Here is a 60259-nt window from a genome sequence, read left to right on the forward strand (position 1 = left end):
TCCCTGCCCGCCTTCCGCAGGCCCATTCCCCTTTCAGGGGCAGAAGCCATTCTCTCTGTGTGTGGCTGGGGATTGACGTACACCACCCCCGTACACGTAATCCCCTGCCACCTTCCCTTGTTCCTCTGTCACCTCTGGGCCCCTCCCTTAGCCTTTGGGGCCTAGGAAAGGACAGGCACCCACCAAATATTGGGTTGGCCAAAGAGTTCGTTTGGGTGTCCTGTAAGGTGTTATGGAAGAACCCAAACGAACTTTTCGGCCAGACCAGTAGCTTGCAATTTCCTCGGTACAGATCACTCTCTATAAAACACAGTTCACCGTATGCTCTGTGCCAGGTTCTCAGACGGGGAGAGAGAAGAACACGGTGTGATTTGGCTTCTTCCTCTGAGGCTCTGCAAGTAAGAGGCGGAAGACAGCCAGGTCAAGGGACAGCGTTAATTTGGTGCAGCATAGAGGCTATTACTGTGCGTTTGCCACGGGCCAGGCGCCTGCCACACCTGCCTCATCTGAGTCCCGTAACAGGCCTGCACGTTAGCTACAGACAGTTACTAAAGCCCAGAGAGGGTGAGTTCCTTGCCGAAGGTCAGGTGTGTATGACTGCTCATTTCGTAGATGGGAAACTGAGGCTCAGAGCGGGGGACCTTAACTGTACAAGATCGCTCAGCTAGTAATTAGCAGAGTTTGAATCCAGAGGTATCAGGTACCACGAGATTCAGGGCCCAGAGACAAGACACCTCTGACATCTGAAAGTTACTTCCTGGATGTGTTCAATTTCAAACACTCCCGCCCAAGCAAAGATGACAAAGCAAATGACTCAGTCATTCATAAGACACTGTTCGGTATAGAGAATGTTTAATGTTCTTTATCTTCTTTAATCCTAACAAGAACCCTACAGAATAAATCCTGCAGCGGGATTATTATCTGCATGTTACAGGCAAGCAGGCTGATTCTCAGAGAGATTCTGTGATTGAGGTCGCAGAGCTCACCACGGCAGAGCAGGACACCAACCCATGGCTTCTGGGCTCCTGGAGAGACCTAGCCCCATGATGGTTCCCTTGCCCATCTGTATGGACAGATGGACAAATCTAGACCTGGTGGGTAGAGGGCTACCCTCTGCACCAAGTCTGCAGCAAGAAGAACTGCAGGGACATCTTAGCTCGATATTACAGGCACTCAGGTACCTCTGACAGTAAACATTTTAGTCCATCCATCTGCCACCTTCGATGATGGGCACAACCTTGGCCGCAGAATCACACACCGGCACCTCCAACGTACACTCCAGCGGACAGCCAAGGGTTCTGAGGTTTCCTGCACTCTGGTCCATGCACAAAGATTTTAGGCCTAGCCCCAACTGCATACCGGTTTCTGGACTTCCCTGTAGCTTGGGGACACGTCAAAGTCAGCTCTTGGAGTTGGGAGTCAGCATGTCCTGGAGAAGGGGGAGGGGTCAAGGAAGGGAGCCAGTGGCCTGAGAACTGCCCCTAGGGCAGAACCTGTGGATGCTGGACTGATCCCTCCTGGCCTGTGAGCCAATCTTATCAGGAGCTCACTGCATACCCCGCCAGGGCCCCCATGCAGGTCCCAGCGCACCTGTGCAGAAGCAGAGCCCGCGGCCACACCCCAGGTGCACGGGGGTCTTACACCCGGGAGGGCACTGGGTCCCGGAAGCCTAGGCAGTGGGGCAGGGGAGTGAGAGAAGCTGCAGAATGGCTAAGGTCGCTTTCTCTGTTTCCTTGTGCTTGCCGTTGCGGTGGCTGACCGGGGACCTGCCTACGTGGGGCCGGAACTGATCAGGAGCCAGCTATCTGGAGAACGTAGCGTTTGGCTTCTGTCCCTCCGTTGTTCCCAGCCCGGACGCCACCTCACGGCCCCCTGGTCTGGCCTCTCGCCCCTCGTCTCAGCCTCCCACCAACGCCGTCCCCCTCAGGTATCTGCCTTAGAATCTGCCCAGCCCCTCGAGCCCCAGCCTGGCACTGCCCCGCAGTCCAAGGGGAGACCCACCCCCTCTGCCGGCTGCCTCCCCATCGAGGGCTGAGGAGAAGGCAGAGAGCTCCCCTCAGGCCAGGTCTGCCTCTTGGGGGGGGGTCTTCAGGCAGTGGCCCCCAGCGCACCTCCCACCCCTGGGCCACGCTGACCCCGCTCCCCGACGCTCAGACCCAGCGCGCCTGCCTGCTCCCACTGTCCCTCCCCACCTTCAGCTAGTGCCACTGCTTGTATAACAGGTCTGGCACTTCGCTTGGTTTTTATGACAGACGTGGTGGAGTGTTTGGGTGAGCGCCTGGGCTAAATAAATAGAATCTGAGTATTCTTATCATCACCCCGTTTGCTGTTTCACTGAGATTGTTTGCGGGGGGAGAGAAAGAGACTAAAAAGTACAGGTGGGGACAAACTGGGGGGAGATTGCCAATAAAACCTGCCACTGCAGGGCTGCTAGAAAGGCTGTGGTTTGCACACCTGCTTTTGGAAAGGGGTTTTCCTTTGGGCTTGGGGTTTTTAGTTGTTGTTGTTTTGTCTTGTTTTTGAATTTTTGTTGGAGTAGAGCTGATTTACACTGTTGTGTTAGTTTCTGCTGTACAGCAAAGTGAGTCAGTTATACATATACATATATCCACTCTTGTTTAGATTCTTTTCCCATATAGGTCATTACAGAGTGTTGAGTGGACTTCCCTGTGCTATACAGTAAGTCCTTATTAGTTATCTATTTCGTGTATAGTACTGTGTATATGTCAGTGCCAATCTCCCATGGGCTTGGATTTTTAATAGCAGTGATCCGATTCGAGATAATGGCTAGATCCTGTCTCTTGAACACCAAACCGTGGGTGTTTCCCTGAGGCTTAGTGGCCTCAAGACCCCCTCCCCACACGCCCCAAGCCCAGTGTCCAGGGACATTGCCCAGAGCAGAGTGGAGTCGAGGGGAGAGCCAGCCACACTTGCCTGGTCCCCAGCTCTGGCTGGCTGTCCGGAGCCCTGGGGGTCCCCATAGCGGGGGAGCTTCACCCTCTCCCCGCTCAGGACCTGCCACGTCTAAGTCTAGAGGATGATTAGAAGCCATGTGTGCCCGTGTTCTCCCTCCCTCCCCTCTCTCCTCTCTGCTGGGTGGAGCATCTGCCCCTGTGATTCAGAGTCAGACAGATCTCACCTGAGGGATAAGAGCCCTTTCTGATAAGGGGTCCCTTCGGACCTCCATCCTCTCTGCATGTGGAAGCTGAGGGGGGCCGCCTGGGGGAGCAGAGAGTGTTGAAAGGAACAGGAAATCTTAAAACTTAAGCGTCCTTATTTTTGCAGATCAGGACACTAAAAGGTGATGGGGCCGACGTCCCACCGTGATTTCTGGCGAAGATGGAGCTGGAACGCAGCTGTTCTGATTACGCATCAGTTGCTCCCTCTATGCCTCTTCCAGAAGCCAGGCTCCCTTGGGCACATTTGGAAATTCCTTTGGGAGCTGTGCACGCTTCAGCAACTGCATTCCTGGTTGACTTCCGCGTCTGCAAGCAGAGTGCCTCTGATCAGGTAAGGTGGGTAAACGCCCATCGAGGGAGACGGCAGAGCAGAGGGGTCTGGCTGTGGAAGGGAGAGGCCTTGGGGTCTGACCAGGAAGAGAGGGAGGAAAAAGGCTCTAGGAAGCCTGGCCAGCAGGACCAGAGGCTCTGCCCTGGGAAGGCTCTGGACACCCTTCTGCGCCCTGCCGTGTCTCCAGAGGGGCTACGCTGGGACTACGAGTCCTGACCCCAGCCTGCAGAGACCTGGAGAGAGAGTTAGGGTCGGGTCAGAGCTCCGCGGGGCTCCCTCTAAAACGTCCAGCCTCTCACAAACCAGGGGAGCCAGTACCTGCTTCTCCCCAAACCAGCACCCACCCCCTTCCCTGTCACCTCCTGGATGGCTGATTTAGGAAACAAGATGTTCATAATCATTGAGGGGTGGGAGGAGGTTGGAAACCAAGTGAGAGCTCTCGAGGCTGATCAGTCTTTCTGCAGAGGTGGGGAGGGAGGGGGAGAACTGACCGGCGGTGGAGAGAAATAGACCGGGGGGAGCGGGGGATGCTCACATCGATATGGCCATCTGTGCCCTTTTGGCACCTTGTGCAACGGGGTAGAGGTCTAGGAGGGCCAATGCCTGTGAATTTTAAAATCTACAGACAATTACAAGGATGCTAGGAAACAGACACATGCAAACACAACCAACCCTTCTAAAACATTGCTGTGACATATTGATTCAGTTGACATAAAACATGCCCCGCGGAAACATGTGTCAGGTAACGTGCACGTACGTAGCTGCAAGGCCTTCCCCAGCTCTCTTCAAGAAAGCGGAGAGTCAGCAGCTGCTACACAACGTCCCCCATGGTGCGAGCGGCTCAAGGATGAGGATGGAGAGGTTGTAAGAAAGGGGGGCAAAGGGATGGAGCTACAGTTAGCAATTGGAATGAAAAGAGGGGATCAGGGACGAAGGTCACATAGCGGGGAAAAGTGCACGAGGCCTCTGCCACAATTCAGACCTCCGGACTGTGCAGGCCCAGGTGACCGTGTGTACACGTGCAACTCCACGTGACTCATGTTTCTTCAGAATCACAGGATGTTTGAGTTGAAAAGGACCTTGGAGGGTTTTTAGCACAAACTACCATCCAGGCGGCCAGAAATCCAGCTCTAGAGCCCGGCTTACCTGGCTCCCGGGAATTTAGACACGGAAGCAGAACACCATCCTGGCTGAGCCCCTGGGCGGAGCTTGTGACGTGCGTGTGTGCGTGCGTGCGTGTGTGTGTGTGTGTGTGTTCACCCGCCGACCTGTCATCTGCTGCCGTGCAGGCTTTCTGAGCTGGCACACAAGGGCTTGTGAACCCAGTGACTGGACCAAACTCCAGGCTGAGTGAGAGGTGGCTTTAACCTCATTGCCCCAGCCTGGCTCCATCCTTGCAGCCTCTTGGCCTGCCCAGCCAGCGCTGCACTTGACAACCCAGCTAAGGAGAGACCCCGCAAGAGGACGCAGGGAGCAGGGATGGGGGGACACAGTAAGCCGGACAGGGAAACAAACACAGGGGCGGAGGTCAAGAGAAAGAAACCCAGGGTTCCACAGAGAGCACTCAGAGTCATGGCCACAGACACACACACCCCATAGCACACACACATGCACACACACCCCACACTCCATCACAGACACCAAGGGAACAGATACAATTGCAGAGAGACAGAAGCAGTGAGAGGAAAACCAGAGGGAAACACAGAAAGACGTGGAACAAACCCAGAGGGACAAAACCAGAAAAAAATTATATGTAAACACTTTGGGGCCCTAAATCCGTTGTTCTCAAGGGAGAGTACTTTGCTCCCTGGGGGACCTCAGGCAATGCCTAAAGCCACTTTTGATGGTCACAGCTGAGCGGAGGGGCAGGGGTGCTGCTGTCACCTGGTGAGTGGTGGCTAAACATCCTGCGATGTGCAGGACCGCCCCACGCTACAGAATTACTTGTTCCAAAGTATCAGTCTGGAGACTTCCCCGGCGGTCCAGTGGGTAAGACTCCACGCTCCCAATGCAGGGGGCCCGGGTTCGATCCCTGGTCGGGGAACTAGATCCCGCGTGCCGCAAGTAAGACCTGGCACAGCCAAATAAACAAGCGAACAGATAGATATTAAAAACAAACAAGCTAGATCAGCTGTGCCCAGGTGGAGGAACCATGCCCCCAAGGGAGAACTCAGCATCCGGCAGCTCCGATGCTCCCAGTCGGGGCTGGGCTGCAGCCCTCCACACCCATTTTGAGTCTGTTTTCGATTTCCCATCTGCCCTGGTGACCCTACAAAGGTGGAGAGAGGTGAGAGAGGAAAGGAAAGCTGGCAGTGGCCGCTGGGTCCTCCTGGAGGTCCCCTCCCCGCCATGAGGAATACCTCAGGGCCTTATCCTGAATGGGGGTCTTTGCCTGGAGCCCAGCAGGACAGAGAAGGTGGGTGGGTCGGCAGGCAGACACACGCCGGCTTAATGGGCACAAAGGTCCTGGGTTCAAGGTTTGGGTTCCAGCGTCTTCCCCCCACCCAGCCTGAACCCACTGACCCCTGGGTGGGTGCGGAAAGCAGCTAATCTATGGCACTGTTTGCTCAGGCTCCGTGGCCTGGGCTTGGGCCCAACAGCAGGAACGGAAGTGCTGCTGTCTCTTCAGATTTGAGGGTGGCCCTCCTCCCCCCGCCCACAGAGACACCCCACCCCTGCACCTAAGCTTCCCTTCCCCCGTCCACACAGTGCACGGGCGCACACACAGGCACAGACCACACACACGCGCGCGCACACTCCTTGCTGTACCCTCCAGCTCTCTGAATCAGAGACGGGTAGGAAAAAACACGCTCTGAAGCCTGCGAGTGACCCACACATACCTGTCACTCTCCAGGCCCAGGCCATCGGGTCCCTGGCTCGCGCGTGGGCTGGGCAGAAGCCAGGGCCTCCGTTCCTTTCCAGGGGGAAGAGGGATCTTCTTAGGCCTCCCAGCTTGCTCTCATCAGAGTCCTGTGCTGTGGGACCAGGATGGGCTGTGCATCCTGTCATCACTCTTCAGTATGACTGTGCAGGTCCCTTCTTTCCGGAACGCTCTTTGCCAGTTGGAATGAGGGAATGCGGTAGGGCAGAAAGATGGGGGTTTAGGCATCAGGGGAGGGGCTGAATCTGGCCTTTGCTCCAATTGGCTCTATGACGTTGGGTGACGGCTCTATGACCTTTACCACCGCGAGCTTCATTGTTTTTCTTCCATTGGAAAAATGCTGATAATAATACCTGCCTCACAGGTTCGACGTGAGTTGACGTGGGAAGACTTAGTTAAGGGTCCGGCAGGCAGTGCTGGGTGAATAAACGCTGTCTCCACTGCAGGTTGCCAGAGAAAACATTTGCAATATTTGGGGCGTATTTATACTAAAAAGTTCTTTGTTGTTTATCTGAAATTCAAATTGAATCGAGTGTCCTGTATGTTACTTGGCAGCCCACCCCTTATATGTTGTGTTGGGGACAGTCTCTAGAATTCCGGAGTAGGGGTCCGCGAACTCTGTCCAGGAGGCCACATCCTGCCCACAGCGTCATTTTTTTGACCTAATTCGTGAGCTCAGAATGGATTTTACGTCTCTTAAGGGCTATAAAAACAAAGAGGAATGTGTGTCAGATTCCGTATGCCTGCATGCAGCTTGCAAGACCTAGAATATTTACTGTCTGGCCCTTTACAGGACAAGTTGGTGAGGGGAGTGAGAGTTTTCAGTATTTATGTCCCTATGCTGGGCGAGGCGAGAGATTAAGCAAAGCTACGTCTCCAGGACGGGAGGCCCAAAGACCCTGTGAGGAAGGTGTGTTCACTGGGGACCACGGGCCCCTCAAACCCAGTGCCCTGCCTGATTCCCTCATCCTCCCTCACTGACTCGAGTCTCTCAGGCTAGACTGACCTGTCCAGGCCTATCTATAAAAGGTCACCGGGTGTCCCAAAGTCCAAGGAGCCCCCTCCATTCTCTCAGCAGGCCTCCCCTCCCTGCACTGGCTGGGGGCAGTGGGAGTGACCCAGGTGGAGAGGGAGTTTAGCCAGGCCCCTCACAGCAGGCAGACCTGGTGGCCTGTCTCTTTAAATCTCAGGTAATTTGGGAGGAGTGAGGGAGTGTCTGCAGGGCTTCTGCTACTCCCAGGAGGAGCTCCTGCCTGAGAAGCCCCAGTGGCGGGAGACCCAGCTCTGTAACTCGGAGGCCTCTGTATCCGGCTGGTGCACCTGGGAGGCCCTAGACGGGACCTCTAGGGGAGAAGGCGGGCCGGCCCTAGGGGCTGCTGATGTGGCCCCAGGGCTGAGTCCAGGCGGGCTCTGGCCTTGGCCCCAGGCCCCCAAAGGAGCCGGCCCTACACTCCATGGGGTTGCCGCTGCCCAGGGAGAAGGGGCACATTCTCTGCCTGTGGAGAAAGTTCCGTAGGTGGTTCCAGAGACAGGAGTCATGGGCTCAGAGGCGAGACGAGCAGAACCTGCTCCAGCAGAAGAGGTAAGTCTCAAAGGGATCCTCCTACACCCCCAGGCTTGCCCCTCCCCCCATCCCTCTTCTCCCCCCATCCCTCTTCTCCCCCCCCACCCCCGGCCCCAAGCCCTTTTTGGCACCTCTGTCTGGGCAGACTTCCTCCAGGCCTGACTCCTTGGGAGCATTTGGTCTCAGGGGTCTTGGCCTGTGGGGCTAGCTCCCCAGGACGCCAGGTGGAAGGGGAGGGGGCTGGCAGGGGTGACACAGGTGTTTGCTAGGTGTTGACACAGGTGGTTACGATCCAATCAATTAGGGAAGCCTCTCGTGAGTACTTCCCGGAAGGCCAGGCACCTTGCTGGGCCTGGGAAGGATTATGGCATCATAGACCTGCAGCCTGGAGGTGCTTTATCTCTCTACCCCCTGCCCCTAGAACAGTCTCTCGGACAGAAACACATAGCACGTATATGTACACATGTGGGAATGAATGAATGAATGAATGAATGAATGGAGCAGAGAGGGAACTGCAGGTACTAGTAACCACAAAAGAAGACAGAATTTGCTAATCATCATTCCTCTGCATTTAGTGCCTCAGCCGTTGACCCAGGCCCTTCTCTGGGTCAGACTCTTGGGGCAGGTAGAGGGGGGTTGGTATGGAGACAGCAAAGCTGGGACCCAGCCCTGAAATTTATTACCCTCTGCTGGGGGAGAGGGGCATGGGTAACGGGCCAAATTCCAGATGTGCTCAGAGCTCACTGTCAAATGCAGGTTGAGGAATTTGAGAGGCTCTAGAGTTGGAGCCCTAAGGAAATCTCACTTGTCACTTCCAGCCCCTGGAAACTGCCCTAAACTCATCTGACGGTCCTCCCCACTCCATGGCAGCCTAGAGTTGGGAACTGGAGAGGAGGGGCAGCGAGAAAGCTTGAGGCCGTGCCAGTGTGTGGTTTCTTCTGCAGTCTCTGTGCTCTCCCCACCCGGGGGCTGGCAGGCTAGAAGGAAGTCCTCCTCTTGGGACTTCCCTGGGCTCCTGAGAAGACAGATATTATGTCTATTTAAAGGGGAAGGTCCAAAGTGTTTGTGTCTGGGAGTCTTTCTCCACCTCCAAGTGCAGGGGTCTGCCTGAGCCTGATGGGGAGGCTGGGGGCTATCTGGAGGCCCTGCGGTTTTCTTTCTTTTGCTCAAGGATTCAGGGTTGGAGATGTGCCCCTTTTTTGAGTTTTGGCTTCCCAGCTCTCACACCAGCTGCCCACCTCTCTCCCCCCAGGCCTGGGAGAGTGGGGGCTGAGCACATGTTTGGCGGATGACATCTTGAGGCAACAGAATGGTATTGTTGTCGGAGACCGGGCCATCACCGGTTCCATTCATCCCTTTCCCACTCTCGGGACCTCGGGGCCTGGGGGAGCCCGGCGGGAGCCCAGAAAGGCCTGGGGGCTTGGAAGTGGTGGCAGAGGCTCCCTGTGTGCCTATGTGTGGCAAAGACAGAGTGAAGGACCCGGGCGGAGCCCGCGGCTGCTTTCCTTGTCTTTTCTGCCCCTGTTCCTTAGGGACTTCTGGTGGGCTTTCCTCTGGCAGGCCTGGGCTAGGAAGGCCTGATGTCACCACTGGGAGGGATTCTCCCCCTTTCCTGATCTCCCGTCTGATTCCACAGTTTTTTAACCCCCCCCCTTCCCGGACACCAGGATCCTGGTATATTGATTCCCCTCTGGGTGGATACTGCCCAGAAGGACCTGAAAGTGCCAGGAAGGGGAGTGTCGAAGGCTGTACCATCAGCCAGCCTAAGGGAAGATTTGTGGGCAGCTAGACACACGTGAGCTGCCCATGTGAGTGAGGACAGCGCGGCCAGGTGAGAAGGGCCTGTTACCATCCCCCCACCCCCTGGGAATGAGGCAGACCCAGAGTGAGCAGAGGGGGGCTCTGGGTGGGGTTGGGGGTGGAGCATGGTCCAGCGAGAAGGGAGCCATTCAGGTCTCTCCAGGAATATGGGGAACCCAGCATCCCTCTTTCTCTGGTAGACTCTTGGGTCTTCGTCACCGCTCCCTCTGCTTAAATGGACATCGTTGGGATCCAGGTGGAACCGTCACTTTCTCTCATTCCCTCTGCATCATCTCTCTCAGCTTTGCATCGTCGTATCTCCTGAGACGCAATGTACTAGACATGGAGTGTAAAACTCTCAGCTAGGTTTGCAGAAATGAACATGACACATTCTCTGCCCTCAAGAAGCTCACGTTCTCATGGGCAAAACGCACCAGTAGGTATCGACTTGGGTTAACATTGAGCTTAGCGAGTGTTCTAAGAAGGCTGTGAACAAGCATCATGGGACCCTTGAGGAGGACAGTGCAGGCTCTGATTTTGGTTGGTGTGGGGTGTGCTGAGCAGCTTCCAGGGTCTGTCTACCTAACCTGACCCTCCCCCGACCCCCTCGCTGGCATGGTCACCCTCCCACTAGTTGGCAAAAGGCAGGGAACGCTGGGGGTTCTTTTCTGTTTAGATAGATCCCTGTATTAATATCTGTGAACTGGCCTGTCTGTCAGAAGTAAGTGCTGGGACGCTGCAGCACGTTAGGACTCTCTGCCTCAGCAGGGAGCGTGCACCTACCACATGCAGGACGCGGTTTTGGCAACTAGAAAGGCGGCCAAATCTGGAATTAGCCACTTTCCCGAGCTTTGGCTTCTTCATCCCGTCGCCCAGAACCTGAGCTGGAGGGAGGTCGCCCCAAGTGGCCAGGGCACGCCTCCTCCCCACTCAGGGCTGCTCTTTGCTTCACCTGTGGTCACTGCACCAGCTGCTCCCCCAACTCACCCGCACCGCCAGCAGAATTGGGAAGAGCCATAAAACTAGAAGAACCACATAATTGAGTGGTGAGAGCCTGAGGCTAGGTTGCTGGCCAAGCGTTCTGCCTTAAACTCTGTTTGATCTTCTGGCAAGGATTTGGCATGGCTGCCTCGGTTTCCTTTGCGTAAAAATGAGAGAATGATTCAGCCTGTGTCACGGGGCTGTAAAGAGCAAACGGGATAGTAAGTGAGATGCTGCTTTGGAAGCTAAAAAGCACATTTAACCCATGGCACTGTTGTGATTAAAAAGGACATAAGGGGGCTTCCCTGGTGGCGCAGTGGTTGAGAGTCCACCTGCCGATGCAGGGGACGCGGGTTCGTGCCCCGGTCCGGGAGGATCCCATATGCCGCGGAGCGGCTGGGCCCGTGAGCCATGGCCGCTGAGCCTGCGCGTCCGGAGCCTGTGCTCCGCAGCGGGAGAGGCCACAACGGTGAGAGGCTCGCGTACCGCAAAAAAAAAAAAAGACATAAGGAAAGTCAAAAGGCAAGTCCCAGTGACGGCAGGAGTTAGAGGAGTTGTGAGCTTCCGCCCATCAGAGCTGGATCCACCGAGGGAACCAGAGTCAGGGCTTCTAGATGGTGTGACCCTCCCCTGCCCAGCTGGCACGCTTCTCCAGGAGGGGCTGGTGGAGAAACCAGTGGGACCCACACATGTGGCTCCTGTGCCCCCCGTACCTGCTCTGACCCCTCTTCGGATCCTGATTAACACAGAGAATAGGGACAGAGAAATGGCCATCGGGAGTCCCAGCGCTGCCTCTGACTTGTTTGGACAAATCACCTCGGGACTTCAGGCTTCTTTCTCCATCGATTACATGAACAGATTAGACTAGGTTTCTAAGGACTTTCTAGCTCGAAAATGCAGATTTGAATTCTTCTCTAGACACTCTTGATCCTGCCTTGTTTCCCAGCAACCAAATACAAAACTTCATTCGTGCCTATGGCACCCACGTGTGCAGGTCCACATGTGAGTGCACACACAGACGTGTACATATCCACAAGAATGGAGGCAGAGAGGACGGGCTGAGGGGACAGAGAGAAAAGGCGAGTGGCAGATCCTTGGGGCCCAGAGGGAGCCCTGAGGGAAGATCAATGATTCATTTACTCTATAGAAAGTGTGCTAGGTTTTATGCCAGAAATCCTATAGTAGCATTTCTACCAGTCCATTACTGAACCATACCGTTCAATTTTATAACTGTCAAGCAAAATAAGACATTCTAAATTCTAGAAACACCTTTCATATCATTATAATTTCAGATCTGCTCTCTAATTTCTTTTATTAAGTCTTTTATTAAATACTTAATCAGTGGGTGCTTGAAAGGCTTCACCTTTTGTTTCTTAGTTGAGTATTTAATGATTTATAAGAAAACACACAGAGGGAATTTCTTACTCTATTTAATGTGAAAAATACTTTCCTAAAAAGGTTATGAATAATTATACCTCAAGGTCAGGGTTTCGCTACCTTGGCACTTTTGACGTGTTGGGCAGATGATTTTCTGTTACGGGAGCTTGCCTTGTGTAAGAATCTTAGCAGCATCCCCGCCCTCTGCCCGCTAGATGCCAGTAGCACCCCTCCCTGCAGTCATGACAACCAAAGATGTCTCCAGACATTGCCCAGTTCCTTGGGAGGCGGCAGGGGACCACCGCTGGTTAAGGACCACTGCTCTAAATCACTGTTTGTAAGTAAGAGATTCTGGTAGTAGTGTTAAGCATTCTACTAAATAAAGTGGAACTCTCCCCTGGGAGGGAGGGAGTATAATTTAACCGTTAAAATCAGAAGACATTTTGGCAATATCGTCTCTTCTTCCTGCCGTAGGGAGGTGTCTGGTGAAGATGTGTAGATTTTGCTCCAGATCTAAACGTCTGTGCTGGGTTGCTTTGGAAGAAGCTAATTTCCCAGGGACAAGAATCTTTGGATGCGTCCGCTCTTGTGCCTTTCTTATGGGGCACAAGGGTAGGCAGGTGGTTGGAGTGGGGCGGGATCTGCCTTATTGCCAAGAATGCGAGCAAGGGCTTTCTCGGCTGCCCCCTTGTGGCCCTGTGATGCTATTGCAAATCATGCCTCTGCCTGCTTCCCTGGGAACCATTCAGACACCACTGCCCTCCGTTTTTGCTGGATTCTGGAGTTTGCCACCCAAAGGAGGCCGGGTCTCCATAAACCTGGTTGGGGTTCCCAGATAAAATACAAGACAGAGTTGAATTTGAATTTCAGATAAACAACAAATAAGTTGTTAGTATATGTGTGGCCCACATATTGCATGAGACATACTTATATTAAAAACTTATTTTCTGTGTATCTAAAATTCAGCTCTAACCGAGCATCCTCGTGTTTTTACTTGGTAAATCTGGCAAGCCCCATTCGAACAATATCTCCCTGCCCTTCCCAGGCCAGTAGGGCAGTCAGCAGAGGCCAGAAACAGAACGCGTATGGACTGGAGGTTTGGGAGAGACATTTATGGGCATCAGAGGTGTGTCAGGACCAAGGGGGACATCTTTGGGGCTGCCACTGACTAGCCTCCTCCCTCACGTCTTAGGAAGCAGGGAGGAGACTCTGCGCTTGGGTCAGAAGCCCCCTTGGACTTATTCCTAGCTTTGCCATTAACCTTCAGTCAAAATGGGGCACGAAACTAGAAGCTAATTGGAGGGGGGCAGAGAAAGTTTACAAAGATGAGAAAGTGGCTGATCTCTGACCTCAAGGGCCCCTAGTGTAGAGGAAGAGACAGATGCTAATCACAGAACACAGTGAAAATGCTAAAATGAAAGTAAGGCCAGAGGAGAGGGTGGAAAACGTCCTCCTGTGTGTGTGTGTGTGTGTGTGTGTGTGTGTGTGTGTGTTGGGGAATACTGCTTGCTTTACAACATCCATAAAGGGGGGCTTTGGGCAAATCGTTGGGAAAGGTAGTGGTGATGGTAGGGCTGATGGGGGTGGGGGGGTGGAAGGTGTAACAGACTTGTTTTGCAGCTGTGTGCGCATACCAAGCGTACTATTTTTTACTTAGATTATACGTTTGCCTAAGGTTGGCTTAGGGGGCGGCCTGATGGAGATAATAAGGAAGGACAGTAAAGGCAAACCACCTTCTGGCATTGCTACAGTTCACTCCTTCTACAGATAGTGGCAATGAGTGTCTGCCGTACGCTGGGCATATTCCCAGGCACGGCGAGCACAGAACAGAGTGATTAGGGCGGGGTGGGGGATTAGAGTCCGGGTGGAAGGAGAGTTGAGTTATAGCACAGGAGTGGGGAGGATGGTGTGCCCTGGGGTGGTGAGGCTGAAATGCCAGGTGGAGGGCCAATGAGAGGAAGAGAGCCTGGAAAAGGAGTTGCACAAAGGCTCTAGAGCATTTCTGAGATTCTTCCCCTGGGTGTTTAAGGAGCCATCAGACTTCTGTGAACTGTGGCTGCATCTGCCGTTTAGAGAGAGTATCTTGGTGGCATCCCGAAGAATGGATTGGGGAAAACAGGGGTGCGGGGAAAGAGGATATTTTGCTAATCCTGGCCTAGAGAATGAGGACGTGCATCAGCAGGAATGAGAGGGCAGGGACTGAACGGAGAGGGATGTTGAATTGGCAGGTGGCTGCCTGCGTGGCCTGACGCAGGGAGCTGGGGCCAGCATTCAGGGAGGTGGACGTGTCGTGCTCTTTCCTCCTCTCCTGAGCACCCGCTCACCCCCAGCTCGTGGAGTCGATTTCCTGCTACTATGGGTTCTTCGGTGTATGAGCTCCTGTTCACATAACTGGCCATCTGTGGGTAAATAACATTATTTCATTCACTCCCGTAGAAAGACCAAGTAGTTCTGGGCCAGGAGAGAAAATTAAATAAAAGGGACCCCGTGTGTCTTAGTTGGGCTAAGTTTTGATATTACAAAAGGTTTTTTAGTTCGTTGTAGGTGTAAGACTGGAAAGTCAAAGAAGATGATTCTTTGCCTAAAACAAGTGAGAAGCAGATAGAAAGTAGGGAGAGACTGTAATGTGATGTCGGGGCCAAAAGGAAAAAAAGGACCCACGGTTGCTTCTCGATTGACCCCCAGATATGCCGTTGTAGGAAGGAAAGTGCCAGAATCAAAGGGCTTTGCCGAGGTCTAAAGAGGCGAGCATCCAGGGCTGAGAGTCCGCCTGCCGACGCGAGGGACGCGGGTTCGTGCCCCGGTCCGGGAGGATCCCACATGCCGCGGAGCGGCTGGGCCCGTGAGCCATGGCCGCTGCGCCTGCGCGTCCGGAGCCTGTGCTCCGCAACGGGAGAGGCCGCAACAGTGAGAGGCCCGCGTACCGCAAAAAAAAAAAAAAAGAAAAAAAAAAAGCGAGCATCACACAACAGGAGGAAAATCTGCCAGCTTCTACGTGTCAGCCTCCTCCGCAAATATGAGGAATTCCTTGTACCCTTAGTCCATGAAAACAAAGCTTATCTTGGAGAGTAATCGCAAGGCTTTGAGTGAAGCTCAAACAGGGTCCCTCCAGAGGTCAATAGGTCAGGAGGTGAATGAGCATTTTAACTGAAACTCCTCCCTCTATAAGCCAGGTGCACAGATCACACACACACCCTGGTCACAGCACCCAGGGGAAAGGAAGGCAGTTCCTGACATTCTCCCACGCAAGCTAAAGGGGGAAGAAGTTGCTTTGGGTTAACTAACGGGTCAGAGAAAGAGAGATCAGGCGGCGCTTCCCCCCCTCCCCCGACGGCCCCACCTCTCTGGATGAGGACCCTTGGAATTCGTTGCCACCGAGGGGTATGACAGACCTGGCTCCACAAGCGGACCTGCTCCCCTCCCTTGTAGGATCTGGGAGTCTCCTCTCCTCACAGCTGCCAAAGAGAACGATATCCAGGCTCTCGTCAAGCTGCTCGAATATGAAGCCTGCGATGTCCACCAGAAAGGTACGGCGCCTCTCCCCCCGGGTCAGCCCTGTGCACGCGCTCGCCCTCCACCAGCCTCCTGCCAGTACAGCCCCGGGACCTTCTGCCGGGGGCCCCCAAGTCTCTCCAGTCCCCATTCCCCTGCTCCAGCAAAGCCATGTGACTCTTTCTGTCAACGTCAGGAGCCCTGGGGGAGACGGCGCTGCACGTGGCGGCCCTCTATGACCACCTGGAGGCCGCCATCGTGCTGATGGAGGCCGCCCCGGAGCTGGTCGACGAGCCCATTACCTCTGAGCTGTATGAAGGTGAGAGGCCAAGGGGCTCAGGGCAGAGGGAGGAGCGACCAGCTCACTGTTTCAGGGCAGTCCTGGTGGTGGATAATTTGGGGAAACCAAGAGGGAACGTGAGCCCCCCTCCTCTGTACCCCCCTCTTCATGTCCCTTCTTCCTCAGCATCCACAGTGCAGCTCATTCGAGCACCACCCCGAGATGGAAAGGCCTAGAGTGGGAAGAGGCAGGCGGCAGCTGGGTCCCCTGGGAACCCCCACCCCATCCTCCCCGCTAAAGGCTGCCCTGGTGAAGAGGACCCTGTGGAGATTCGGGAGGGACCCCCTGCAGGATCCTGGAGACACACCCCATGACAAGAGCTCTCTTGTCCAGGTCAGACGGCACTGCACATGGCCATCATGAACCAGAACGTGAACTTGGTGAAAGCCCTGCTCGCCCACGGGGCCAGCGTCTCTGCAAGGGCGGTAGGCTCAGCCTTCTGCCTCAGTCCCCACAACCTCCTCTACTTTGGTGAGAGCCAGGGCCAGGGCTGGGAGGGTGGGGAGGGGGCCAAGAGCAAAGGGAGGGCAGGCTGCGGGGGCTCCATGCCGGGGGAAGCTGGGAGGGGTCCGCCCTCCTCAGGCTGAAGGTCAGAGCCAGCCCCCCGACGCAGGGCCCCCTGCACCGTCCCCGCCTCTGGTTCTGCTGACAAGCGTCCCCAGGCCCAGAGCTGAGACGTGGGGAGGGAGAGGCAGTCCCCTGGAGAGACTGCCCATCCCAGCCTGCACCCTCAAGCCACGGGGCCCTCTGCACCCCCAGGGGAGCACCCTTTGTCCTTTGCGGCCTGCATGGGCAGCGAGGAGACCGTGAGGCTGCTCATTGAGCACGGCGCTGACATCCGGGCCCAGGACTCCCTGGGTGAGAGCCGGGCTGGAGGGGGAGCTGAGCTGGGTGGCAGAGGAGGGGCCGGGACAGCCCTCAGGTCCACCGGGCGCAGGTTGGGGGTGGGGGTCATGGGGAGCATCAGGGACTCTAGTCCCGGTGGCCATGTGACAGCCCGTGTCCTCCCCCAGGAAACACAGTGTTGCACATCCTCGTCCTCCAGCCCAGCAAAACCTTTGCCTGCCAGATGTACAGCCTGCTGCTGTCCTACGACGGGCGCGGGGACCACCTGCAGTCCCTGGACCTCGTGCCCAATCACCAGGGCCTCACCCCCTTCAAGCTGGCTGGAGTGGAGGGCAACACCAGGGTGAGGGACCCGCCCACAGTCCCCCCGTGTTCTTCTCCTGACCTTCATCTTACGTTTCTGGCCCTTTGAGGAAATAGATCTGTCACCAGTTATCCCTGATGCTGAGGTCCCGTTTTCAGCTTCAGTTGGAATTTCTTCCGCAGCCCCTGTCTCTCTTGCCCACTTTCTCTCCCCTGAGTTGTTGGGGACTTACAGGGTCTAGATCCCACCCTGGAGTGGTCTGAAATGCCCACGTCCTCTTGTCCTTCCAGCCCACAAGCAGCAGCCCTGCATCCTCTCACCTCTTGTTTCCAAGCTCTAGAGGGAGTTACGGGGGAAGAGGAGGAACTCGGAGCCTGGCATGAAGATGGGTTCTTTTGCCCGCAAGGCTGTGGTCTTTGAGTAAACAGCGAGCACCCTTTCAGGGGTGCTGTGCTCTGGGCAAGCTTCCCAGCCACACCCTGTGACCGTCCCCTTTGCTTGCTCCTGCACCCCCAACCTTAGATGTTCCAGCACCTGATGCAGAAGCGGAAGCACATCCAGTGGACGTGCGGGCCGCTGACCTCCACTCTCTACGACCTCACAGAGATCGACTCCTCAGGGGAGGAGCAGTCCCTGCTGGAGCTGATCGTCACCTCCAAGAAGCGGGAGGTGCGCGGTACGGGGAGGGGGGAGGAGGGGGTGTGGTCTTCAGGGTAGGGAGCAGCGGGGGAGGGGAGTCAGGGTCTCCGAGCTGCTCGCTCTCCTCTTGTTCTGCTGCAGGCTCGCCAGATCCTGGACCAGACGCCAGTGAAGGAGCTGGTGAACCTCAAGTGGAAGAGATATGGGTGGCCATACTTCTGCGTGCTGGCTGCCATATACCTGCTGTACCTGGTCTGCTTTACCACGTGCTGTGTCTACCGCCCCCTCAATCCCAGGACCCACAACCAAACTGACCCCCGGGACAATACCGTCCTACAGCAGAAGCTACTTCAGGTGACACCCTAGGAGGAGCAGAGCTTCAGGCGGGATCCAGCTCTCTGCCCTTTCTTCCACGTGAATCACGTTCCCGTCTTACCACCCACGTTTCTCCCTTGCTTAAGTCTCAAATACACAGGCACAAATTCAAAATACATGCACACAGAAACATACCGATGCTCTAAGAGCAGAGTTTGAGAGCGCCAACCTTAACAGGTTAAAAAGACTGGTTTGTGACCCTAGACAAGGACGCTGACTTGTACCCAGGGGCAGGCTGGGAAGCCCCGAGTCCTCTGACCACGTCTCTCCCCTCAGGAGGCCTATGTGACCCCCGAGGATCACCTCCGACTGGTGGGGGAGCTGGTGTCCATCTTCGGAGCTGTGATCATTCTGCTCATAGAGGTGTGTGGTGGTCGGGATCCGGGGGTGAGGCTGTCTGCCGTGGGGATCCAGCCCGAGCCTCAGTCTCCAAGGGCCTTCGTGTCTTCCTGGTCTCTCTCCAGATTCCAGACATCTTCCGCGTGGGGGTCACTCGCTTCTTTGGACAGACCATCCTTGGAGGACCGTTCCACGTGCTCTTGTGAGCCTCCTTCCTCTCACCCCCGTCCCTTTCCTCACCAAGGCTGTAGTTTTACTCCCCGGATCCCTAACCTCTGGAGAACGCCAGTTCCAGAGGCCCCCTCTCTGATGTGTGTGTGACCCTGTGTATCGAGCTTACAGAGGTTGAACCTGAGTGTGTGGGCACCATTTCCATCACCCCCTTGCTCTTGGACCCCCAGGGTCATCCCAGTCTCGCTCTCATCACCCCCCCCCGCTCTCCCCCCAGCATCACCTATGCCTGCATGGTGCTGGTGACCATGGTGATGAGGCTCACCAACACCAACGGGGAGGTGGTACCCATGTCCTTCGCCCTGGTGCTGGGCTGGTGCAACGTCATGTACTTTGCCCGAGGATTCCAGATGCTGGGCCCCTTCACCGTCATGATCCAGAAGGTCAGTGCTGCCTCCTGAGCTTTCTAGAGAAAGGTCCTAGAGCAGGGGCTGCAAACATTTCTGTAAAGGGGCAGACAACAGAGGTCTCAGGCTCGGAGAGCCACATATAATCTGTTTGATTTTCTTTTTTCTCTTCCTCCTTTGAAATGTTTTTCAATCCTTCAAACATGTAAAATTCTTGTTCAAGGGCCAACCGCAACTGACCAAGTAGATGTGGCCAGCAGGCCAGTTTGCCAACCCTATGGGAGAGGGGTGGAGCTGTTAGACGTCTCAGGGTTAGACCTCTTAGAGGCTGGGAGGGGCATTTGCTCAAGGGATTGATGCGCAGCTGTCCTCCCTTCCCTCCCCTCCGTCTAGATGATTTTTGGCGATCTGATGAGGTTCTGCTGGCTGATGGCTGTGGTCATCCTGGGCTTTGCCTCAGGTACGTCGTCTCCGATGGGAGCCCTGGGCTGGAGGAAACTAGATAGCACAGAATACCTCTGGATAGACTTGGTGGGGGGCGGGGGAGGGGGAGGTGGGAAGGCAGGCAGAGGTAAGAGGAGGCCGTAGGATCTAAGGATGGGCTGTCCCTCAGGAGTGTTAGGGGGCGGTGGGTCTCGGGATCGGGAGGGTGAGCCATACGGAAACTAAGGGAATGAAAGAACCCAAAGTGCGGAGTGAGGCAGGGCTGGGATGGTGGTGGTGGAGAGGAAGGGAAAACAGCACTGAAATGGGCAGCAAAGAGCTGGCTACGGTTTATTCACATGTAACTCTCACCCCCTGGGGTGGAGCAGCCTTCTTTATCATCTTCCAGACAGAGGACCCTAACGAGCTGGGCCATTTCTACAGTTACCCCATGGCGCTGTTCAGCACCTTCGAGCTGTTCCTCACCATCATTGATGGCCCTGCCAACTACACCGTGGATCTGCCCTTCATGTACAGCGTCACCTACGCTGCCTTCGCCATCATTGCCGCCCTTCTCATGCTCAACCTCCTCATCGCTATGATGGGTGACACTCACTGGCGCGTGGCCCACGAGCGGGACGAGCTCTGGAGGGCCCAGGTGAGCGCCCCCTGGTGGCTGGGAGGGTTAGTGCAAGTCATTCCCTTCCTGCCAAGGACGGGGGGTGGGGGGGCCAAACTCAAGAGGCCGGATATTTTGACCCCCAACATAGGTTTGGACGGTTAGCGCACAGTACAGATTATGCAAAGTGCACAGAACTGGATTAGCAATACGACTGAGCAATACTGGAATAGCTGAAAATTCCTCACCGTTTTCTCAAAAAGTCAAATCTGTCTTTTCTAGAATCATCAAGAAATGACGCTTAGTAGTGGCTACTACAGCATTCAGTAAATTTTGTTATTGAATAAAAAAGCTGGAGTATCACATCTTTCTGGCAATAGTTAAGTCTTCAAAATCTGACCCAGAAAAATTGGACCTGTTAAAAGTAATGCCACACAAACTCCCTATATAGCAGAAACTATCTTCAGTCAGGTAATTGTGATGGGGACAAAAGAACGAATTGGATCAAATCATCATTTAAAAATACAAAATAATTTATCTCAACAAAAATAATTTCAGCAAAATAAATGGAAGTCCCTCAAATTGGATGGCATCTAACTGTGTTGTGTAGAAAATGGAGTTAAAAAAAAGCGTAAGCTGGCTGAACAGGGTTTGCTGATGAAAATATTTTTTTCCATGCGAATGTATTGATATGAGATTTCTCTGCAAGATGTTTGTGTTTCTAAGTAGCCTTTACACCTGTAGGGCCAAAATATTCTGCAGCCCTGCAGACCCTTTCTCTTTGCTCTGCCCTCCTTCCTGTCTCCTTGGAGCAAGGTCTCCCCACCTGCTGCAGGACCAGCCCGGCCCGGATGTCAGGTTACGGGTGAAGTGCTGTAGGGCTCAAGGCCCATCCACTCTCGCCCGCAGAAGAGAGCTGACAAAGCTGCCACTGCCGTCCCCACCTCAGGGGTGTTGGCACCTCTGGGAAACCATGAGTTTCCCAGATGTTGCTCAACTGTTTTCCCTCTGCCTGGCGTCCTCTCCTCTCCTGGTCTGCACCCAGCCTCTGATTTCGTCCTCTTTTGTCCCCACACGCAGGTCGTGGCCACCACAGTGATGCTGGAAAAGAAGCTGCCTCGCTGCCTGTGGCCTCGCTCCGGGATCTGCGGGCGCAAGTTCGGGCTGGGGGACCGTTGGTTCCTGCGGTGAGTGACAGCGGGGGCTGGCGTCCCTCTGCTCAACCTCCTGCCCCCAGGGACCCTGTGCAGGCCTGTGTGCTCCCTAGGCTTCAGGCCTCGCTGGGAGAAAGGGGCCTGCTAGGTTCCTGGGCCCTGAAAGCATCCCCAGAGCTGCTGGACTCAACTCTGTGCTGTTTCCTGAGGCCTGGCACCCCCTGTGCCCACTCGGGCTGCAGACAAGGGAAAAGGGCACCAGCAGTAGGGTTGGGCGGGGCCAGGAGACAAGGGCTGGTCCAAGGTCAGCCTCTCCAACTCTTCCTTCCCCGCCGCCAGGGTGGAAGACAGACAGGATCTCAACCGGCAGCGCGTCCGGCGCTATGCGCAGGCCTTCTGCAACCCAGGCTCCGAAGATGACATGGAAGGACGGGGGCTGGGTGGCCCCCACCTGTCCCTTCCTGCCCCCTCAGTGTCTCGAAGTACTTCCCGCAGCAGCACGAACTGGGAGAGGCTGCGGGAAGCGACCCGGAGAGAGGGGAGGGGGACGATGACCATGGCTCTGGAGGACGGGCAGTGCTGGGAGTACCAGATCTGAGTGTCTCCGCCCACACTGGTGCCCAGCAGCATCAAGAAGCAAAGCCTAGACCTCTCATCTGCCAGGTCCAGAGGGTAGAACACAATAAAGGGAAACCAAGGAGCAGGCCCACACCTCATGGGAAGCACAGGGCCCAGCGCGAATAAGGACCCAGCTTCAACCACCCTGGCGGCTGCACTCTCTGAGCCAAGCACTTTAAGAAAGGCTTGCTGCCTCGGGCACTGGTCTCCACCCCGGTGTCACAGCTGCAGACAGTGGAGGAGGCTGGGGAAAGGTGTAATGAGGGAATGGGTACCGCCTGGTGGGGAAGCCACCTCCTACCTTCCAATAAAGTCCTTCCTGCTGTCCTTGTGCACCCTCCTCTGCGGTGTGGTCTTCCTGGCCCTGCCTCTCTGCTCCAAGGCCTTCCCACCCCTTCCCTGCAGACCGAGGCCTCACCACACCTCCAACTTGCAAAAATCCCTTCTTTCCCTTTAATGTGGGGGAGGGCGGTGGAGGGGCAGAGGACCAGGGAGTGAGGCGTCCCCAGGCTCGGGGTTAGCGTGGCAGGCGGGCGCTTCTCACGGTGGCCACATCTCCCATGTCCTCCTTGGACCTGCGTCCAGGACTGGGCCACGGGCATTCTCAGTTCACAGCTCTCTGCCCGGGGCTCAGACCTCCACAGAGCCCGGCGGCCTCAGGTGCTGCTGTAGGAGCTGGACGTGGTGTAGCAGCTTCTTCTGGTGGCCGGCCAGGGTGATGCCCAGGGTTGGCAGGTCTCTGGTGGGGAAGGAGTGGATTAAATCGGGGCCAGTGTCTCCAAGATCCCAGGCGCCACCCCTGCCCTGGGGCCTGGGCTCCCCTCCCCCACTTCTCCCTGCTTACTCCAGGCTGAGCTGAGCCACGTCACTGAAGGTGTGGAGGCCAGACTGGGAGAAGCTGTCCTGGTAGCACTCCAGGCCGATGGCCGAGAGCCAGGCCTGGGGGGAGTCCAGAGAGGGAAAGTCCAGGGCCACGGGGTTCAGAAGGGCCTGGGAAGGTCTGAGGGGGAGGGGCAGGCAGGTCAATGTCCCCTCTTCATCCTAGGCCCCTTCACCTCAGTTTTCTTTTTGGTTTGCCTCATCCCTCCCTGGCTTTCCCACGCTTTAGTCCCAAGCTCCAGACCTGTCCCTGGGGCTCCCGCCGGAGTGCTCTGCTCCCTGCAGAGTGTCTGGCTTGCGGATCATCTTGTCAAACGCAGCCACCAGCTGGTCAAAGTGAGGTCGCTGGGTACGATCCTTCTGCCAAGTGTCCAGCATAAGCAGGTGTAGTCCAGGCGGACAGCCTGGAGGCGGGGGCAGCCGGAACTCCTGCTCTATTGCATTTAGTACCTGGGGGTTAGAGGAAGCACATGGTGCTCGGAGGCTATCGCTAGTGGAAAGGAATGTATTGTCAGGTAACCATGAGGTTGGAAAGGAACTTAAAAGATATGGAAAATGAGAGCCACGAATGGAGGGCTTCGAATGTGTGAGTCTGTGAAGGCTGGTGGGCTGGAGGGATAGCGGTGGGGAATCGGCAGTGTCTAGGTCAAGAGCTCACCTCCTGGTCACGCATGTCCCAGTAGGGCCGTTCTCCGTAACTCATCACTTCCCACATCACTATCCCAAAGCTCCAGACGTCGCTGGATGTTGTATGTTTCCCGTGTGCAATGACCTCTGGGGCTGCCCAGCGAAGCATACAGCTTGGGCCCTGAGGGGTGGGGTTGAAAGTAACAACAGCAATAATCAGAGCGGTGGTCCTAGCTATTGATCAGCTACTACCTGCTCAGATATGCGTCAGGGGTTTCACATCAAGCCTCTGGTTTAATCCCACAACAACCCTGGAGCATAGACGCCGTTATCTTCATTTTGCAGATGCAAAGCCTGAAGCATCCAGAAGTACAAACTTGCGCAAAGTCACAGAGCTCGAGGGTGGCGTGTTCACGACTTGTACCCAGCGGCTCTGACACTAGTCAGCGTTAGGGAAGGGCAGGAGGTGGTTCTAGGACTCCCACCCTCCCAGTCCCCTTTCTTCCCCAGTGTCCTCAGTCCCTGAAATCCCTCCATCCCACAGGTGAGCTCTGCCCCTTCAGACACTAAGATACACCACCTGAGGCATACACCACCTGAGGCATCCACCGCCCCAGTTCCAGCTCAGCCTCCGGCGCCCCCTGAGGGATGCGGGGCCCCAAGGCTGTGCTCTCACCTGAGGACTGTGGCCAAGACGAGCCACTTTGCACACTAGGTGGCTGTTCACCAGCACACTGTGGGCAGAGAGTGCACGGTGGACGAAGGCGAAGCTGGACAGGTAGTGCATGGCGGCGGCCACGCCCCGCTGCATGGCCACCAGCTGCAGGCTGCTGAACTGGCCCTCCCGCTGCTGTGGGATGGGGGGGCAGAGGTCAGCCAAGGGGTGGGGGACCTCGGCACATCACGCAGAGACACTGGCACCAAAAGGCAAAGGGACCTGGGGATCAGCGAACGGTCTGGGAATGAAGGACGGAGACCCTGGAGGTGGGGCAGCAGGGAGTGAACGCATAGACAGGGCTCTGCCTCCCGGACAGTTGAGAACTGCCCACCTTCCCGGCCCGAGCCGCCCCCCACACCTTGCCACCAGCCTGACTGACCCTCAGGAAGCTGTCCAGGGGGCCCAGCTCCATGAGCTCCGTCACCACCATGAGGGGCCGGCTCTTGGTGACCACGCCCTCCAGCCGCAGGATGTTGGGGTGCTGAAACTGGCCCAGCACTGCGGCCTGGCCTAGGAAGGCCATCTGCAGGCTCTCGGCGCCTCCGCTCCACAGGGCCTGGATGGCCACGGCCTGCTCCCGCCGTCCCCGGGGCTGCAGGCGGCCCCGGCGCACCTCCCCGAAGGAGCCTGGGAGAGCAGGTGTAGGCTGGGGGGTCTCCAGGCAGGACTCAGTGTCCTGCCCTGTTTAGGAGGGACCCTACTGGGACCCCTTCCGTGCCCTCCCTCTGCCATACCTGCTCCAATGACCTCCTCGATCTTCATGTACGTGGGATCGACCTCCCGTGCGAATTCTCGGATGGCCTGGCAGGGGTCCTCGTAGGTGGAGGGGTCGACGTAGTACTTCACCCCGAGCCCTGCAGGCACACGGGGTCCATTACGAGGAGGTGTGCAGGCGGGCGGCCCACGCACCCCAGGCACGCTCTCTCACTGCCGAAGACGGTGCCCAGGAGCTGCCCTCAACCCTGGGGGGCCCAGCCTTGCCTGGTGCCCTCCCGGCCCCCATCCCATCCCATCCCATCCCATCCCAGCCACACCCACACCTGGGCTGCTGTACTGCTGCAGCTGCTCCGTGTAGCCAGTTCCACGCCGCTTCCTGGGGGACAAACCAGAGTCCTGCAATCACACTCCCTCTCCCGTTTCCTCCCCAGTCTGCCCACGAAGGCCAAGGTCCTGCCAGGGATCAGTGGCTCAAAGGAGCTGGGCCCCAGGGCGGGGGCTGGGTGGTGGCGGAGGACACTCGTGGGCGCTTCTGCAGGGAACCTCGGGGCCATCAGGGCTTGGGACCGAGCTTTGGAGAGTACAGTGCTGGGCCATGGCGGGGAGAGACTCACCTCTGGAAGACGAGAGCCAGCACGGTGATGGCCGCCAGCAGGAGGAAGGCCAGCGCCCCCAGGATGGACCCAACCACCAAGGATAGTCTCTCAGGAAGCTGGGCGGACAGCTCACCTGGAGAACCAGCCACCCAGAGTCACAGGTGTGAGAGATCTCACACACCGCCCCGCGAGCACCCACTTCCCCACACAGCCCCGAAGGTCGGTGGGCAGCCACTCTCCCAGCCTGGAGGGTTTGGGGTGAAGGTTCAAGGCCTGGATGGTTCCTGGACCCCTCCTCACTATGCCTTGGGCCGCCCCCGCCCCGTCCAGACCTCCTCTCACCTTGAGGCAGCGTCTGGAAGTAGACCTTGCCCCCGTACGGGCCGTGGCCTGCGGCCGTCCGTGCCCGCACCTGGAAGCCATAGATGTGGCCAGGGCTCAGCTGGGTCACGGTGGCCGTGTTGGTCTCGCTGGTCAGGATGAAGGAGTGGGATTCATCTTCTGCCTGGGGGTGACAGCCGCTCACTCCCTGCCAGCTGTGGGGGCCCCTCGCCCCCTGCTCCTACCCACGCCCCTCGCAGCCCCTGCGGCAGGGCTCCGAGGCGCCTCCCGTCTCCCCACCTCCAGCTCCGCTGCGGAGCACTTCCGGCTCCCACCATCCCCGCCGGGCGCCCCTCTGCTCCCCACCTGGTCATAGTAGCGGAGCTGATAGTCCAGGATGTTCCCGTTGGTCTGGTCGGGCTGTGGCCAGGACACGGTGATGCTGCTGGAGGCCCGGCTCACCTGGTGCACAGCAGGGACTGCGGAGGGAACTGGAGTGGGGGGTTAGCGGCGGCCTCCAGGGTCGGGAGAGCGGGAGAGGGTTCTAGGGAGGTGACTGGCAGCTCAGGGGAGGGCGAGGCTCACCTGCGTAGCTGGTGCTGACATTGATGGCTGCAGCCTGGGGAGGGTCGGGGCTGAGCTCCGACACCCCGTTGACGGCCTGCACCTCCAAGATGTAGGGCACGTGTGCCCGGAGCCCCCCAACGAGCACGCGGCTCTCAGTCAGGCCCCTCTGGCGGGGGTCGAAATGCACCTCATCCCTGCAGCGGCGACAAGCGCCCTTGCCGCCCGCTCCACACTCCTTGCACACGACGTTGAAGAGCAGGTCCCCGCGTCCCCCCAGCTCCTGAGGCAGGCGCCAGTGCAGCATGAGCGCAGAGCCCTGCACCTCAAACCACAGCTCCTGAGGGGCCGACGGGGGCGCTGGGGAGGGCGTGTGCAGGGCAGGGAAGGGCCCGGAAGACGGGAGTCGTGGGGCGGGGGTGATTGGGGAAGGAAGGAGGCAGGGGAGGGAGGACGGCCCGGAGGGAGGAGACAGAAAGCAGGGGAAAGCAGAGAAGGCAGATGGGGCGAGAGAGGAAGGAGGTGGGCGAGGTGGGGGAAGGAGGCGGGGAAGAAAAACAAGGACACAGGAGAAAGAAGTCACTGCAAATGCAAACCAGCTGCCCCTCGTTGCCCTCCAGGCTCAACCCCAGCTGCCCCTTGTTGCCCTCCAGGCTCAACCCCAGCTGCCCCGTGTTGCCCTCCAGGCTCTCCCTCTCCTGGTCCCACTCCCATCCCACGCCCATCCCTGGGGCCGGGGTCGGGGGAGGAGTGGGGGAACTCACCAGTGCAGGGGGCCTCTGGGGGGTCGGAGCTGGCCCGGTAGAAGCCCTCCAGGCAGGGGCACGCAGGGGCCGCAGGGTCAGGGGCGAGGCTGCGGGCAGGGCACGGTGAGCAGGGGGCATTCCCAGCCGAGGCCTTGTAGGACCCCCTGGGGCAGGCTGAGGGGCAGAGGAGGGTAGAGGCCTCAGGCCCCCCCGTCCATCCCCTCCTGAGCCCCCCACACCCGCACACAGCCATCCTCCCAGCCTTCCGAGATCTATCTCCCCGTCACCCTCTCTCCCCTCTCTCCCTCCCTCAGCCAGACATTACTTCTGCCTTTTTGCTGGCACGGAATCACGTTTCCATTGACGGAAAAAGTGAGGTGTGGTCGGGGCTACAGCAGAGCAAGCGCCAGATGCAGCCGCCTGGCTCGACCGCATATCCTCCCTCTGCCGCAGAATCATCCTTTACAGCTGTATCCACGGCCTTCTACCTGCCTCCTGGTCACCTGGCCCTGGGGTGAACCACCCCCAGCTAGCTGGCAAATGCGGACAAAGGACCCCATTCCAAGACAGCCTAGGAGCTTAAGTCCTTTCATCTCCATCCCTTCTTAGGCCTGCAGCCGTAGGACCCCCAGCAATCGCTGTGGAAGGCTCAGATGGGCTGCTGAGAGCAAGGCTGTGCGCTTTAGGAAATAAATCTGGAGAAAACAGGCGTCCTTTCCTAAGATAACTTATTCCTGGCCTTCTGGGGACAAAATGAAGTGTGGGCTCGTTCAGGAGAGGATCCCAAAGGTGGGGGGCGAGTGCAAGGGCGCGGGGTCTCACCTTGGCAGGCCTTGTCTCCGCGAGCCGGCTCGTGCCCGGGCTGGCAGCGGCAGCCCCCGACGGCTACCATCCACTTGCCCTCCCCGTTACAGTGCAGCCTGGGAGGGCTGCCTCCTGCCTGGGCCCCTCCTCCATCCTCCTCGGGCTCTGCGTGCGCCACACAGGTGCCCACGGCCGCCACCAGGGAGGCCCCCCCGGCCCCACTGGCCTGCGTCTCAGGAAAGGTGGCGAAGGCGCGGACCATGGAGGGGCAGGCGTAGGAGAAGAGCCTGACCGCCACGAGGGCCAGGCAGGCCCCGGTGTCCTGAAAGGCCACGTAGAAGCCGCGCTGGGTCAAGGGCCCGAAGCTCCGCTCCTTAACGTTCAGCTGGAGCCCCGCCCGCTGCCCCGCCCCGCGCGGGCCGACCGCCCACGCTGAGGAGGCGGGGAAACTCTCATCCGCCGCGATCGTGTCCACCTTGGTCCAGCGTTTGAGGTGCCAGGAGGAGATGCTGTCGGAGCTGTCGGGCTCCTCGGCCTGGCGGTAGTAAAGCGTGAAGGTCTCCCGGCAGGTGCCCCCCGCCACGCCCAGGCTGGAGCAGGCCCGCACGGAGAAGTGCAGCCGGATGTGCGCTCTCTGGGCCCCTCGCCGCTCCACAAAGTGTGTCTGTAGCCAGTTGTCCTGCCCGGGGCCGGGAGGGGCCCCGGCCACGTGGCATGCCTCGAAGGTCCGAGTCAGGCGTTGCTGGTCATCCAGAACACTCACTTCGTCCCACTGCAGGGAGGACCACAAAGGGCATTAGCTGCTCCAGGCTGGAAAGGCGCAGGGAGGCGGGGGCATATCCCTCCAGGTGAAACTTAGCATTAATGACATGCAAAGCAGCTGAGGATACCCGGAAGTCCTGCTCCTCTGGCGGGCAGGCATCTTGTCAACACGATGGGGGCGGGGGGGGCGTTGGGTTCACAATGAAAGTGTGACACTCACCCCACCTGGTGGGTAGGTGAGCCAGCCAATCTCAGATGTCTCTCCAGTGGTGTCCAGCAATACCTCTGCCCAGTGATAAGAAGGGGCACGCGGTTAGCAGGCCTTCAGCCAGCAGGTCTCACCCCACCCCATTCCCATTAGGAAAAAGAGAACTGCCCGGCTCCTTGAATTCACTAAGGAGCACAGCTGTCTGTCGGGAGCCTTTCTCTGAAACCCGCCCCCTTCCCTTCCCCCTTCAGGTGTCTTCATCCTTTCCTGCCTCTTCTGAATCTTTCCCACTTCCCATCAGTGCTGGCTCTCCCCTGGCAGGTCGGGGTGGGGGGGTTCTCCCGTCTCCCCTCCCCCTTACCTTCCAGAGCCAGGACTGAGGATACCAGCACCAGGACCCACAGGCCACACAGCATGCCCGCCGCCCTGCTCCCTGACGGGGCAGCCCGCTCAGCAGCCATGAGGCATCTTCAGGGCTCCCACCATTGCTCTGGCCGCCACCCCGCTCCCAGGTGGGGCTGCTGCTTCGTAGACTGGGGTCTGCAGCCAAGCTGGCTTCCTAGGGAGACACAAAGGACCAGAGGAGGCCGGTGGGAGGGAATCGCATCGCTTCAGAGCTGGCCCTGGGTCTCCCCCTGTAGCCCGCAAAGTGCCCCGGCACCAAGCATGGGTGAGGGCCGGCAGGAGGCTGACTCTCTCCTGACCTGTGTCAAGTCCACCATCTTAGAGGACCATGTGCCCGGTCACCCACTCCGCTCCACAGGTGACCCACCTCTGAGCATCTGTTTCTCGTGGCCCTCCCCTTTAGAGCACCGGGTAGTTCTGGGCCAGTCTTACCCCTTTGCTTCTGGAAGGAGCTCTTCAAGTTCTTTCTCTTCATGTACTCTCCTCCCTTCCTCCTACGGCCACCCTGCATAGAAAATCAGAAGATTCTTCTCATTAAAAGCAGGCGAGTTAGAAGCTACTCCTTCCCTGGGGACACACGGTTCCCCCTGCCCAACACCTCCCAACCCCCATCAGACTCGGATACTCTAGACATTTCAGAGAGGCAGTGAAGCGAGAGGGACTGAAGAAGGAGAGCTGAGGGGTATGACGGGAGGGAGGGTGTGAGAGCAGATGCAGAAAAGAACATAGGCGGAAAGATTCCATCTGATAAAGGAGCCAGGACAGAGAAGGGATAGAGCTATGTAGGTCTGGCATACCTACATTTTATGAACCAAGGTCCTCTCTCCACAAGGGGCACATTTTTCCTCTGGCTTTCGGAAAACTAAATGTATGCCTCACGTATATGAAAAGACAGACGCTCCCTAGTTTGCTCACAGAGAAAGGGAGGCATGTTGAAACAACAGTGCAATGCCATTTTGTTCTATGAGATTAACAATGCCTGGGTGGGGAAGGTATGAGAAATAGGCTCTCTCGCATTCATTGCGCATACAGGCTCAGGTTGGTGTATCCTCTTAGAAGGACAGTTGGTGATGTCTGTCTAGCAGCTTCACTTCTAAGAATCTGTCCTTCAGGTATCGTCTACTTGGATCCTTTTGCACAGATGTTCGAACAAGAATATTTACTGCAGCATTGCTTGTAAGGGAAAAGACTGTAAAGTAACTGTTCAGCAATAGGAAGATGGTTAAAAAATTATGGCATAATCTTCAGAAGGAATAAGGGCTAGTGTTTATACACTGATATGAAAATAATTTCCAAGTGAAAGTACATAGTCCGTTGCAGAGCCATATACGGTATGCTCCCGACTGATGGGTAACTTAAGAAGGACCTGCATATACATATGTATGTAAGGATCTTTAAGAAAGGTAGACAAAACCTGGGAAGAAGGGGAGAGGGAGAGGATGGGGGCTAGTGCAAGAGACACTTACATATCCCCTTAAATTTTTATATATTAAAAATCTTGCATACATATTATTTTTCAATGAAATCATTAAAATTTCATTCAAATCCATAAATAATAACTGTTTAATAAAATGAATCAAAATAGCGTTCATGCTCTCCAAATGATTTCACGCTTTTATGTAAAACATTCCCGAGCCTTAAGAAGCGCAGCGCTGCGGCTCACAAGCACGTGCCCAGGAGCCCTGGCTGCCTCCAGGGTCACGGTGAAGACGAGCAGGCTCAGACCTTTCTTTGCTGGTTGGTCTAGGGTTAGTGGTGAGCTACGTCTCTCCTTGTGACTGAGTCTCAAAAGTCTGTGAGTTGCATGGACAGTAGACGTCATTTATTTCTCTTGAGAAGAAAACAAGAGGCATGCTTCTCAAAAGACACGAGTTTGAGAGTAAAAAAAAAAAGTCAATCGGAAGTTGGAACCTAAAAATTACACATTTCACACTGAAGCTGAAACTAAGCAATTAAACTGTATTTAATTTTGATAAATATGAGAATCATGATTTGATTTCTGTTCATCTAATTTTTTCAGTGTAGGCTGGCTATGCTGTAAGCTGAAGCCATCAGTGTTATCTCCAGGTGGTTTTCATGAAGACACCATTTCTGCATCTGCAAGGGCAGACATGGATGTCTGCCAAGTAGCCACTGAAATTTACCTTTCATGCCTCTAGAACCCTATATGAGAAACAGAGAGTTCAATTTATAGCCTACGGAGGCAAGGAAGGAGCATTTGCCAAATCTTCACGTTGTATATCTTACACAATTGTAAGTTGTAACCTTACACAATATTATATGTCAATTGTATCTCAGTAAAGCTGGGGGGAAAAAGAAGCATTTCCATAGGGCAAATTATTCCTAAGAAACAGAGGTTCTTTGCAAATCCTGTCCCAAATGCTACTAGAATCATTCACATATAAAATAAATGTTTCAAGAAGAACCAGGAGATGGGAAAATAAAAAGCACTGTCCCATCATCAACGGCTGTTTAAAGACTACCCTAAAGTAATTCATGTTGTAGACATACACCCCGCCCCAACTCTCAGTGACTTAATTTGGAGGCATGCTTGACACACCAGAGCAGACCAGATTCTGTCTGAAGAAACTTATTTATAACCTTCGGTCTTCTGGATCCGAACCAAAAAGAGGTCCTCATCAAACAGCAGAAGTACACTTCTGGGTACTTGAAGGTCCTCAACCATTTCTCTGACAAATGGTCACAGAGTCTTTAGGAAGGCTGTTATCAAGAACTGAAAATGCCAGCAGAACGTCTTTAAACAATGAAGGCTATAACACCATTTGCCCAGCAGACAGTCTTTAAAATAGCCTCTTTCAGTTAGAACATGGATGGATTCTGGAATCTGTACAAAGAAGAAACTATAAGTACCATGTCTTCTTAAACTTATAACTAGACAAATCATCATGGAGAAGGAATAATGAACACTTTGGAATAGCCCAGTGAATTGTTTTTGAGAGACAGCAACACATGAGAGAAAAGGATGCCCTGCAGATCATATCAGCTGTGCAGTATGGAACAGTCTAGAAGATGCATGGCCAAGCATTTGCTTTGAGGACCCACAATACAAGTAACACGGTGGCTTGTGGCTACAATAGGGCGTGTGCGCATAGCCTTAGTATGCATCTTGATGACAACATGAAGCTAGCCTCTCTCCAGAAGATCCAGAGAAGAGCAGAAGCAATGATAAAACACGCTAAATCCATTCAGTTTCTGTCGTCAAAAGGAATCAGGAAGAAAAGAATAAAGTGGAGACATCACATGTAGATTGCCACAAGTCATTTTTTGAAATTTTACAAAGAACAAAGACATTCATTAAAAAGAAATGGTTGAGGACCTTCAAGTACCCAGAAGTGTACTTTTGCTGTTTGATGAGGACCTCTTTTAGATCCAGATCCAGAAGACTGAAGGTTAAAAATAAGTTTCCTCAGAAAAAAACTGTTTCTGAGTGAGACTAGGAAGTTAGGTCAGTTCTTACATATCAAACAAAGTAGATAAGTCCAAGTCTTTTATTTTTTAATGTATAAAAAGAAACTGAGTGTACCTCTATGGTAAGGATAAAAATAAGGATAGAGGGAACTTTATTAAGACACGGAAGAAATTTTTGTCAACTAATTCCTGCCACTGCAGATTCTTTTGAAACAAGATTCAAAGGCAGAAATATAAGTGACAACACGCAGCTCCATCCCATGCCTAGAATACGAAACAAGCAGGACTCAGAACCTGATTTTCAAAGGTGCCTTCAACTGAGGCTGAGGACGAGGAGATCTTTCCGCGTTTGGTCCAGGAGTGCGCCCTGGGAGCAGCCAATCACATCCCTGCTGCCACACAGACAGAGACAGGCCTCCGTAAGGCCAGGCCCCTCACCCTCTTCCCTGTGGCCTGCTTGAGATTCCTCTATCTCCTCCAGCTCATGAAAGGAATCGGTCACGGTTTAGAAATCCTCTAACCCTTGAAAAAGCAGAAAACTGATCTCCATCAGGAAAACATTCACATTTCAGATGTGTATTGGTTTTAAAAATATAAAACACCAGGAGCAGCAGAAATGTGGATGTAAAATGATAGCTCAGAAAATGAGACTGATGAGACAAAGTTTCTTGTGATAAAAATTGCATTCTATGACCAGATTGTTTTTTTTCTCAGTTCCTCTTCTGGTTATACCATTTTATATCTTTTTGATACAGTAGGGACACGAGAGCCACAAGCCTGCTACATTTCTTTAGTTTACAAAAACATGACAGTTTCATAGGCATCAGGATTACATTTTGTTTTCACAAAATGGCAAAGATTAAAGATGTGTAGAATTTTAGCTTCTAAATCATAGCTTATGAGTTCTGTTGTCTATAAAAGTGAAAGATTTAAAAATAAATGAGTAAATCTGTAAGAATTTAAGAAGTTTACTGCGCTCAAATTAAAATGCTAAATATGATAATTTATGAACAAACCAAGCTGACTTAAATATAATTTATGCACCTCGATCCATAAAGCGAATTTTTAAAAATTAAATAATCTAAGCCCAGTGAGCTTGGACGAAGGTTATGGCAAAAGATATATTGGGCCAGTAAAATTGGTTACTGTAGGAGCATGGGGGAGCAGTTATTAACTGTCTCTTATACATACTTGAATTGTTTTTCTTGTTACAATGAGCATATCTTATTTTTATAATGAAAATCTCATAATTAGAATCTAGACAAAAAAGGAAAATATTTATAAAACTTAGACTAGTATAGCATGTTTACAATTTATCCTCCCTGCCCTGTGCCCTCTAAGTTTCAAAACATGTAGAAATTTTCATCTGTAAGAAGAAAGCAGAGAGGGAGAGGCAGCAGGACCTGGCAATGAATGAGTGAAATAATGTCAACAATAAAAGCAAAATAACTTCTATCCCTGGATAGCCTTTAAGCTTATCTCCCAAGAAGTTCAAACTGTCCCACTGATCATGCCATGCTTTTCTTACAGGATGTCACGCATCCTGTAAGCGAAGGCCTGCAACTTCAAAGAGAAAGAGGGGGACCGAGAGGTCTATACACTCGGAACGCACATGGGGCATCACCGCAAAGTGAGCCCCGACAGGGAAGCAGAGCAGCCTGCAAGGGCCAGCAGGGCGAGGGAAGGTCCCAAGGGCAAAGAGGCCAATGGTTTTAAGTGGCTGGTGTGTCTCACACCTGTTAGCTGCAGGGTCAGCGTGGGAGGGGTCAGCACCACAGGCCCTGTCGTCTGTCCTGTTCTGCAGCTGTTAAATGCCCAGGAAATTCCAGTATAATCCTTGCTCAGCTTAATGCTGCTGCCTCTACCCCTTAATCTCTACCTTGGTCTCGGTAGGTCTCTTTGAGATCTGGCCACCCGCCCTGAAAAGGATCCCAGAGGCCTTTAAGGAGGCATCCAGAGCAGACAGTGAGAGGTAGCTTTCCTCCGGCGCTTCTAGCCCCTGCTGCCCTGGCTGGAGAAGCCAACGTGCGGATTGGCTAGGACACACTGGCTAGCACACTGTCCCAGCAGAGGACGGTGCTATGTCCCTGGAGGCCTCCAGCCCCGAAGAATGTCCCCCAGAGCACGCAGAGGCAGACAAATGTGCCTCCCACTCCCCGGCTGGCTGTGGAGCTGGGGGAGGCTTTTAAGATGCAGGCGGTGTCTGGGTCTAGCCAGACAGCCACTTAGAACGAGCCACTCTGGCTGTGCATGATGGGGGGACATGCATGGTCCTGGTAAAGGGCCTCAGGGAGGGTGTTGGAGCAGTTGCTGCATATACAGGAGAGATGAGTAAGTGGAAGATTGTGGAAGAAAGCCCATGAGTGCCAGGACCGGTGCCCGTGAGAGCAAGTGTGAGTGTAAGGGAGAGTGTATATAAGGTGACATGGGAGGGGAGCAGGAGAGTATGCGCTGGGGGTGTGTGTGTGTGTGTGTGTGTTGTGTGTGTGTGTGTGTGTGTGTGTGTGTGTGTGTGTGTGTCAGCAGGCACATCCCTGCACATCCCCAGTGGTCCTCACGCTGCTGGCATATGCCCATGAGCCCTTCCCCCTCACCCTGGGTCTGTCCCTACTCCACCCCTAGTTGTCAACCTCTCTCTGCCCCGGGAGTTGTTCCTGTGGAAACACCTGGGCTGGGAGAGGAAGGTACGCAGGGAAGTAGAGAAAGGGAAACCTCAGGCTCAAAGCCCCCCAAACCCAAGCATCTCCATTCCACCTGGTGGGGACACAAGGCCAAGGGCCCAGCTCTGGAGATGGTGATCCGCTGGGAGAGCATCTGGCCCTGCCCGGAGGAGGGATGGTCCTGCCGGTCCTCTGCTCAGCCCATCACTGCCTGTTGCTCCCTGGCATTCTGATGACAGAGAGGCCCTTGCCTGCCATCTTCTCGTGCCCTGAAGGAACCGACAGACTCTAAAGGAGTCCTCTTCCCCAGGTCACTAGGCAGGTACGTACATGGGAGCCCGCACCCTAATCTTCCTGCAATAAAAAATGTGCATTGCCCTGAAAGAGCCAAGCGGCCCCTCTGAACAGCACCTGGCAAGTCTCAGAGCCCCAGTGCCCATCACTTGGGCAGTTTCCCTGGACTGCCAGCTTCCCACAGCTCCTTTCCCACTAAACGGGCATCTCTCCTTCTAGAGCCTGAGTCAAGTTCCCTGGGCGGGCACAGGGCCCGGGGTTAACTGACTGGGAACAGGCCCAGCCACTTCTCTCCCTGGGCACTGCCAGGGACATTACAACATCGGCTATGCTGGGCCCCTGCCAGCTCCCCCAGGGATGGGAGGAGAGAGGGGGCCAGACAGCCAAGACTGGTGGGTCCGGGTGTCGGGCAGGCAGGGCCACGCACCCACATGTAAAGCGAGCGGGTGGAGCTGGGGCAGCAGCAAGCAATAGACTTTGGCTGTAATTTGGGCGTCAGGGCTGCGGACCATGGAACCAAGCCTTCCCTCCACTCCAGGGCTTCTGGGTGGTGATGGGGCCGCGGGAGCAGGATAGGCTGTGGGGAGCTGAGGGCAGGTGTGCGGTCCACCTCCTTGCCCCTCCCAGCTCCGCCGGGATTGGAGACATGCCCCTAGAGTCGGAGGGGTGGGCAATCCCCTTCATGAGGCTGGGAGCCCGGCCTCTTCCAGGACCCCTAGATCAGGAACCCCTATATCCGAGCCAACCGAGTGTCTCTGGAAACACCGTGGGGGATCGCAGCAGCAGGCTTATCGGGGTGTCACTGACGGCTCGTTACAGGCGGGGGTGGGGTGGGAGCCAGGCTGGCCGGGTCCGCACCCCTCCCGAAGCCCGCTCTCGCTTTGGGGACGGAGACTCAGCACTCCCCCACGAGAACCCCCGGCTCTGCAGAGGCCCTGTCTGGAGGGCCCCTTTACTTCTGCAAACCCGAATTCCTGTCCCCAGGCACGCAGGCCCCCGGCCCCCCACGCCGCCTGCGACCCCCGGGCTCACCTTCGCGCCGGCCGCAGGCTCAGCAGGTCTGCACCCCTCGAGGCCCCGCGCTGGAGCCGGGGCTCCGGGCGCTCACCGGGGCCGCCCGCCTCTCCGCTCGGGTGCAGGGACCAACCTTCTCCGCGGCGCGGGTCCGCGCGGCGGCAGGGGCTGCTCCGGAGGCGGGGCGCCGGGGACCGTGAGGGGCCCGCGTCGCGCTCGCCGGCGCCGCGCTGGGTCGCGGGTCCCGCCGCCCGCTGCTCTGCTCCCGAGCGGCGGCCGAAGCGAGCGCAGCCCGGCCCGCCCCCTCCGCGTCCCTCCCCGCCCGGCCCGCCCCCTCTCCGGCCCCTTCGGCCGCCCTCCCTCTCCCCTCTTCCGGGGAACCCAGCCCGCCCTCTCGGCCTCGGCGGCGAGTACGCGGCGCCCGCTCCGCGGCCCCGGCGCGCGGGGCTCGCCCGGGGCCTGCCCGTCCGCCGGGCCAGGGGACGTGGGCGCGGAGGATGGCGTGCGGGCCGGGCTGGGGGAGGCGGCCCGCCGGGCGGCCGGGAGCTCCGTTTAAAGCCCCCGGGGCGGGTGGGGGCTCCGGCGCTTGGAGAGCTGCGCCGCTGGTACCCAGGGCAGGGCAGGGGCACCCGCGCCCCCTCGCCTCCCCTGCTTTTCTGCTTCAACTCCAGGAACTAAACCCGCTGTTTTAGTTCCCACTCAGATTTGAACTAAGGTGGGCGTGAGCTGAGAAAAAGAGAAAAGAAGGAGAAGGGGGTGGAGGGAAAGACAAACTGAGAATTTAGAGGGTGCGGAGGTGGGCTGGGGGTGGATAGGCAGTCAGGGTACGAAAGGGGCTCGGATCTAGCCTTCAGCTGTGCTCCGCGTTGGAGACGCTGGATCTTGCTCAGCTGGGGCTTCTGACTCCACCCGCCCTCCCTCCCTCCTCTCCGAAGGGCAGAGAAGCCTGGGTCTCAAAGGGGAAGCCCCGAGGTCGGTGCCAGGAACTTACACTGCCGGGCAAGTCGCTGGACCTCTGGGAGCCTCTTGCCTCGCCCGCTCCCCAGAGAGAAATTCCCCACACGGATGAGAGGCGGTGGAAGGTACTCGCAGCGGGTGCCTGGAAGGGTTGAGGAACGGAGGGGGCGCCGCGAGGAAAAAAGGTTTCTGCCCACCCGTAGCCTCCTCTCAAACCCGGGACAGGATTGGGGTTCTATTGTTCCGGTCCTAACAGCACTGAGCTGAGGCCTTGCTGCGAAGTGTTGCTACCACCTGCTGGCTCTTTCAAAGAACACAAGTATCGGGGGAGTCTGGCTTATTCCCTGACCCCCAGCTCCCCATATTACCCTGTCCCACATCCTTCTACGTTCTTCATTTATTCCCGACACCTTTATTAAAGTACTAGCTGCAAATGGGCTGGTCAAAACTGGTACTTAAGGAGCATTCAGAAATCCTGGAAAATTGTGAAAGAGGTCTATGAGCCAACAAGCACAATAAACAGAACAATGAAACTCATTAGCAGAAACAGGCTTTAATGAATTGGCTGAATGAGTGATATAAAGACAGACAAAGGCGACTGAACTAGTCCCCACTGGGCAAGGGGCTTGTTTACTCTCAATATCTGAGTCAATTAATAAGCCTAATGCTGTTGAGGGATTCTGCGTTTGGACATCCAAATAATAAGTCCACTCACATTGGTGAGTTTATCTGTTTCTTCTCTTTGCTCTGAAACTCAGTGGTAGAGAATTGCCTTCATTTCCAAATCAGTTCTCCCCAAGACCTTGAAAGACTTTTGTGGAGAAACCTGGCTTTATATGCAATATTATGTAACTCATGATCCTAGATATAGTAATAATTTGATTGTCAGAAAGCTATGGGTATATTGGAAACTTTTTAAAAAAGTGTATGATTAAATTATGTTAAAAATAAAAGTATCAATCAAACCAAAACATAGAAGTAACTTTATAAAACCCAGAAGTTCTAATAGAAATTTGCAATTCATCATATATTGACATTATAGCAAAAAAATATCTCTATTCCTTTCTATTGTCTGACATAGCTCATTTTTTATACCACCCATTAGGTGCCTATAATATGAAATTAAGTTTTTGTTGTCTGAGGCTTATGTAATTAGTTTTTCTTCGTTAATATTTGAGAGGGATCTGGTCTTCAAAGAAAGCTCCCTTGTACCCTGGAGGCAAAGAGGTTTAAATTTGTGATGACAATTTGCCCTGTATCGTAATCTCCTATGTTATCAAACTAAATTTTAACAGCAGGTGGATAGTACAGAATGCATTGTTAAGTGATGCTGCCATCTGCAGCTATTAGAAAACAAAGTAATAAGATCCTTCTTAAAGTTGGACATAAATCCTTTCTAAAATTTGTTCAGTGCCTGGCACACATTAGGTGCTTAGAAGTGTTTTAGAATAAGTGAATAAAAAAATCATAGTATTTAAATTTGCTCTGTGCTGAAGGGCAGGACCTAACAAAGTCTGTAGCTCACAGAAGTCATTATGTTGGGACACAACCATCTACAATGTAAATTTGGAGCCAAAGAGAGTGGCATGGACATATATACACTACCAAACGTAAAATAGATAGCTAGTGGGAAGCAGCCGCATAGCACAGGGAGATCAGCTCAGTGCTTTGTGACCACCTAGAGGGGTGGGATAGGGAGGATGGGAGGGAGGGAGACGCAAGAAGGAAGAGATATGGGAACATATGTATATGTATAACTGATTCACTTTGTTATAAAGCAGAAACTAACACACCATTGTAAAGCAATTATACTCCAATAAAGATGTTAAAAAAAAAAAGATCCTGAGTAGAAAACTCCAGGTGATTTGAGATGGCTTTTTAACTGGTTCTGGTTTTCTTTTGTTTTGTTTTTCTGTTTTTGCCTCCTTCTTGGGTTTTTCTCTCTCCAACATCTGTCACTCCCCAAGGATGTGCAATTTTCTTCTTTTTTATTTCCCTTTAGAATGGCTAATGCAAGCTAATGTTATTATAAACAAAGAGCTTTATAAGTAATTTCAGTGATAAGAATTCTAGTAAAAAGCAAAAAAGCAACTTGCTGAGCCCCCAGATCTCTTATTCCAAGATATGAGTTATAGCTCCAGATGCACAAGCTCACAGGGTCCCTGGCATGTCCCTGAACTGTCTCCAGGCTCCGTGGCCTCTAGGGGCAGTCTTCCCAAAAGCTGGAGTGTGGTCTCCAAACATTTTGGCCTATAAAAGTGTCAAATGCCCAATTTTTTTTTTTTCTGTTTAGAAACTTCTAGAGTAAACCTACAGGACTGGTTTGTTTGAAAGACAAACCTAGTTTGCAACTGATTTGTACACCAGTGGTGACTGATAACCCGAATGCTCATTGGATGTGAGTGATCTTCAAAGTTTACCCAACAGAGTCTCACACTTTTGCATTACTTTAACCGAACGATAATAAAAAGACATTCAGAGGTATTAGTGCACAGAGAGAAAGAGAAAGGCTCTTCTCTCCTGATAGGATGTTTAATCAGTTAGAGATTGATGTCAGCTGTATATAAGGGCCAAATCGAGGAATTCAGGGATGCTGTGGCAGCCCCAGGTCAACAAGACTTAGGTTTCTGCCCCTCCACCTCTAGCGTGAAGCCTTGTTCTCAGGTTGTCGGCCCATCAGCCAGGGCTCCAATTATAAGGTCTATTAGTTTCAGTCAAGAAATAGAAGATGGGCACAGGATACAGGGCATAGTTTCAGCAGAGTTAAGACTCTTTGAAGATCCTTCCTGGGGACTTTACCCAGTGACTTCTCCTTGTACGTTATTGGCCAGAGAATACACGTGCACCAAATAAAATTAAAGATCTGTTAGTGAGAGAGGAGAAGGGAAAGAATGTTAGACAAGCAACCAGCAGCCTCCGCCGCAAATGAGCTGAGATGATCACAATTACCTACTTTTCCTGCAATCTATGAAGACGGAGGCTTTTCATAAGACATCCTTGCAGCCCAGCCCTCCAGGCCATCATCTTTAATACATATTTTTAAAGTTCAAAGATGATTCCTAGGAAGTTAATGGAGTGAATGGAATGCTAGGTGCCTCCTTTTACTAGAATAATTATGACACCATCTCAATAGAAAAATCCTCTGCAGTTACTCATATAAACCAGAAGAGTTGAAAACATTCCAGATTTTAATAAGAGTTTGGGCAATACCCACGTGCGGGACAGGGTTGACAAGTGTGCCACACCACTCTGCTCCTTCCCTTTGTCTATGCTGTGTCTTCTCCCTTTGGATCCAGACAGGGTGCGATGATCTACAACATGGAGCAGATGATCCCATGGTCCGCTCTCCCAGTCACATGCAGTCTTGTCCTCTAGCTCTGATCCCAGACCGTGTTCTCTGAAAACATCCACATTCCCCCCCGCCCCCGCACCAAAAAATAGGAAGGGTGACCTGCATTGCTGCACGCTCTGCCACTAGCTCTAGATGTGGCTGGAGCATTTCCTCGTTCTCAGGCTGCTGGATGTTCCCTCGTCTTAGACAATAGTTCTCCCTCTCCGTTCATATGGGATTCTGGAGTCTATCCCATCAGACCTTTAATCACCAGTAACAAAAGGAGCAAGTCGGTATTAATAATTAGTAAACGACAACAAAACTTGAGATCTTTTAAAAATCTGAGGCCAAGTGAAAAAGGAGTAATGATGTAAGAGTTTAAAGAAAAGGTTTTCACTTTATATTCTTAGTGAGTTAAAAGCAGATACGGAAACTATTTTTAAAGGTTGGGATGAAAAGGGAGTGTGAAAAAAAAAAAAAGAAAAGCACAATAGCCAAAATAAAATCTCAGTCATGCAGAAAGAAAAAAATTGACTTAAGACTCCAGGAAAAACAAACCAGTGAAATATAACATGAACCTGGGAAGACATTCCATGTGAGACGTAAATAGATTATTTTTTAAATAACAGAGAAGATAAAACATCTGAAAAATACAAAAGGAGAATTCTAACCTTAAAATGACAGTAATATCAGAATGAGAAGACAGATTAAAAACACAAGAGAGGGCTTCCCTGGTGGCGCAGTGGTTGAGAGTCCGCCTGCCGATGCAGGGGACACAGGTTCGTGCCTCGGTCCGCGAAGATCCCACATGCCACGGAGCGGCTAGGCCCGTGAGCCATGGCCGCTGAGCCTGCACGTCCAGAGCCTGTGCTCCGCAACGGGAGAGGCCACAGCAGTGAGAGGCCCGCGTACTGCAAAAAAAAAAAAAAAAAAAAACACAAGAGAAGAAAAATAAAAAATTAACGAAATTTATTTCAGTATCTGGCACAGGCTAAATACTTTATTTTTAATAAATTAATTTATTTTATTTTTGCCTGCGTTGGGTCTTCGTTGCTGTGCGCGGGCTTTTCTCTGGTTGTGGCGAGCAGGGGCTACTCTTCATTGCAGTGTGCGGCTTCTCATTGCGGTGTCTTCACTTGTTGTGGAGCATGGGCTCTAGGTGTGCGGGCTTCAGTATTTATAGCACGTGGGCTCATTTATTGTGTCTCTCAGGCTCTAGAGCACAGGCTCAGTAGCTGCTCCGCAGCATGTGGGATTTTCCTGGACCAGGGCTCGAACACGTGTCCCCTGCACTGGCAGGCAGATTCTTAACCACTGCACTGCCAGGGACATCCACATGCTAAGTACTTAATGAATATTTATTACATGGTTGAATTAACTTTAAAAAAAACTCATGAAACTGACAATTTAGCAAAACTGAGGCAGAAATCAATACCAAGATATATTCTGGTAAAAGTTTTCCAGTGAGTACCTTATAAATTTATACACACACACAGAGTTCATTTTTAACAAAGAGTCAAAGTCAAGATGTGTTCATATTTCTTTTCTGGGGCATTGATTAATGAGAAGGTCCATAGCTGTAGAATAATACCTTCAGAGTGCTCAGAAGAAAAGGATAAAACACAATTGATCAGCTTCTAAAAAGCCATTCCCAACTCTTCTCGTTAGCTACCTGAAATGTTGAGGCTGAGAAGCTTAAATAATTGCCCTCCTAGTCTTTCTTACAGTTAGGAGCGGATACCCAAACCTAATTCTGCTTCATGAAAAGGAAATAGAATTCTGCTTGGGGCACTTCTGAGAAAGCTTTTGGATTTCTGATAAAAGGGCACAGATTTGGCTGATGTGGCCCTTTCTTGTCTGTCTTGCTTTGAAATCATCCCTTGGACATTGTACTGGTTTCCTACCAAATGCCACAAAAAACTTAGCAGCTAAAAACAACACAAAGGTATTATTTTACAGTTCTGGAGGTCAGAAGTCTGAAACAGGTCTAGCTGGGCTAAAAAAAAAAGAAAAAAAAATCAAGACGTAAGCAGGTCTGTGTTCCCTCTGGAGGCACTGTTTCCTTGACGTCTCTAGTGCAACGTCCAGAGGCCACTGCATTCCTTAACTCATGAATTTCTCTATCTTTAAAGCCAGCAATGTTGGGCTGAGTTCTTCTCACTGACTCTCTTCTCTCTCCCTTTTCTACTTATAATCACTTGTGTGATTATATTGGATCCACCCAGATAATCCAGGATAATTCTCTCCATCTCCAGGTTAAGTAATTAGCAACCTTAATTCTATATGCAATCTTAATTCCCCACTGCCATGTGCACTCATATAATAGATTTCAAGGATTAGGATGTGGATATCTTTGGGGACCATTATTCTGGTACCACAGACACGGTGGCTGGAGCTGCAGCAGCCATACTGGCAGCTGAGCCAAAGCCAGCAACCACATATACTGCTTGTTATATGGAAAAAAAAACCCCAAACCTGTAATTGTGATTTTTGTTACCTGCAGCTTCATACTTCTCTATTGAATATAGACTTAAATACTATATTCCCAGCTCAGGACCTATTCTTTTCACGAGGCAAGATAAGGTCATTCTCAGATCTGCAAATTCTTGGAACATTTACTACTGAAGTCTGTTTTCCAGCAAGACACACTGCAAAAGTACTCTGAACAATTAAGAGATGAATAAGCAACTTCATTCTTCATTATGAAAGCTGTGATTGAGAAAAAGTGGTTATAATCACTGAAACTAAAGTTGTAGGATAAATAAAATACAAAACAAAATACAAACCTGCAAATCACTAGGCAATAAAAAGAGGAACATTAAGTAATTGAGAGTAATTATGGGAACAAAAGTAAAATATTCGATGTAAATATAAAAGAAAGTTTCTTTGAAAGGAGATTTTAAACTCCAGATTAGTATAATCCAAAGTATGAAAGGGAAATAGCAAAGATGGGGATGTCATCAGGGTTAACTTCCTTGACATCATCAAAGGAAGTCCATCGTTACTGTTGGCATAATTAGGTAAAAAGACTTCTAAATAGATAATCATGTAAGATTATCTTTAAAATAGGGTGTTAACCTTACAAACCATAGATAAAAGATAAAAGTAAATGGATATAGTTCATTCATGCAAAGGCAAAATATACAAAAGATAACAAGGAAGCATTAAAATGTGGAAAACATAATTAAAGTGACAGATGTCAAACCAAGTACACTGTCCTAATAAGCATAATATTCTAGAACAATTTCCATGGTAAGTCAGTGGAATAAGTATGTTGTGAGATTTCTTCAGGTAGCAAGTAACAAAAAGTCTCTTTCACATTTTGTAATATACTTAAATAATGAATTGTTGTCTTTTGCATTTCTGGAAATATTTCTATAAATGAGATGGTATTAGGGGGGCACTTGACCCTTTAATTTCTCAAATAAAAATGGAGCCATCAGTAACAGTACAAAATAATACTGTTAAAATTAAAGATATAGTTTTGAAATATTTAAACCATGGAGTTTAAATACACTCTCTCTGTCTCTCTGTCTCTCTCTCTCACACACACACACACACACACACACACACACACACACACACACACACACACACACACACACACACACCCAGGGAAGGAGAACATTGCTATCCTTCCCACTGCCCACCTCTCCTCTTCTTCTACCCCTCTCTTTCCCTGCACCTTCACAGCCCAAGGAGAGATGCGAAAAGATGCTAATTTGTTTGCAAAATTGATTAGGCTCTTACAAGCAGTAATTTCAAAAGCTTCATCTGAGTCTTTGTGTAGCTAAAGCAGCAATCATGAAAAAGGGTAAAGTTTAGAACTGAACTCACTTTTTATTTATTATAAACCCAACAGGATGCAGTGTGAAAGGGGGAAATGATTAAAAAAAATCATGGGATAGTCACATTCAAATTCAACAAAAATATAGGCTTAAAGACTTTAACCACTTTAAATGAAAACATGAAATTGTTTATTTCCATGTTGGAAAATAGAGTACATTTCTTAACTGGATTATGTTTATTCATCTCATTCAAAATAGATTAATGAAGTAGAGACATTTGACAGATAATGCAGAATGTTAAATAAAACTAGTGGAAATTACAGAAATTTCCCATGTTAACGCTCATAAAATCCCTACAACAGGGGCTTCCCTGGTGGCGCACTGGTTGAGAGTCCGTCTGCCGATGCAGGGGATGCGGGTTCATGCCCCGGTCTGGGAAGATCCCACATGCCACAGAGCGGCTGGGCCCGTGAGCCATGGCCGCTGAGCCAGTGCATCCGGAGCCTGTGCTCCACAACGCGATAGGCCACAACAGTGAGAGGCCTGCGTACCGCAAAAAAACAAACCAAAAAAAACCCTACAACAACACTAACTTCCCCTTTCTTCCCTCCAACAAATTTTTTAATTGCCTAGAAGGAGCTTTTCTAACACTGCTGTTCATAATAATGTAATTACTAATTTTATTATGGGCAAGGTGGGCTTTACTAATTGTTAGATAATTAGGTTTTTTTCTTCTTATAATTTTGTCCTGTACTTTTTATGAGAATTAATGTTTTGTCTTCTGAGTTGTGCTTTTCTGAATCACCACTCCCTGTTGGATACTAGAAGAAAAAAAAAGTGGCATATTTATTTATCACTTTGGTTACAAGATGAAGAAGGAGAGTAGATTTAGTGCTACCCTGTATTATCCTGCTGGAGACTCCCCCAGAGTAAAGTAAATAACTCAAAGTATCCCCCCGAAGAGATGTTAGAAAACCAGATTACTTTAATGCAGTATGTGTAAGAGGAATAGAAAAACGAGATATCAATGCTACATTCCTTGAAAATACTTACTGTTGCTCAAACTAATCGTTCTACTTAGCGGGATTTTTCTCTCTTTTGTCATCTAGGTAACTCCTATTTATTCTTAAAAATCTCAGCTGAAAGCCCAGAAATAAACCCTCACATATATGGTCAATTGATTTTTGAGGAGTGCGCTAAGATCCTTGAAAGAGGAAAGGACAATCTGTTCAACAAATGGCACTGGGAAAACTGGCCAAAGACTGAAGTTGGACCCTTACCTTACATTATATATGAAAATTAAAATGAATCAAAGAACTAAACTTAAGAGCTAAAACTATAAAACTCTTAGAAGAAAACATTGGGGAAAATCTTTGTGACTTTGGATTTGGTAACGATTTCATGGACATGACACCAAAAGCCAGGCTCACACACACAAAGATAAATTGGACTGCATCAAAATTAAGAACTTTTGTATGTCAAGGGATAATATCAAGAAACCAAAATGATAATGTAATGAATGGAAGAAAATATTTGCAGATTAAATATCTGGTATGCGTTTAATATCCAGAATATGTAAAGGACTCCTAAGACTCAACAACAAAAAAACCCCAACAGCCCAATTCAAAAATGGGCAAAGGACTTGAATAGACATTTATCCAAAGAATATATACAAATGTCCAATAAGCACGTGAAAAGACACTCAACATCATTCATCATCAGGAAAATGCAAATCAGAATGACGAGATACCACTTAATATTCACTAAGATGGCTATAATTTAAAAAATGGAAAATAAGTGTTGGTGAGGATGTGGAGAAATTGGACCTCTTGTGTACCTGCTGGTGGGAATGTAAAATGATGCAGCAGCAGCTATGGAAAACAGTTTGGCGGTTTTCTAAAAAGTTACACGTAGAACTACCACACGACCCAGCAATTTCATTCCTATGTATATACACAAAAGGATTGAGGGCTTCCCTGGTGGCGCAGTGGTTGAGAGTCCGCCTGCCGATGCAGGGGACACGGGTTCGTGACCCGGTCCGAGAGGATCCCACATGCAGCGGAGCGGCTGGGTCCGTGAGCCGTGGCCGCTGAGCCTGCGCGTACGGAGCCTGTGCTCCGCAACGGGAGAGGCCACAACAGTGAGAGGTCCGCGTACCGCAAAAAAAAAAAAAAAAGGATTGAAAGCAGGAACTAGAACAGATGTTCACAGCAGCATTATTCACAATAGCCAAAAGGTAGGAACAAGCCAAGTGAACAGATGAACAGATAAACAAAAGGTAGTATATGCATATGATGAAATATTATTCAACCAGAAAAGGGAATGACACTGTGACATATGCTACCAGGATGGACCTTGAAAATACTACGCTTAGGGAAATAAGCCAGATATAGAAGGACAAATATTGTACAATTCCAGTTTTATGAGGTATCTAGAGGCGGCAAATCCACAGAGACAGAAAACAGAATAAAGGCTGGCAGGGGCTGGGAGGGAGGGAGGAAGAATTATTGCTTAATAGGTACAGATTTTTGTTGGGGAAGATGAAAACTTTTGGATATAGATAGTGCCGATGGTTACACAGCATGGTGAATGTATTTAATGCCACTGAATTGTGGTTAAAATGATAAATGTGAAGTTATGTATATTTTATAACAATAAAAGAATCTCAGCTCACAGATGGCTGTTTCAGGGAAAACTTCTGAAATCCTATTATACTCACAGAAGACTATGCTTTTTCTTTCATCACTTTTATCCTACTTTGTAAATATATATTTATTTGTGTAGTTTTTGAGGAATGTCTTTCTCTTCTCCAGGACTGTGTGATCCATAATGATTTCCATGTCAGGTTTGCTCACTTATCTCCCAGCAGTGTCTAGCCCATTGAACTAATTTGGTATAAAAGTTTTTATTGAATTAATTTTTCCAGTATTAAGGAAGGAAACTAAAATACAATCTTGAGTACCACATGCATCGCAATTACCTAAACCTTTCCTAGCCATGACATTTATAGAGCTGACTAATTTTAATAGGTCATTTAAAAATATAATTTAGCAAATGTGGCATGACTATGCCACACACAAATGCAGAGAAAGAAGTCTAATTATTCTATTGTTACATCACATAATTATCCATGATCAAATTGTTGTCGAAGGGATAATTATTCCTAATGGTCTCCAAGAGCTATCATTTTCTTTAATCGGAATTTGGTAGGGATTAAGTGATTCGGAAGGGACACAGCAGCACATTCTGAGTTTAGGTGATTCATCTGAAGACTGATAATCATGGTAAGTAAACAAAGTTTCCTCTGAGAATCTACATGTCTTGTAACAGGCTTCAAATAAATTAACAGAGTGAGAAATATGATGGACTTATATGCCTAATAATTGGCAATACATTTTCTTGCAATTATTAATAGTTCAAGGGATGAACAACAAAAAAGTGAGGTTTGCTCCTGTTTTTACTTTTCTTTTCTCATTTGACTAGAAAGTTTAAGATTTTAGAATAGCTTCTTTGGTGAATGATTTAGATTCTGAATACCTGGCAGAATATTGACAACATGTATTCTGTAAGCGTATTTAAAAACCAATTCTCCTAGTCAAAAGCGTTTTCTTCTTTTAGTAGTAATGATAGCGGCGGTGAGGCTGGTAGATTCAGCGCTACTTACAATGGGCAATTTCTCTAGTTCACGTTAACTATATTGAAGTTATTTTACTATGTGCCTATTCCTTCCTAATCTGCTTTGTTATTAATAAGTGTATTCTCCAGTCGTGTAGCTTAGTCTATCTTTCCAAATAGAAACAAGTTCATGTCTTTGTAAATAAATGATTAAGACTGTTTTTGTTGGGACTCCGATAAGTTTGTGTATGCTTCTGATGTGTCTTTCTCTGTGATCTAGGGTTTTTCCATCTGTTAAATGCCATTGAATAGTTTCCAAAAAAGGCTGCTAAGAAATTGGTTGGCAGACAACAATATTCAAGCAGTAGAAGTTAGTATAACATGACAGAGAATGTTTGGGGTTTTTTTCTTCTTAGCAGCTGGTTTGAAAATCCTCCTTAGGGAAAGCTGTTCTGTTGTGCTGTGTTTGGAGGAAACGTATTGCTAAGCTCTCTGGGGTAAGAGCAATTGCAACACGCATGCTCAAATACAGCAGGTTGCTCCCAAGCTGCCCCCTATATCCAGGGCTTAAATCAGGTGGGCTGTCACTGCTGTCACTTTTTTTTCTTTTTGGCTATTATCTGCACATGTAAATTTGAGTATAGAGGCATGGGCAGGGCTGAATTGCTTTACATAATAAAGGGGTGAGTGTTTAGGGGTTTGTATTTAATTATTTTTAAAATAGCAATTAGATGTCAATTTCAGGATACGAAAGGAAAAAAGAGAGCTGTAAAAGGAAATCACGCTTTCTTCTCAATAAAATGTACTGGTCAAAGATGCAGCTGTCAGCAACACTACTTCCTGTCTCTGGCTTCATCACGGAGGGTGGGGTGGGTCATGACAACAGGGGTGTTGGTGGTGGCCTCACAGCTGGATCTCCGCAGGCTCCTATTCTACCAAAAGGAGAGTATATCATGGTCATAAATGTTACTCTGCCTCGGGCAGGACACTTACCTCTGTTTCCCAGGAGTCTTATGGGAAAATCCATTAAGGATTTAAACAAAATTTTTTTGGGCTGCGCCACGGGCATGTAGGATCTTAGTTCCCTGACCAGGGATTGAACCAGTGCCCCCTGCATTGGAAGCGCGCAGTCTTAACCACTGGACCACCAGGGAAGTCCCAACGATTATTTTTGTCTTATTTAAAATGTTAAAGGATAACTTTCTTTCTAATCTACTAATGAAGCAAAATTGTAAGCAAACCAGATCCCTGAAGTAACTATTAGCGGATGAGGGCATGTATCTTTAATAAAAGGCTGCAAAGAACCTGAGTTACCGTTCTTTAGATCACGGTCATAGGCTGTTAGTACCTGTGTTCCTTTTTGTAAAATGTAAAAATCACCATAGAGCGTTGCCTGGCGGGCCACTTGAAGATTTTCATGTGCACTCTGAGATAGAAGGAGAAGGATCTGGGGAAATAAAAAAGACATGGTAACGCCGAAGGGAGAGAATTCAGCGGGGAGGAGTCGGGTGATGAGTTCTGCCTCAACATCTGCAACTAGATGTAACCTGTGTCACCTCCTGGTCAAGAAGCTTAATAGGCAGATGTACTTCATCTATGATCTCTTTTCTTTTTACTGACTTGATATAAATGAGTAGAAGGATCTTGGAAATCACACTTTTTAAAAGGCAGATGAGAAAAATAACAACTCCATGGTCTCTGAAATATTCCTGCGAGAGGTGATTGCCATCAACCAGGAATACCCATTTAGGACTTTAATGGGTATTAGAGTTTGCTTGTTACAGCCATGAAGGTTACCCTGGTATCCTCTGGTGGTTTATGAAATCAGAGGTTGTTCATGTGGATGCAACAGTCCAAGGATCAGAGAAGGCAGCTATCTGATTTTTAGCAGACAGAACAGTGGTTTGAGTGGGACATACTTGAAAACTAACATGTGAGCCACTGTTCCAGGGTTCTTCCCATTATGTGTATGTCGCAGGGAAGGCAGGAAAAGAAAGCATTGAATAACCCAAAACATGGCTGCCTCGGTCCTTGCTTCCATCGCTGGTCATGAAGTCTAAATGAACAGTCATTGCACCCTTCTTATACGCACCCCATCCTGCACCAGATTCCACTTTCCCTTTACCCTCCACCAGCATCTCAGCAAGACAGAGTTCTTTTTTGGTTGGATGAATCACACCTTCATTCCCAGAGGATCTGAGCCTGGGGGGTCCTGGCTTCACTGGGATGCTGCAGTTTTCATTATCTAGGAATACTGGACAGAGGAACACTACAAGGCATCCCAGGGGATGCTCTGGGTTCTAGGCATAGCCTTGCTCGACACCATTATGCAACAGCTCCCAGACTTCCCTTCGGTCATAGGGATCATTCACTCAAGTTAACATAGGGACAACTTTATGAATATATGTCAAAAACATGTACCCATTATTGCTAAACTTTTCCCCACATGCTTTTTATCTTTTTTATGTGTTAGATTTTTTTGGGGGGGGGGTCTAATTTTTGCAGCTTTTCTCCAGAAATTTTCATTTAAGTAATAGTTTTTTACTTCCAGTGACTCTCTCGTTGATTTTTTCATTTTATCCTTTTGTTAATCAGTGAATACAACATATCCTCAAACTTTTCTGAAAAGAGAAAAGAGACTTAGAATTCAGTTAAGGTCCCTGTCTTTGCCCGTGATGGAAGAAATGTTCACATATTAAGGTACGGGGAAGTCATTCTGGCTTACACATAATTTGGCTTGAACATCATGCTAACTAAAACAGCCTGTCTTATGGCCTGTCAAACATACATCGTACATCTGCTTTAACCATTAAAGGAAAGAGTGTCGCTCATCCAGTTATACAGAGCGTTAAGTTGCAGTTCACTGCAGTCACCCACGACAGTGTGCCTTGAGGGGCGTTCAGGCTGGGAAGAACAGAACGGAGCGTCTATTATTTGGATTTACAGGCTCTGGCTCCTACAAAGTTAAGATGCATATCTAAGGAAGAATCTCAGTGACCTCCGATTCTTGCATCTTCCCATACAAAGAAAAACACTAAAAATCATTAACTTGAGACCTTTGTGATCATCAGTAATCTTTCACAGAGATGTATGCTTGACTACGGGTATTTCCCAGCTGAAAGAATTCAAGTGTATACTGGCTCTTCTCCTACCTCTTTGGAACCGTCCCCTCAAAGCTACTGAGAGGCTGTTTCCCAGACTATAGTCCTCAGTTTAGACTGAATAAAACTCTCTTTTATTCTTATTATAGATTGTTTATTTGTGTCAACAGCCTGAACTATCTCTGTTTCCTCTGGAGTCAATATTCCGTTTTATTTGGTCTTTTCCTTTATATTACTACATAGGGAAGAGTAATTAATAATACCTGTTATAACAATCCCCCAATTCTTAGTGCTTTAACCCTGCAGGAGTTGTGGGTTCTTTGTTTGTCTTGCTTAGTTTTCTCTTCACCTAAAGGCCAGTGCGTATCTTTCTGGCCAGGAGGCTCACCTGTACAGCTATTCTATGAGGGGTGACTGTGAGATCCAGGACATGGCTAACCAAAGCTTCTCACCGTTGCCACAACAGGTGAGGTGGAAGAGCACACGTGGGAGATCCTGCGTGTGGGGCCAAGCCTGGAAAGCGCATATGTTTCTATTCACATTCCACTATTCAGAACTAGCTGTCTGGCTGCATCTAGATGCAAGGGGTGTGTGAAATGTAATTTTCCTGGACTCCCAAGAGGTTACTAAAATGGTTTGATGAATCTGTAGCATTGTCTTTGCCACAGCTGTTTTTCTTGAAAAACCAAATGTCTACTGATACTCACTGGTCCAATCATGTTCATGAAATAAACATAAATTGCCTATAACTGACTACATTTCCTCTGATAGTGTGGCCTCTCTCCTGCATGAGAAGACTGCACACGCTCTGTGTGGGTGTGGTGTGTGGACTGCCAGGCTTTAAGGTAAGCGAGCTGGCAACCTCTTCTAGAAGCCATTGCCCCTCGTAGGTTGACAGTTTAATTCTTCTGAAAGGTATTTTTCCAGCTTCACGTTATAGACATTTTCCTTAAACACATTCATACGTGCAGAGGTCAGAAAGGAGAGGCTCTGACTCAGCAGGCATTGAACATGTAGTTCTTAAACCCATTGTCTTGCATTAAGTTCTTTCTCACGCTCTGACTACATGCCTGTGGGTGTAAGGAACTCTGTCCACAGCTGCTGTAGCCCTGCCTCAGCTGCTGCTTTCTCCTTGAGCGGTGCTGAGCCGTGTCTCTACTCACTCTCATTCATATATCAATTTGGCTGGAGCCATCTTTGATCTTTCAGAAACTCATAAAATCTTGCTTTGCTAGTATTTTCCTTCCAGTGTTCAGCAATCATACTAATTTCTTCACCTTTATGCTCTTTACCAAAACTTATATTTCAATAGTTTGTTGCCTTTTTTGGGGGGACCAAAGGGAGATAAATGATTTTCTTCAAACTATCATCTTGAACTAAAAGCTCTGTGTTTTTCACTTTGCAATAAATGATTTTTCCATGCCTATATAACTATTTTCTGTATCATTAAATAGTCTCCTAAAACAAGTTATGATATGTGAAAAATATTTCATTTTATAGAATACTTCTATACAGGGATACTTCCTGTGAATTGTATCCCTCCCCTTTGAAGTCCCAAACAACTTTCTCTGGTCGAATATTTAACTTATTTCAGTATTGTTTTTGACAATTATAAATAACCCTGCAATTGACATTCCTGTACCTGGGATGTTAAATGTCTGATGATTTTCTTAGATCAAATTCCTTGAAGTGGACTCACTGACCCAAAGATCTTTTGCTTTTTGATGACTTTATGTATGTATACCAAATTGCCCTACTGAAATACCATACTGTCTTATAAGCCCATCAGCAGTAGGTCTTATCATTTAAAACAATATTTGCCAATTTATTTTTACCGCTAGCACTTACTAACTGGGTGCCTTCATTTCCTCAACTGTAAGATATGGTCTAGGTATTAGAGTCTTGTAAAGGTTAAACATATACTTCATACATGCCTATCACAATCTAAATATGCAGTAAATTTTGTTTAAAAAATAATGAATTATTAAGAAAATAAAAGAATCAGCTGCCTGCCTCTCAAAATCCTTATGAGGATTAAATGAGATAATATACGTAAAAATACACAGAAGTCACTGAGGGGGAGTGGATAATGTGACCCCCCAATATGCCACTTTGCCACGTGGATTGTTTTGGGCTGATGACAATCAAGGCCTAACAGACTCAGGAAGAGGTGTTTTGGTTTGTTTGTTTGACACCTCCCTTAAATGCCTAAAAGAATTTAGATAGAGGGCCTCTACCAGGAAGAGAGCTAATACCAGAGATAACTTTTTATATCAGAAAGACTTAGCTGCAGGGCATGGCAAACATCTGCTCTTCCCATCTTCCTGTGAATTGTATCCCTCCCCTTGGAAGTCCCCAAACCCCTACCCCCTTCACCTTTGCTCAGGATGGCATATAAACCTCAGTTGCCTTACTGTCTTAGAGCCTCTTATCTTTGGGGTTCCTGTATGTATGAAATTTATTTTTCTTTCTCCTGTGAATCTGTCTAATGCCAGTTTAATTGCTGGACCAGCCAAAGAACCAAGAATAGAAGAAGGGAAAAGATTTCCTCCCCTTCACGGTATACATGGAGTACTTAAATGGTAAGTATTATTGTTCTCTCTCCTTCTAATCCAGGCCTCTTGAATGCAAGGGTAATCTAAATCCCCAGGCCCTAGCTAGGACACAGGGAAAACAAGCGCATCACGTGGAGAGCTTTGGGCAGGTGGTCTGATTGACCCATTACTGAAGATGATCAAAGAGACCAACAGAGGATTGGCCTTGGGGAATTTATTTCCCCTGGCCCAAGCATTCAGATTTCCTTTTAATTACAGACTTATTGGAACATCTGTGTGTGAGCAATTTATCCACAAGACTGACATCATCTGCTCCCTGTACACCACCCCTGTGGCTAAGTGATTTTCTGCTCAGCCCCATTCCCACCGAGTCTTTATATGAATACAACCCAGGTACGGAGAGGACACATTTCTGGTTCCCTCAAGAGCTCTGGGGGTTTTGATAACAAGTTGGCAGGAAGGAAGGGACAGAGCTTTGAAAAAAATAAAGAAGAAAGACCGAGCTTAATAAACATTGTGGGTATTTAAAGGGATAACCATGAATATGGAAAGGTGAATATTACAATTATTAGAAAGTTAGGTCCAATATATACACTACCAAACGTAAGGTAGATAGCTAGTGGGAAGCAGCCGCATAGCACAGGGAGATCAGCTCGGTGCTTTGTGACCGCCTGGAGGGGTGGGATAGGGAGGGTGGGAGGGAGGGAGATGCAAGAGGGAAGAGATACGGGAACATATGTATATGTATAACTGATTCACTTAGTTATAAAGCAGAAACTAACACACCATTGTAAAGCAATTATACTCCAATAAAGATGTAAAAATAAATAAATAAATAAATAAAATAAAATCACCCCCAGAAAAAAAAAGAAAGTTAGGTCCAGAAATTATAGGACAAAGAGAACTTGGGTTGAACAAGTGAAACGATTGTCCAGAGGTGCCTCTGCCTTGACTCTTTCTATAGATTTAGGATCTTTGGGATGAAATGCTGGCTACACAGAATATTTTATATTAGGAGCCTTGTTTTCTTCTCCCTCTGTTCTTTTCCCTCTGTTCTTCCTGTGCTGGAGTACACCCTCATCTGTTAAAAGCAGCCATTGTTTCACATCAACGTTCAGCTCTATAATACATTTGATTATGAATAATTGTCACTAGACCCACTCAAGCAGTCCTTGTGTCCTACATCTGTGCCCTGAAATCAACTCTGAGCACGGTCCATGTGTTGTCTTACGAAGTCAGTGAGCGAGGCAAGTGTCTAAAACAAGGATGTCCTGTCTGAGTCTATATCAATCAGGTTATGCATTCTGCTGCTGGTAAGAGATGTTAAATAATCATGGCTTTAAAAACACCCAGTCTTTAAAAATTTGCATAAAAGGAGCACAGAGTGAGGCAGTCTAGAGCTGGTAAAAAGGCTTTGAGGTGATTTTGGGCAAGATAGAATTTTCTCTTTCACATAAAAGCATGAATGTAAGTAGTGCAGGGCGGTTGTAGAAGCTGCATGGTGATCTAGGACCCAGAAGGACTTTTGGCTTTGTACTTCCTAGGGTACTGATAACCCAGGATTGAGTGAAAGACATCCCGCTGAGGTACCAAGAAGCAGAACAGAGGAAGGGAGAAAGAATGGACACACTGATTTCCTTTCAGGACTTTTAGTGAAAGCCGCACACAACACTGGACCTTACATAACATGGCTTCTCTCTTGGGTGTGCGTGTGTGTGTTTTCCATGTGGTGACACAGCCTTCTACTGTAGAGCTTGCCTCAGCTACTTCACCAGGACCTGAGGGATGGTTTGGAGGAGAACTGGAGGAGGGAGACCCTATCACTAATATCTTACTGATGGCTTTATTCATCCATTAGCAGGACCACACCTCACCTTAACTTCTTACTTTTCAAAATCCTTAGGGAAGGACGGAGCTTTACTTCTCCAAAGACCACACCCTAGCAATGCAGGAATGCCTAGGTTACTCTAAACGTTCACTTTGCTTCCATCAGGCATTGGGTCATATCAAATGTCCTATTTATGTCTTTATGGGTAGAGAGGTATTACAAGTAAATATACTTCCAATACAGACAGATATTTTAATGAGTAAGGCTTCACAGACATACTCAGATACTATGCCCATTGTTTTTTTTACCACTGTGATCAAATGAAGTAATGACATCTTTAGGAGACTTCTAGCTTAAGGAAAAAAAAAAAGTGGAGGAAGGTTCTTTATCAAAGTGCATATCCCTAGGCCCTTTCTGAGCCCTGAGTAGATCTGCTACTGACTGCGTCTTATGCCTCATTAAATCAGCTGGTAGTCCTCAGACAATGTTCCTAGAAATTTTGTTTTTTTCCTTGGTGTAACCTTCACTGTATGTTTTTTCCTAAATTCCACATACGCACATAGTGGATATCTTCTATCTAGATTTGTGTGTGTGTATATATATGTGTATATGTGTGTTTGCTTGTCTTGTTTTATTATAACCAGCTCTTCAAGCAATTTGTTTCTCTTGCTATGTTCTTAGAATCTTGTTTTATTTCTAGAATCATAGACTCTACAATCATTCAAAGAGTAGGCGTGTATGCACTTAATAACATTTTTTGAATGAACTGCATTTGCAGAGATATAAAGTCATCGAATCCAATCTTTCATCCACTGGCTGTAGGAGGTTCTGAGGGTATCTCCTGACCATCCAGCCTAGCGGGGAGCATGTTATCTACAACAACGTCCGGCACAGAGTACGCACTCAATAACGTTTGTTACAATTATCATTATCTTTGTACTTGATTAAACTTACCTTGGAAATCTTTTCTTTCTCATATTCCTTGATCCCGTCACAACTTTTCCTGTGAGCATATCTGGCTTTGCTTAGAGGCCCTTGTTTCGCAGAATCACCTGGGAATCCTGAAATTCTCAGTTTCTGTGAAATCCCCATTGTCTTTCAAATATCTGAAATGTATATGTTAACAGAAAACCCAATTTTGTGGTTCTTTTGTCTCCTCAACACTCTTGTGAAGAGGAAAATTTAAAAGAAATTTCATCTCTTGCCTCCGATCCTAGCATTTTCTTGTTTCTCTCTCCGTGGGGGAAGCAACATCAACCACTCGCATTGCCATGGTTCTTCACCACCACGACGAGCTTCGGGAGACAGACTGCCTGGCTGGGTCTCTTGTCTCAACTACTTGCTAATCTTGTGACCGTGGGCAGAATCATCAAACTCATCTGTGCCTGGGCTTATCTGCAGAGAGGGGGCTGATAGCTGCAGCATAGGGTGTTTGTCAGGATCAAGCTGTTTCAACACTATGAACAGCACGCAAGGAAGAGTAAGCACTGATGGATATTAGGGAGGGAGAAATGCATACCTCTCTGCACAGCAGCGACGTGAATGTGCTGCCCTCGCTCTATGCTGGGGATTAACGTAGTGCAGACAGTGAAACACAGGAGCTTTGCAGTCGGTCAGCTTTGCCGTAGGTGGAGCCCAGGTGTCGCCAGTGTGGTGTGAGCTGGGGCACGTGACTTAGTCTCTCCAAGCCTCAGTGCCCTCATTTGTTAACTGGGACAAATCCCAACCACCTGTCAGGATGGTGGAGCTTTACCTTAAGGGTGATAAGATGTGAAAACAACTTGATTGCTCCTGGACACAGCAAATCTCAAAATACGTTCTCTGTTAGAAAAAAGAAATTGCCCGTTCCTTATATCTCTTTAGTCCACTAATTTTTAAAACTTGTTTGGGGAATTTCTTTATCATTTATTTTCAACTGGCACATGAATTTTACTGTTATTTTTATAAGACACTTTTTAAAGTGACTCTTTACTTTCCTGAAACTTTTCCAAACGGCTTGTCTCAACTTCCCTCAGTAAAAGATAACACAGTTATAATCTAGTACATACCTTTGAACACAGCAAGATTCTAAAGGGAGCTCTCAATGAAGTTTTCTCACATCCTCACTGCTCTTTGTAATGTCATCAAAAATAGAGATATGGGAACATATGTATACGTATAACTGATTCACTTTGTTATAAAGCAGAAACTAACACACCATTGTAAAGCAATTATACCCCAATAAAGATGTAAAAAAAAATAAACAAACATACCTGACCGGTCAAATAATTGTTCCTATTGATATGACTCATCACAAGTCTTGCATTTGGAATCTTAGGGTGTGTGTGTGAAAGAAAGCGTGTGTGTGCGTGGTCTCTCCCCTCCTGAACTTGATTTTCCCGCTTTGAGACACCTTGCTCCAGGAATGACGGCAAGCAGACACCCTGGTTCTCATTATGACTTTCCCTGAATGGCTCTGCTTTTCGCTCCCTTCCCCAACCGTCTCCATATCCCAGTGAACCACACCCAGAGCTCAGGGCAGCACCCTTTCTCCTTGGCTGCTTTGACTTCGTTCTTATTAGCCATCCCGCTGGTAGCACCCAGTCTCCTCCGCAATGTGTTCATATTATGCAGTTGGTGTCTGCTCTGTTGCACATACTGTTTTTTTCCCTTAACGTTTTTCTAGATTCACAGCTTTGCCTATCGAGTCCTCCTCTTTCAATACTGTTCCTCCTACTTTTCTCTCCCACTGAGAGCTCCCCCAAACCAGCATTATAAGAGGTAGGGGGTGGGTGGGACTGACCTTACTTTGGGCCATTTCTACCACCCTTCCTCTGCTCCTCGTTATTTTAAGTCTTTCCCTTTTATGTCCACAGCCCTCCTGAAATCTATAGCTTAGCAACCTCTGCTGACCCATTTGAACATCCAAAGATGATTCAGTAACTGATTCATGTCCTGGCATTCATTAATGAGCACAGTCTATCTGTTGAGTGACCCCCCCCAAGAGCTTAGACCTCACACCACTTGGGCCAAACACTGAGTGTCTTCAACTTACCAGACAGTTCTTTCTCAACATGTTTTCTGTCAGCATTTCCATGTTCCACGTATTCCTCTCCCTCTCCTGGATCATTCACTCAGGCCATTCCTTCTCTGACTTTCACGTATTTATCCCTCACTGGGCATCCAGACTTCCTGTCAAACTGAAGTACTCAGGCACCTTTTTTGATGTTGTTCTCAATAGGTTATTTATTATGACCTGAAGAAAAAAAAGATGGAGTTTGAGCCTAATGACTGTAATTCACTTAGTTACCTGCTCAAAAGCTTAGTGAGAGTTGGGCTCCTTCAGTTGTACTCAATACACATCACACAAATACATCTACCTCAAAAATACAACACTGACGATCAAACGAAGGCTTTCTCGACACTTCCCTCTCCTGCTTTATTCCCACAAATAACCATTATTATCAATCCGGTGTGCGTTTTTCCAGCCCTTTTTCTCTCTATACATTTGAATCTCTTATCAAAATACGCTACACGCATGTCTAGTAGGTACCCAGTTACAACTGGTTGGATGAATGCACATGTAGATGTGTGTGTGTGTGTGTATACGAATCAACTGCTTTGCACATGGGATTGTCAATGTGTTTTGATATAAGTCGTATTGCTTCATACATATTATTTGGCAGCCTTCTTTTTTTACTTAACAGCGTATCTTGGGAATATTTCCACCACATATTGCTCTATTTTATTCAGCAATACTGCTGCATAGCATAGTATGTTATAGATATTTATTTGTCCATTACTATACTGATGGGTATTTACGTTTTTCCTATAGTTTGCCATTTATAAACAATGCTATCACATAAATCCTGACAGAATTTTCTGCCTACTTGTACATATATTTTTATGGAATTTTTTCTTTGAATTGTTGAGTAACATGTTATGTGCATTTTTAATAAACGTTGCCAAATGGCCTTCCACAAAGACTGAGCTTACCTTCCAGCTGTGCGGGAGAGTCTGTATTTCCCCACATGCTCCCCAGCGTCGGATATTATCGATTCTTTTAAGTTTGCCAATCTGATGGGTGAAATGGTGTTTTACTTAAAAAAATTCACGTTTCACTGAACTTTATTTAGATTAAGCATTTTTCATTATGTTTATTGGCCTTCTTCACTGCAAATCTATCCTTTAGACATTTCTAATTCTTTTTCTCCTGGTTTAGAGGAAGAGATCCCCCTCTCTTCGTGCCCCAGGATTAATTTCCTCAGGCTTCCCTTGTTTCTCAATTAACTTCTCTCTTTAGCATCTTCAATTTTCCCGTCTTCACAGATTTACTCCTCTTGGCTTTCAAACATAATCAGATACATTATCTTGGGATAAGACTTTATTCAACTGTATCGTTCTCTTGAACTCTTGCCTTGTTCTCTGCACCCCTGTGCTCGACAGATGAATGCTTCACATCTGCTCCTCTAATCAATGATACCAGTGAGTTCACTCAGTCCTAATTTGGTTGACCTTGTT

The 60259-nt window shown here is 50.0% G+C and overlaps 2 protein-coding genes across 2 annotated transcripts; one reads left to right on the forward strand and one right to left on the reverse strand.

Annotated features, from left to right (window-relative positions):
* Positions 1–7830: 7830 nt before the first annotated feature.
* On the forward strand, positions 7831–21820 carry TRPV6 (transient receptor potential cation channel subfamily V member 6; the record flags this gene model as incomplete). Its single annotated transcript, XM_082662457.1, has 15 exons — positions 7831–7973; positions 15543–15640; positions 15802–15924; positions 16279–16416; positions 16705–16803; positions 16959–17134; positions 17618–17764; positions 17876–18088; positions 18386–18472; positions 18574–18650; positions 18897–19062; positions 19420–19486; positions 19839–20107; positions 21149–21255; positions 21562–21820. Exons 1-15 carry the CDS (start codon positions 7846–7848, stop codon positions 21818–21820), a joined length of 2154 nt encoding a protein of 717 aa, XP_082518583.1. The 5' UTR covers positions 7831–7845.
* A 527-nt stretch (positions 21821–22347) lies between these two features.
* On the reverse strand, positions 22348–29686 carry EPHB6 (EPH receptor B6). Its single transcript, XM_082662016.1, has 17 exons — positions 29620–29686; positions 29144–29341; positions 28795–28859; positions 27831–28584; positions 27027–27182; positions 26284–26622; positions 26065–26189; positions 25720–25882; positions 25396–25510; positions 25105–25157; positions 24799–24918; positions 24444–24691; positions 24023–24196; positions 23378–23527; positions 22964–23169; positions 22685–22840; positions 22348–22579 (listed from the first exon to the last, which is right to left on the reverse strand). The coding sequence occupies exons 2-17, from the start codon at positions 29241–29243 to the stop codon at positions 22471–22473; spliced, it is 3033 nt and encodes a 1010-aa protein (XP_082518142.1). The 5' UTR covers positions 29244–29341; positions 29620–29686; the 3' UTR covers positions 22348–22470.
* Between the last annotated feature and the right edge of the window lie 30573 nt (positions 29687–60259).

The sequence above is a fragment of the Grampus griseus genome (genome assembly GCF_964374135.1).
Source record: "Grampus griseus genome assembly, chromosome: 9".
NCBI classification, from domain to species: domain Eukaryota; kingdom Metazoa; phylum Chordata; class Mammalia; order Artiodactyla; family Delphinidae; genus Grampus; species Grampus griseus.

What these genes read in the sequence shown, in the direction of transcription:
- EPHB6 (XM_082662016.1), bottom strand. Translation starts at nt 29,243, where the DNA reads ATGGCTGCTGAGCGGGCTGCCCCGTCAGGGAGCAGGGCGGCGGGCATG. An exon ending in CGAGGAGGTCATTGGAGCAG is followed by an intron (nt 24,692 to 24,798) that starts GTATGGCAGAGG and finishes CTGCTCTCCCAG; the next exon opens with GCTCCTTCGGGGAGGTGCGC. An exon ending in GTGGCTCAGCTCAGCCTGGA is followed by an intron (nt 22,580 to 22,684) that starts GTAAGCAGGGAG and finishes CTTCCCCACCAG; the next exon opens with AGACCTGCCAACCCTGGGCA.